This window comes from Salmo salar, chromosome 06 (genome assembly GCF_965601325.2).
Source record: "Salmo salar chromosome 06, fSalSal1, whole genome shotgun sequence".
In the NCBI taxonomy this organism is placed as follows: domain Eukaryota; kingdom Metazoa; phylum Chordata; class Actinopteri; order Salmoniformes; family Salmonidae; genus Salmo; species Salmo salar.
The window spans coordinates 44,855,048-44,927,136 of NC_138296.1; the positions used below are offsets into that span (position 1 = coordinate 44,855,048).

Sequence of the window (72,089 nt, forward strand, 5' to 3'; positions counted from 1 at the left end):
AACTAAACTCTGATCTAAATACCACATGTTGGAACAAGCAGGTGCGACTCTACTAAAGAAGAACAAATATTAATAATGTGTTCGAATCTGAGGGCTTATAGTCCATTAGATTTCCAAAAACAGGTAGTTGAGATGTTCCAGGAAGGTTTCTCGCACAAGCCAGAACTCCTGTAGTAGTAGTATGGTAAGGGTGCAATAGCATTTTCCTTTCGTCGAACCTTTAACTGGACGTGTGCTGCCAACATAAATCCGACAAAATTTCAAACCCAGTCACGCCTCCATGTGCGTCCGTGGCGCATGATTGGAGCGCTCTTTACAACTATGTCAATATTAATTTACTCAAATTTCAGGATTGGTGGTTGTCAGAATTTCATAAAGGAGGCGGTATATTGGTGTGACAGTAGGTTATGATAGAAAATACTGGGCTTCAAACAAAGCTCCCATAAACGTATTGGGAACAGGGAAAATCTCTGTGTAAATGAATGCCATGGTCATAGAACACTTGTATTGTGAACATTTCCATTGATGGGCTATCATAAAGTGTTTACTCACATGCCTAAGACGACATGGTTAAAATAAAGATACCTTTCGCATAACGATTACATTAGAAATTGTTATTTTAGAATAAATGGTCAGTGTAGCGGTTAAAAAAATAAATGAACAAAAAGTTTTGAAAATAATCTCCGCTACTTTTGTTTCCACCGTCACCACCATGTCTTGTTTCTAGGTGTTAGTCATCAATATAGGTAGCCAGACTATATGTACCCTTATGTATGCGTCATCGAGCACAAGTCAAACAATATCAGACTCTATCTCTCTGTGTGCGCACTGGACAGCTCATGAATCATCATGATGAATCACTTCCAAATAATAGACTGTACCTTATTACACCTTAGAGCACCCACCACAGGGTACATGTAGATGTCATACCAGTCTATTATGAAATGATTGGTTAGGGGGCCAGGTTTTCCACACTGATGTGATGACATCTTGCCTGAAGTGTAATAGATTATTCGAAAACTGTTTCAATCATTGCACGTTGACTAGTGCACTTGTCTTGGAATGAACACAGAGAATGAAACAGCCTCACCAGGTAGCCTACTGATAATACGGTCTGTTTATACTTAGGCTAAATATGAAAAACACTGATCTGACTGACCCAGAGGAGGGCTAAAAATTCTGGGAATCTAATCCGAGAAGAGCTTCAATTTTTATTAATAGTTTTCAAGTGATTTCCCCCAGAAAGACAACCCTTGTGGGACAGGTTGGCCCATTTTCCACTGTCTGTGTGAAAGTATCTACATGAGCATATCTAAAAGAGAGGTAGGAAATAGGAGGATAGTTAGAGAAAGGGAATAGAGTGAGAGCGAGGGAATGAGTGAGATAAAGAGACACCAGAGCATATTCTAGTATAGATCTTCTCTGTTCTCGTCCTCATCCTGGTTTCTGTCCTCTCCTTTCTTTAACCACCATGCTCCGCTCCAAGGTTACCTGTGCTTATAAAACAAACCCCTACGTGCTATCTTTGTTACAGCAGCTTCCATTTAGCAAATACACTAAGTGTTGCACAGCCCATCTCTCCTTGATTTTCTGTCCTATAAAACACAGCGAGCACAGTCACAGACCCTATCTCAAATCAAATCAAATCAAATGTATTTATATAGCCCTTCTTACATCAGCTGATATCTGCCATATAAAGGTGAGCTCCTAATCTATACAGATGTGCCTCTGATGCCTAAACAGCAGGCAGTGGCCATTCATCATGGGTCATGTGATACTGACAGGGTGATGGTTATAAGGGGGGCTACGGGTGGTGGCTGTGGTTACAAACAATTTCCTTAGTCTTTGAACCCATCACATTCATCTGTTGTTTTCCATTGATTGGTCATTTGTTCAACTGTGGGCTCACTGACAGGGACAAACTCTTCTACTTTCACATAGGTGAAAGGGGAAGAGTGATGGAGAGCCTGTGGTGTGTGTGTGTGTGTGTGTGTGTGTGTGTGTGTGTGTGTGTGTGTAAACACAGAGCTGGAAGCAGTCTGCCACAACATCAGAGAGAGCTACAATTCTGCATATGATTACAGTATTTCTATGTATGTATGCATTCCATTATTCCACCTAAGCCCTTCATCAAAGTTTGGGCTAAGCTGTCAGAAGCCATTCAATGGAGGAGAGGGGGAGAGAGAGAGAGGGGGAGAGAGAGAGCAAGAGAGGAGGAAAGGAAGCCAAGGAGAGTGACATTATTATTGTGTTACCCCAGCCTCAGTAATCATATTCAAATGAATTATTCCTAGTTTTCTCCAGCGCGTCAGCAGCAAGTGCCAGCTGCATGGCAGATTGTGCAGACGCAGAGAGCAATGGAACATGCTACCTAATATAACACCGGGGCTGCAGTTTGATCTCCTGCATGTGTGTTTAGGGGAGGCATGTGTGTGCGCATTGTTTGTCGACTGCCACATGCGTCATATTTAAGCATATGCCATATTAGTCTCTAAAGTGTGTGTATGTCATTATGCTGAATGGCACAAGTGTGACCAATTACCCGAGTGTGAGTCTCGACTACAAACTTAGCCATAGGACACAGCATTCTTATTAGTCAATTGCTTTGTGTGGGAAAAAAACAATACAACCTCAATGAACATTCATACGATTTTCAATCTGCCTGCTCTGCTGTGCACTCGCAGACTAATACCCCAGGTGTCTGTAAGCCAGCTAAAAATAAGGTCCCCACAATGACAAGATAGGAGGCAAAAACAAGCCGCTCCATGCCAGAGGGAAGGAGAAGGAGGAACACAATATCTCGAGCAGCAGGGGGACAACTGGAGCCAAAATGTCCCCCATGTGGCACTATGAGCCCAACAACATCACAAGCTAAGTCGCTGGTCGTCATGGCACTGTAGGACTGGTAGAAGTGTGGTTACTCCCAATGGGGCAGACAGAATGATCCTGTTCATTCATCTGTGATTTCATCACTGACATCAGATACCCACACATCATTAGTATGGAGACTTGGGTTACATACATGTTTGAATTAAGTTTTGCTACAAAGTGGATCAATTAAGTAAAAGAGCGTTTAACTACTCGTAACATAGTTCCAGCTTGCTTTACAACCCCGCACAGTCCTCAGGGTTGGGTTTCTCAGACTTTTTTTGGAAAGTAGCTTATTGCTGCCCTCTAGTGTTGCGCTAAGGTTAGGACAACATGCATTACATCCAGTAATAGGAAAACATGTAGGACTTTTACAATATAGTGGAGACTACCTGACCAGGAAAAACTCTGGTCTCTATATATAGGCTATAACTGGGGCCAAGAGTTTTTCCTAGTCAGGCCAGGAAAAATTTCAGAGCAAAATTAATTAACACTTCAACATACTGCAATTACAGAAATAACAGGCAAATCTTAATAATATATAGTTATATATTTATTCATACATACATATTTATAATCAGTTAATTGTAAAAAAAAAAAAAAGAAAAAAAAAATAGATTTACATTAATTTATATGAACTACAGTCATTGTGTAAAGTAAAAAAAAAAAAGTAAAGTAATCCCCAGGTGTCAAACTACCAAGGACACACTTTAGATCCACCATCTTGTTCACGCAGACAGCCAGCCGTCCTCCCCTACCCCCTCCAACACACAGTCTAGTCATGGGGACTGAGTGGACTGATCCAGAATTCAGTAATCTGTCTTCTTTCATGTAAACTGCTGGAAAAAAAGTGGAATGAAGCAGTATAATTGTTTTGCATGTGATTCGTCTTGACATTCTACAGGGTGGTTTGTGTAGTTTATGAGAACCCGGTATGGACATGTTCTCATGTGTTTGTATACTGAATAAATTCTAAAGGTACCGCTTGAGTCTGAATTTGCCTGTTGTCTGTGCTGTCAATAGTGTGTATGTGTAGGCATGCATGTCTACTCTGCATACCTTCACTCTCAACTGAGTTATGATTCAGAGAGGACCATGGCAGTGCAAATGGTCAGTGCGTACCGTGTGTCTCAGTGTGTCTGTGTATGACTAAGCGAGTAGAAGGGGTGCCTGTGACTCAGCAACTATGTGTGAAGAGGGCAAACAGGTGTTATGGATCCAGGCTTCACCATGACTTTCCCTCCAGTAACTCCAGACCGTACAGAGCAGTGGAAGCACAGTTGCACCCAACCAGAGGGTGAGTAGTATGAGACTACATTATGCATCTCTGCCATCTTGGCTGCTGGATGTTCTCTAATCCCCCATAAACCCACATTCAACAAAACAGATCAGACTAGATTAATCTCAGTTTGCATTATCTCCCTCCCACTTCCACCCTTGGCTGACAAATCACAAAATAATCATCAGTAAATGTTTTGCCTGTTGGTTGGTTTGAATCTTAGAAGGAAATATGCATTTTTAGACAACATTAAAACATTTATATTGGGCCTACCAACTCTGTTTTGTTTCTACAGTGGGCTGCGCTGCATCACGGTGTTAGGGGCTCCCCAAAGCAAGGCATAACAAGTAAAGGGAAAACACATCAGGAGAGGAATCTGTTTCTGCTACATCAGCACACAACCTAGGCCCTAACCCCCCACGTTCCCAGACAACGCCTTCATGGAAACACATTCAATACGTTGTATAACATCCATTATACATACCATGGATCCCGGTTCATCCTCACCGACTCATTATTAACTTATTTTACAAATTGCACTGTGTCCAACCCTTCCCCCTGTACAAAGGCTACACTCTGGACATTAGGTAACAAGAACTCGTAATAGAACACAAACCGCATAAGACCAAAACCAAGGACTGCAAGAGGGCTCAAACTTAACTTGGGAAAACACTGAACTCATGACTGAATGCAAAACAAAAAACAGCCCCAACCCAAAACACACCAAACAGAAAAGAGAGTGGGGAGGGGTGAGAACGAGATGTAGAAGTCACCAACTTGAACAGAAAAAGGCTAAAAAAAGACTAAACTACAAAAAGAAAAACAGAACAGAGAGAGGCGAGACAGAAAACAGAAAGGTTAAAGTGTGGGTGAGGAGGAAGGATCCAGATGAAAGGCTTTGATACTCATGAACAGGGGTCAAAGTGTTTTGGTAAGGTGGTAGTAGTGGCGTTTTGGGACACATAGCCCTGCACTCCAACATCTGTCAGCAGGCCAGTTTTGTGAGCTCAGCTCACTCCAGGTCAAGATTCTAAACGACTTCCTTGTTCCTATCCAATCCCAGCGGCCCCTCCTCCTCTCATGTCACTGGTTCCAGGCAGAAAGAGGTGGCGTTGCGCTGGTGGCAGGGTCAACTCCAATGGCACCCTCTCCCCTGCAAGGCCTCATGGGAGTTGAAGGGGCATCACTGTCACTGACCAGATCCCGGTGCCTGCTAGCAACACTGGTCATCTCTTTCTACCCATGTGTGGTTCACCAGCTCGCATTCATCAAGAATGTTCATCACCAAGGGGGAAAAAAAAGACTAAAAGCAACAAAATGAAAATACAGATACTTTGTTTTCGGTTGGCTTTTTCTTTCCGTCCTCCTGGTCTGTCTGGCATCACAAACTCGCAGTGACGTCAATCTTTTTCATTTTATGCGTTTGTGTCTCTATTCTATATTTTGTTGTTGTTAAGACTAGCTTGCAGGGGCCTGGTTAATTATGTCTCCAAAATGGTTCACTGTCCAAACTACTCCCCATAGCCCCGGAACATTCTCTCTCTCACAACACACACACACACACACACACACACACACACACACACACAACTGTGTGTGTACAGTATGTGTTTGGCTTAACATAGTTCATAGTGCGAGACACATTGACGTAAATCTCTCCTTCACACCATGGTCTGTGGTGTGGTTTAGCTGGCTGCAACGCTGGATTTCCACAGTACTTACATATATTACATTTAAAAAACTAGAATTGTTACATGCAACATTTGGCATCTTCTCAAGTCCCCACTTGTAAGTCTCAACTGGTGTCCTTTTTAGAAAAATATTCACCTTCCTCTTTTTTTTTGTACAATGAAGCTTCTGATTGTAACAGAGAAAGGGAGAGGGGGAAAGGGTATTGAGCTGTGTGTGTGTGCGCATTTTCAAGTGTGTGTAGTCATGTGGCAGTAAACTATTAGGTGAGTCATAGAGAAGTGTCATCATTTTCCTGGATAAACTCAGCATATCCCCTAGCAGGCCTGCACTAAGCTGTAGCTACTTTGAGTCTAGATAAGAACTACTACCCACTGTATCTACACTATGTTTGTGTGTGTGTGTGTGTGTGTGTGTGTGTGTGTGTGTGTGTGTGTGGGGTGGGGGGGGGGGGGGCTGTTGACACCAGGAAGTCACCCTTTTCCACTAGCACTTAAAATTGGGGCCAAATTAGAGCTGGTTCGAATGGAATTCTCAAATTCGAGCCAGCGCAGCCCAGTTTCACAACTGGTGCCAGCGCGATTAGAATTCGGGCTGGTGACGTAGCTAAAAGAAATATACAAATATTTTAAAAATTCAAATCACTGCTGGATGCTGCCAACGTTTAGCTAGCTCATCTGGGTGTGTGCGCTGATAGCTAGCACATGGACAAGTAGTACTGCAGTAGTCAGACATGACACGAATTACCACCACAGCTGGATCCATACATTTTTGCACTACACAAACCTTTATGACAACAGTCAGCCCTAAAATGCTAGGTACCATTATTAGCTAGCATTTCAGAGTTAAAACAAGCTACTGTAGCTAGCAGGAATTGTAGATGGCCAGGTCGTAGTTACATCCTATTAAACCGGTTGTGTGGTTTGCTTGGTTAGCTAGCTAGCCAATAGCGACGCTAACCGTTTAGCTAGTTAGCAAGCTAAATACATGGCTCTGAGTATGGCTAGCACTGACAGGAGTATGGGTTAAAGTTAGTTAAAGCATTGTGAGGGTGAATTTAAATTCGTCAACATCTTGCCAGTTAGCAACATTAGCGAAGCCGCATATTGGCTACCTAGCAACATGACATCATTTATTCTATTTGGAGGCAGCGGAAACGCAATTTCAGCTAGCCCACCAAGGCCAGCCCGACCTGGCTTGACTTCAAAGTGCCAATGGAAACTGGTCTTTAGTAATAAAAAATAAAAAACTGGCCTAGCTATAAGTTTGGAGTGGGCAGTCTGGAACCAGAGGCTAACAAAGAGCTCCTCACATTGAAGTGCATTTATGTCTAGAGGTAGCTTGTCAGTCGTTGAAAGATTCTGAGGGCATTTCTACCAAACCAATATCCTCATAGTAACTAGCCATGTTTCTGGTTATCCTCTCAACACCCAGACACACATTGGATGTTAGGTTTGGATAAGAAGCTATCTTCCTGATCCTTCAGTAAAAGGTCATACTAGTCCATAGGGAACCTTGTATCCAGTGAGCCCTAGCTTCATGTAGTCCATACAGTGTATCAGGAGCCTAATCTGTAAACAGCAGTGGTTCTATTATGTAATCCTCCCTGTAATGCTGGGTGGTCTTTAGAACATCGGCCTGGGGACAGCAGGGAATGTATTGACGCTCATCTGTGGTGATGTGTGTGTGTGTATGTGGGTTTGTGTGTTTGACAAAGGCTGTTGTGAGTGGGTTTGGGAACGTCGTTGGGAAGGTTCTTCCCAGACCCTGTGGTGGTTGGGCTCTCTCCCTCTCTCTGCGGCACCAATCAGGGGGACACACCAGCATGTATACCCGGAGGCCGGATCGGACCAGGCCGAGCCAGGTTGGGTGGAGGGGCAGATGTTGGGCTGAGGGGGGGTGGGGGCGCAGTCTTCGCATCATAGCAGGATACAGCAACGACAGAATCTCTGGCGACTCCCCCCGACCGAGGGGGGTGGGGTGACGGGGGCGAAATACGCGTGCACTTTGATATTAGGTAGATGGGTCTGGAGAGGAGGAAAGAAAGAGATAAAAAGACAAGTGTTGGTGTAAGGGTCTATATGTAACAGTGTAGGTTCCGTCCCTCTCTTCGCCCCAACCTGGGCTCGAACCAGGGACCCTTGCACACATCAACAACTGACACCCCACGAAGCATCGTTACCCATCGCGCCACAAAAGCCGCGGCCCTTGCAACGCAAGGGGAAACCCTACTTCAAGTCTCAGAGCGAGTGACGTCACTGATTGAAATGCTATTAGCGCGCACCATCGCTAACTAACTAGCCATTTCACATCGGTTACATATACAACCGCATTTAAGAAATGTTCATTAATCTACTGTAATCTATGCGAGTCTGGGTGTCTGTACACAACGCAGCAATGTACGCTGTAGCACCAGTGCCTACCCTTAGTCTCTTAATGCCTGCGCGGGTGATCTGCTGGCAGTCGTAGAGCTCGATGCGGTCCAGGCTGTGGCAGGTCTTCAGGTGCTCCAGCGAGGCGTCCGTGATCAGGGGGCAGTTGTCCAGCTCGATCACCTCTAGCCGGTCGTGGGCACAGGGCCCGCTGCCCAGATGTCTGATGCCATCGTCAGTAATCAGCTCACAGTGAGACAGGCTCTGAGAGAGAGAGAGAGACCACAAAAACAACAAGGGAACAGTTTAGAACAGCAATACTACTGCCACCCGACACACTGGGTGTCTTTTGTTATTAACACCATGAGACTGTGGATTATCTAAGAAACAAGTTCTTCTGAAATGTATTTCATAGAATTTCAAGACCTTCCTTAGATTGTTTGAGACAAGCTCCTAGGATAGAAGCCATTAGCTAGTGCTCACCAGAACTTGCAGACGAGGGCAGTGGATGGACAACTGGATAAGTGTGCCGTCCGTGATCTGGGGAGAGACATAAACAAACGTATCCTTCTGGTGGATGGTGCTACAGTGTATGTTAGTGTGTGTGTGGGAATGTGCGTGTTGAGCAGGCTAGCTCACCTGCACACACTCTTCCAGGTCCATCTTTTCCAGCTCATGACAATTCTGCCAGAAAAAATAAATAAATAAATTAAACAGTAAGACAACACATATACACTACCGTTCAAAAGTTTGCTGGCCTTCTAGGTAGAGTTACAAAGAAAAAGCCATATCTCAGACTGGCCAATAAAGAGAAAAGATTAAGATGGGCAAAAGAACACAGACACAAGGCCAGCATCCCGGAGTTGCCTCTTCACTGTTGACGATGAGACTGGTGATTTGCGGGTACTATTTAATTAAGCTGCCAGCTGAGGACTTCTGAAGCATCTTGTTTCTCAAACTAGACACTAATGTACTTGTCCTCTTGCTCAGTTGTGCACTGGGGCCTCCCACTCTTTCTATTCTGCTTAGAGCCAGTTTGCGCTGTTCTGTGTCGGGAGTAGTACACAGCGTTGTACGAGATCTTAAGTTTCTTGGCAATTTCTCACATGGAATAGCCTTAATATCTCAGAACAAGAATAGCCTGATGAGTTTCAGAAGTAAGTTATTTCTTTCTGGGCATTTTGAGCCTGTAAATCGAACCCATAACAGCTGATGCTCCAGATACTCAACTAGTCTAAAGAAGGCCAGTTTTATTGCTTCTTTAATCAGAACAACAGTTTTCAGCTGTACTAACATGATTGCAAAAGGGTTTTCTAATGATCAATTAGCCTTTTAAAATGATAAACTTGGATTAGCTAACACAACGTGCCATTGGAACACAGGAGTGATGGTTGCTGATAATGGGCCGCTGTACGCCTATGTAGATATTCCGCTGTACGCCTATGTAGATATTCCATCAGCAGTTTCCAGCTACAATAGTCATTTACAACATTAACAATGTCTATACTGTATTTCAGATCAATTTGATGTTATTTTAAAATGGACAAATAAAAAATGCTTTTCTTTTAAAAACAAGGACATTTCTAGGTGACCCCAAACTTTTGAACGGTAGTGTACGTCAGAGGTGTGTGTGACCTGCGTCAGTTTCCACACTCACCCTTGCTAGTGTAGTGAAGCCCACATCTGTGAGCTGAGAGCAGCGAGCCACCTCTAATATTCTGAAAGGAGACAGGACATACTGTTATGGTCGGGGGAACTGCTATGTATTGACGTGTCTGAGGAAATACAAGATGGGTTAACTTGGGCACTAACCAGAAAGGAGAGCGGGGTGTATTTGAGTCGTTAAAGTATAAAAGGTTGTACGGAGTTTCTGGTGGTATATGGAGTGAACAGGGGTTAGAAGCAGGGATGGGTGGGGGTAGCGTGGATGTGGGTTGGATGAGGTGGGCTTGGTGGGAGGAGGACACCGGAGACCAGTGTGGAGGGGTTGGAGCAAGGTTCGGGGTGAGGAGGTAGAATAGGAGCAGAGGGAGTACCAACCTGAGGCGCGGGCAGTTCAGTCCCAAGGCGTGGAGGATGGCGTCTGTGATGTTGGCACAACCTGAGACACACAGCGACTGCAGATGGTGACAGCCCCGGCATATAGTAATGAGACCTTCGTCTGTGATCTGCTGCTCAGAGGGAAACAGGCACGGGTCACTAGCAGAACTTCCACGGCATCAAACAGCTATAACGCCATTATCAAAATTAACAATATTACCATAACTGATGCCGTAGGCTACGAATATCCACCTCAGAACGGGGAATGAGAAGCATATCTTGTTTTGTGATATATTCTGATCTTACAAGATTGCAGAAAGTTGCGAGGGGGAGCCACACAGAGAAAGCACAGGTGTAAAAAGAGAGAGGACGAAAAAGAGGTGAGTCTGGCAAAAGATGAGGGAGCTGCTGAAAAGATGGGAGACATTGAGAAGGAGACAAGGAAGGAAAGAGGGAGGGAGGGAGAGAGGCATTTGGGGTGTAAACATAACAGGAAGGGAATTTGGAGTCACAGATAAAGAGGATGCCAGAGAAACAAATGTGTTGTCTGGGTGGATTTCACACACTATTGGTTATGTAGGTTACATGGCAGGGCAGGCCTCAGTCCACACCAGTCCCTCTACTGCAGGGCAGGATGCAGACTGATTGAGCAGCCTTGTACACAATAAAGTCCACAAAAGAAAACAGCAGAGAGGTAGGACATGACTCATTTACCTTCCATATGGATGGCCACAACAGCTATTAGAGATTCATCATTTCTCAATGAAAAACCTATTCAGGAGTTACAAGCCCCCAACCCACCACAACAAAGCATTCAGCCCCAAACATGATGGGTGCTGAAATATCAAGCAAGACACTCACTTTATTTTGGAGCTGTGACCAGCAGGTTTTGCTGTTATGTGACCTAAACACTGAAAGAGGTGCTTGCTTACCGAACACGTCTGTAAGTTGAGAGTGACCAGCTCTGGACAGTGTGCACCAATGTGCTTCAGTGCTTCATCCTCCAACTAGTTAATAGGTGGAGACGGAAAGAAGCAGATAGGAGAGAGAGAGAGAGAGAGAGAGAGAGGGTGTCATTTCAAATCCCATTAGCAGTGCCCCAAGGTAACCCCACCAATGAGGTAGCTAGCTAACCCCCTTCTGCAACTAAATGTCCTACCTGCTGTTTGGATCTACCATCCCCATCACACTGCATGCAATACAAACATTAGCCCTGGTCTCATATCTAGACTAGCTAAGCCCCTCAGTCAGCCCTTCAGTCTACCTATATCTTAATGCCTCATCCTCCTAGCTACAATGCTAACCTTATGCGATCCATTTGTTCATTTCACCTCCAAGGGTGTCTGAATATCTCTCACATATCCAGTCTGTTCTTCTGTTAATGCACCTTTCTTAGACCGAGGTGCTTTTTAATGGTCCCATCTCTAGCTGACCCTTTTGTTGCCTTGCCCTACCTGTGTGCAGCCCTTGAGGAAAAGGCCTTTAAGTCCGGGACAGCATCGTACCAAGGCCTGGATGCCATCCTTAGTCACCTGGTCACACCACGAGATATTAAGCTGCTCTAACAGAGGACAGCCCTCACTGCAGGGGAAGAAATGGGTCAGACCACGAGACAGATATTAGATACAAATCCAGCAAAACAACAACAAATGTGCCCCATATTTATGCACATCCCCTGAATAAGCCTTCCCTGTAGTTCAGTTGGTAGAGCATGGTGTTTGCAACACCAGGGTTGTGGGTTCGATTCCCACGGGGGGCCAGCACAGGAAAAAAAAAAAAAATGTATGAAATTGTATGAAATGTATGCATTCCCTACTGTAAGTCGCTCTGGATAATAGCGTCTGCTAAATGACTAAAATGTAAAATGTAAATGTAAATAACGGAATTACCTGTTCACCCTATGCTTGTACAACAGATGCAACCATCTGCTCTTGCTGAGGAGACTCCCCGGTGTGTGTGTGTGTGAGAGTGAGTATTGTCGGAGTCCTGGAAAAACCTTGTAGCTCAAAAAAGTCCCAGGATATTTTGAATGGCTTATATTAGTCCTAGAGTCAACAAACTGTCACGGAGCATGAAGAGGGATGACTACAATCAAATCACCAAAAAGGTGAGTGACAAGGTTTTCCCAGGAATGCTGACAGTATGAGTGTGCGTGCAAGAGAGAGGGAGAAAGAGAGACCCCTCACCTAAGTGCTTTGAGTGACAGGTTGGTGATTGAGGTACAGGAGGCGAGGTCCAAGTGCTTGAGCTTGGGACAGAACTTACTGAGGCTATTACATGTGCTGCATGGGAGAGGAGGAGACAAGAGACTTACATATATAATAATGTAACACTTTAGTACATTAGCAAAACATAATTATACTAGACAAACATAATAAGGCATAAATGTCTGCAAACACCTGTCAGTAATCTTGGTGCAGCCATTCAAACTAAGCAGCTCAATATTCCTGCAGTTCTGGGAGAAGGTTCTGTTGAAAAACAAACAGGAACAGACATATTTGCACTGGAGTGTGTGTACTTGCCCTCCAGCTCCCACAATCAATCTCCTCCCCTCACCCTCCTCAGTGCCAAGAGTTCCCAGTCAGTCCTCACCTCAGAGCGCTGTCCCCCACCCCCAGACAGCCCCTCAGACTCAACTTCCTCAGGAATCCCCCACATCGTTTCGAGATGTTCTCCACCACTCGCCCCTGCAACACACGGACAAACAAACAAACAAACAAACAAACAAACACCTCTCATAAAACATAGATTCATCCCCAGATCATCTTCACTTTCACATACATGCAAAAATACATGTAGCAGGAGCATAGGGTAGGAGTCTGCCTGTTCAGGCAAAACTCAACCATCTTTGTAAACACTGACTGCTTAACTTGAACCAATTTCACAGAGCCTGTTGAATGTCTGTCTTAATATTGCACTCAAGTCTGGCAGACATGATCATACTTGACCTGGCATTCAGGTTATTCATCGTTGATTATGGCAATGTACTAAACTTGTCACCTGTGTGAATACATCAGTCATACATTTCAAATGCCTTTAAATGGTCATCTGTGGTCATGCATACAGTACAATGCATTGATTGTGGTGAACGCACAACATCAATAGTAGTCAATTAAAACTTTCCTTTGGTAGACAACCAACTGCTAAGGTCCTGAATTCAATCTTCGATAATCACGGTATGTGGGTTTAAAGTCAATGTTGTTTGTGTTTATAAAGGTCAAAGCCATGAATGTCCACTTTGATTCGATAAAAGATGGCAAGACAGACAATTTTTCTTTTTTTATAAATCAATGGCAGGTGAGGATGAGATGGAGAGGATAGGAGAGAGAAGAGGTGAGGAAAAAGAAGGTTTATGCGAGACTTCCTGACCTCAATATCTCTCTGAAAGTCGAAAAGGTCAATCCTCTGCCAATTACTGCCGTCCAGGGCGAGCACATTCCACGACTGAGGGAGAGAGGGGCACAAGGTAAACTTCACTGGTTTCACTATTCTGTCCAACACACAATTTCAAAACACTCACACTGAACCAAATACACACTTCAGAAACACAAACTCACCCGTGAGACCTGGGCACAGCGACAGAGTGTCACCACATCCAGAAAGGAGAAGATTCTGGAACACAGACAGGGATGGTTCAGAACCCTTGGTACCCAGAATCAGAACCAGAGCCCTCTATGTATACAAGGCTCTACCCAGAATCCCAGTTCGACCCTATAATTACATATACAGTGGGGGAAAAAGTATTTGATCCCCTGCTGATTTTGTACGTTTGCCCACTTACAAAGAAATGATCAGTCTATAATTTTAATAATAGGTTTATTTGAACAGTGAGAGACAGAATAACAACAACAAAAATCCAGAAAAACGCAAGTCAAAAATGTTATAAAATGATTTGCATTTTAATGAGGGAAATAAATATTTGACCCCTCTGCAAAACATGACTTAGTACTTGGTGGCAAAACCCTTGTTGGCAATCACAGAGGTCAGACTTTTCTTGTAGTTGGCCACCAGGTTTGCACACATCTCAGGAGGATTTTTGTCCCACTCTTCTTTGCAGATCTTCTCCAAGTCATTAAGGTTTCGAGGCTGACGTTTGGCAACTTGAACCTTCAGCTCCCTCCACAGATTTTCTATGGGATTAAGGTCTGGAGACTGGCTAGGCCACTCCAGGACCTTAATGTGCTTCTTCTTGAGCCACCCATTTTCAATGCCCTGGCTGAGGGAAGGAGGTTCTCACCCAAATTTTGACGGTACATGGCCCCGTCCATCGTCCCTTTGATGCGGTGAAGTTGTCCTGTCCCCTCAGCAGAAAAACACCCCCAAAGCATAATGTTTCCACCTCCATGTTTGACGGTGGAGATGGTGTTCTTGGGGTCATAGGCTTGAGAGGGGGTCAAATACGTATTTCCCTCATTAAAATGCAAATCAATTTATAACATTTCTGACATGCGTTTTTCTGGATATTTTTGTTGTTATTCTGTCTCTCACTGTTCAAATAAACTTACCATTAAAATTATAGACTGATCCTTTCTTTGTCAGTGGGCAAATGTACAAAATCAGCAGGGGATCAAATACCTTTTCCCCCACTGTAGAAAGAACTCTGCTATGTATGCCACTTTATGTTTGATGAGCATGACACTTATGATTGTGTTATTGTGTGGGTGAATTTATGTTAACTCTAGTATGGTTATCGTGTTTGAAGGCTAGATAAATGTTTACTTTTGCAGAGAGATTGTGTGGTGGGGCATTACACACACACAAAACGTTAAAAACACCTCTTTCCATGACAGACTGACCGTGTGAATCCAGGTGAAAGCTATGATCCCTCATTTGTCACTCGTTAAATCCACTTCAAATCAGTGTAGATGAAGGGGAGGAGACAGGTTAAAGAAGGATTTGAGACAACTGAGAATGTGTGCCATTCAGAGGGTGTATGGGCAAGACAAAAAAGGTAGGTGCCTTTGAACAGAGTATGGCAGTAGGTGCCAGGAGCACCGGTTTGTGTCGAGAACTGTAATGCTGCTGTGTTTTTCACGCTCAACAGTTTCCTGTGTGTATCAACAATGGTCCACCACCCAACTTGACAACTGTGGGAAGCACTGGAGTCAACATGGGCCAGCATCGCTGTGGAACGCTTTCGACACCTTGTAGAGTCCATGCCCCGACGAATTGAGGCTGTTCTGAGGGCAAAAAGGGGGGTGCAACTAAATATTAAGAAGGTGTTCCTAATGTTTGGTATACTCAGTGTGTGGGTGTACAATACCAGTCAAAAGTTTGGACACACCTACTCATTCAAGGTTTCTTCTTTATTTTTTACTATTTTCTACATTGTAGAATAATAGAAGACATCAAAACTATGAAATAACACAAATGGAATCATGTAGTAACCAACACATTTTTATTTTAGATTCTTCAAAGTAGCCACCCTTTGCCTTGATGACAGTTTTGCACACTCTTGGCATTCTCTCAACCAGCTTCACCTGGAATGCTTATCCAACAGTCTTGAAGGAGTTCCACATATGCTGAGCACTTGTTGGCTGCTTTACCTTCATTCTGCGGTCCAACTCATCCCAAACCATCTCAATTGGGTTGAGATCGGGTGATTGTGGAGGACAGGTCACCTGATGCAGCACTACATCACTCTCCTTGGTCAAATAGCCCTTACACAACCTGGAGATGTAGTGGGTCATTGTCCTGTTGAAAAATAAATGATAGTCCTACTAAGCGCAAACTAGATGGGATGGCGTGTCGCTGTAGAATGCTGAATGCTGGTTAAGTGTGCCTTGAATTCTAAAGTGTCACCAGCAAAGCACCCACACAACTCCTCCTCCATGCTTCACGGTGGGAACCACACACGCAGAGATCAATCGTTCTCCTACTCTGTGTCTCACAAAGACACAGCGGTTGGAACCAAACATCTCAAATTTGGACTCATCAGACCAAAGGACAGATTTCCACCGGTCTAATGTCCTTTGCTTGTGTTTCTTGGCCCAAGCAAGACTCTTATTATTAGTGTCCTTTAGTAGTGATTTCTTTGCAGCAATTCAACCATGAAAGCCTGATTCATGCAGTCTCTTCTGAACAGTTGATGATGAGATGTGTCTTACTTGAACTCTGTAAAGCATTTATTTGGGCTGCAATTTCTGATGCTGGTAACTAATGAACTTATCCTCTGCAGCAGAGGTAACTCTGGGTCTTCTTTTCCTGTGGCGGTCCTAATGAGAGACAGTTTCGTCAAAGTGCTTGATGGTTTTTGCGACTGCACATGAAGAAACGTTCAACATTTTTGAAATGTTCCGCTTTGACTGACCTTCATGTCTTAAAGTAATGATGGACTGTCGTTTCTCTTTGCTTATTTGAACTGTTCTTGCCACAATACAGACTTGGTCTTTTACCAAATAGGGCTATCTTCTGTATACCACCCCTACCTTGTCACAACAACTGATTGGCTCAAACACATTATGAAGGAAAGAAATTCCACAAATTAACAAGGCACACCTGTTAATTGAAATGCATTCCAGGTGACCAACTCATGAAGCTGGTTGAGAGAATGCCAAGAGTGTGTAAAGGTGTCGTCAAGGCAAAGGGTGGCCACTTTAAAGAATCTCAAATATATGTTGATTTGTTTAACACTTTTTTGGTTACAACATGATTCCATGTGTTATTTCATAGTTTTGATGTCTTCACTATTATTCTAGAATGTAGAACATAGTAATAATAAAGAAAAACCTGGGAATGAGTAGGTGTGTCCAAACTTTTGACTGGTACTGCATGTTCAATACACCTTAGCCAAATACATTTAAACTAATTTTTTTCACAATTCCTGACATTTAATCCTAGTAACAATTCGCTGTTTTAGGTCAGTTAGGATCACCACTTTATTTTAAGGATGTGGAATGTCAGAATAATAGTAGAGAGTGATTTATTTCAGCTTTTATTTATTTCATCACATTACCAGTGGGTCAGAAGTTTACATACACTCAATTAGTATTTGGTAGCATTGCCTTTAAATTGTTTAACTTGGGTCAAACGTTTCGGGTAGCCTTCCACAAGCTTCCCACAATAAGTTGGGTGAATTTTGGCCCATTCCTCCTGACAGAGCTGGTATAGCTGAGTCAGGTTTGTAGGCCTCCTTGCTTGCACACACTTTTTCCAGTTCTGTCCACAAATGTTCTATAGGTTTGAGGTCTGGGCTTTGTGATGGCCACTCCAATACCTTGACTTTGTTGTTCTTAAGCCATTTTGCCACAACTTGGAAGTATGCTTGGGGTCATTGTCCATTTGGAAGACCCATTTGTGACCAAGCTTTAACTTCCTGACTGATGTCTTGAGATATTGCTTCAATATATTCACATAATTTTCCGTCCTCATGATGACATCTATTTTGTGAAGTGCACCAGTCCCTCCTGCAGCAAAGCACCCCCACGCTTCACGGTTGGGATGGTGTTCTTTGGCTTGCAAAAACCTCCCTCTTTTTCCTCTAAACATAACGATGGTCATTATGGCCAAACAGTTCTGTTTGTTTCATCAGACCAGAGGACATTTCTCCAAAAAGTACAATCTTTGTCCCCATGTGCAGTTGCAAACCGTAGTCTGGCTTTTTTATGGCGGTTTTGGAGCAGTGGCTTCTTCCTCGCTGAGCGGCCTTTCAGGTTTTCGATATAGGACTCGTTTTACTGTGGGTATAGATACTTTTGTACCCGTTTCCTCCAGCATCTTCACAAGGTCCTTTGCTGTTGTTCTGGGATTGATTTGCACTTTTCGCACCAAAGTACATTCATCTCTAGGAGACAGAACACGTTTCCTTCCTGAGCGGTATGAGGGCTGCGTGGTCCCACGGCGTTTATACTTGTGTACTATTGTTTGTACAGATGAACATGGTACCTTCAGGCAATTGGAAATTGCTCCCAAGAATGAACCAGTCTTGTGGAAGTCTACAATTTTTTTTCTGAGGTCTTGGCTGATTTCTTTGGATTTTCCCATGTCGTCAAGCAGAGGCAGTGAGTTTGAAGGTAGGCCTTGAAATACATCCACAGGTACACCTCCAATTGACTCAGATGATGTCATGGCTTTAGAAGCTTCTGATAGGCTAATTGACATCATTTTATGGAATTTTCCAAGCTGTTTAAAGGCATAGTCAACTTAGTATGTAAACTTCTGACCCACTGGAATTGTGATACAGTTCATTATAAGTGAAATAATCTGTCTGTAAACAATTGTTGGAAAAATTACATGTCCTAACCAACTTCCCAAAACTATAGTTAGTTAACAAGAAATTTGTGGAGTGGTTGAAAAACAAGTTTTAATGACTCCAACCTAAGTGTATGTAAACTTCAACTGTATGCATGTATGTATGGTATGTATGTATGTATGTAGTGTACCAGTGTCTTCAGAAAGTATTCATACCCCTTGACTTTTTCCACATTGTTGTGTTATAGACAGATTTCAACATTTATTAAACTCTCATTTACTAAAGTATTCACACCCCTGAGTCAATATTTGTTGAAGCACCTTTTACAGCAATTGCAGCTGTGAATCTTCAGGTCTTGCCGTAGATTTTCAAGTAGATTTAAGTCAAACTGTCTTTTTGGTAAGCAACTCCAGTGTAGATTTGGCCTCGTGTTTTAGGTTATTGTCCTGCAGAAAGGTGAATTCATCCAGGATTTTGCCTTTGCTTAGCTCCATTCCGTTAATTTTTTATCCTGAAAAACTCCCCAGACCTTAACAATTACAGCACACCCATAACATGATGCAGCCACCACTATGCTTGAAAATATGTAGAGTAGTACATATTGGCCCCAAAAATAACACAGTATTCCAAACAAAGTTAATTACATTTTTTGCATTATTACTTTAGTGCCTTGTTGCAAACAGGATGCATGTTTATTGTTTTCAAATATTTGAATTCTGTACAGGCTTCCTTCTTTTCACTATCAATTAGGTTAGTATTGTGGAGTAACTACAATGCTGTTGATTCATCCTCAGTTCTCCCATCACAGCCATTAAACTCTGTAACAGTTTTAAAGTCACCACCGGCCTCATGGTGAAATTCCTGAGCAGTTTCCTTCCTCTCTGGCAACTGAGTTAGGAAGGTCACCTGTATCTTTGTAGTGACTGGGTGAATTGATACAGCATCCAAAGTGTAATTAATAACTTCACCATGCTCAAAGGGATATTCAATGTCTGCTTTTTTAAATTCTTTACCCATCTACCAATAGGTAGCCTTCTTTGCGAGGCATTGGAAAACCTCTGGTCTTTGTGGTTGAATCTGTGTTTGAAATTCAGTGCTCGACTGAGGGACCTTACAGATAATTGTATGTGTGGGGTACAGAGATGAGGTAGTCATTCAAAAACTATTATTGCACACAGAGTGAGTCCATGCAACGTATGCCACTCGTTAAGACATTTTTTACTCCTGAACTTATTTAGGCTTGCCATAACAAAGGGGTTGAATACTTATTGAGTCAAGACATTTCAGCTTTTCATTTTTATTACATTTGTAAACATTTCAGAAAACAATTCCACTTTGACATTATTAGTGTGTAGGCCAGTGAACAAAAAAATGGAAATGTTACCCATTTTTAAATTCAGGTTGTAACACAAAATGTGGAAGAAGTCAGAAGTTGTCTATGCCCTTCGAGAATAGGTATGTATATGTGATGGATTCATATGTAACACATTACACTCTGCAGCCCAGTGTGATGTAGGGGGAGTATAATGTTGCAATTGGCCTCGGCAAGCCTGCCCCTAACCCAAAAGCCCTAGTAAATCAGAGCTCAGTCTATGGCCCCTGCACCTTCAGCACACCCCCCACCGTCAGCACCTCTATCCCAGACCGTTCTGCTGGTGAGACCCAGGCTTGAGTTATGGCCTCCATTTTCTGTTTGCTCAAGGGCTTTTACTTTTTTTGTTTTGCTTAATTGATTTGAATGTTTTATAGCCCAGACCATCTGTGTTTAATTAGTTTTAGCATTGGGGGAGGGGAAATTGGGGCAAGTGGGATGGAGCGCATGAGGGAGAGTGGCAGATGGCAGTTGGTCGGTGATGTTGACCAAACCACTAGAGCCCCAGTATAGTGACCCTTCGTTTCTAAGGTGGCTCATGGTTGAGTGTCACGATGTAACCTCCCAAATTGTCAGTGGCTGTGTTGTGTGGAGCAGGTGGATGAGTGTACATGGCTGTGTTTTGGGCAGGTTAAGATGTTTGATGGCGTTGAGCATGTGGCATGCCATATTCTGTGTGTGCATACGGCCCAGTCATTGGAAAGCCCTCGCTCACCGTAGCAACAGCTCCTTGGGCAGCTTCTTATTGATGACAGCCTCGTCGCTGTTTGAGAACATCTGTGAGGAAGAAAAGAAGAAGAAGAGCGTGTTAACTTCCTCTGGCTCTGTCGCTCACAGCAGGACTGGCCTAGACTTCCTCTATTCTCTCTGCCCCACCCCAAGGAAAGCTCCAGCATGTAACCAATGATAAACGATCACTGTCTCATCAGTAGATAGGTTCAATGTCAAAGCTTGATGGGAGAAAGGGGATGATACAGTGAGTGCGGTGGAGATAGAGATGAAGGGAGACATATGTCTCCTAATCAAACCCGGTGTGAAATGTCTCTTGCTTCCTTCCTTCCTGTCTGATCATCTCACTGTTTTCTTGCTTCCCATGTTTATGTTGTAATGTCTGAACAGTGACTACAGAAGAGGTGTTTTAACACACCCACAAACAGAGAATTAGGATCCATGAGATATTCAGTCCCTCGATACACTGAAAGATGATGTCATGGAAAATAGTATCCTACTCTAGTTTGCAGAGTTTCCATATTTAGGAGCAAGCCTACATTTGTCCAGGTATGAAGCACTTAATGGGTAAGTCAATTGCATTCATCTTTCCTGGGGCCACCCATACAACATTGGTTGTATGACTAAGGCTGCATTTACACAAGCAGCCCAATTCTGATATTCTTTTTCTCTTACTCATGTCTTTCGACCAATCAGATCAGCTCTGAAAAAGATATGTGAAAAGATCTGATGTGATTGGTCAAAAACACCAATTAGTGGAACAAATATGTTAGTTGACCTGTCTGTGTAAGTGCAGCCTAAGTTGCTTTGGATAACTTTGATCTGCTAAATGGCATATTATTTTTTTAATTATTCCTGGAGGAGTATTGTAGTCAGAATAGGACCTGTCAAATGCAGTAATGCTGAACCATACTGGTGGTCGATGTAATGACAAAGATATCAAGCATAAACAGGAATATACTTCATCCATTGTAAAGACTTGAGCAACTTTGTGACAAAGTCAACATGAGTCTACTGTTAGTCTGACCTCCAATATATGGATATTTTGAATGTGAATCTATGATTTATTTTCTGTTAACTTATAATAAAAATTCAGGGGACACACAGGGTCAATAGTACATTAAGCCTGTCCTATGATCCCTGTTTACTTTCACACTGAGAGAGCAGGAAAGGACAGGCATTTCGCTTTTGGGGCAAATTCACTCTGACAGCTTGCCTTTCAGAGAACTACTCAACAGGTAAAATAACCCACAGCCATTTCCAAAATAACCAGATGCGCATGGTCTGGGGAATATAGCCTACATTGTTTTTCCTTTGTGGTGTAACATTGTGATTGTTTGCAGGGCCACAGTAGTTATTGGTCATTTCCATGTAAAAAGGACCCAAGAGCACCAACATGTGAAGTCGATAGGAGCATATCAAATCTGGTGTCAAATGAAAGCTAAGACTATATTTGAGAGAAATGAAGGCATACACACATTTTTAAACAATTTTCCATCCTAAACATTTCAGAATAGGTAAAGGCTTTGATTTTGGGCCAAACAGATGGAAAAGGGGTCTTAGAAAACATCTACTAGAAAAAGTATTTTAAAAAAGGTATTAATAATACATAAAAACACAATAATGCTTAAGTAAATAAAGACCCCTGCCAACTAATAAACATGTTTCGTTTTGTATAACTTGTTTTTGCCTTGTGTAAGTTTAAGAAACATTGCCTTGTGCCTTGAAATTCCTTTACCAAAAACCCACACATCTTTAAGTAACAAGTAAAGGTAGACCTATCAATAAGTTACTGTTTTTACAGATATACATTTTGTTAATTCATTATTAAGTGATTAAACCCCCCCCCCCTAAAAAAATGTAATTGGTAAGTGATTTTCTGCAATTGAATTGGCTACAATGGTAAACTATACTCTACCGAACTTTACTGTTCTGTTCTTCACTGAGCTCTATAGTGCTGTACTGTACTTTGAACGTTCAAGCTTGTGAAACAGAGGTCTATGATTGGTTTTGATTTGGTCCGGTCCAACCAAATTTGGTCTTGTTTGGGGGGGGTGGAGGGGGGCAGAGCTCATTAAAATAATAGCCAGTGTGTACAATAATACCCAAACATGCACAGGAGGATATTACATATTTATACCTTTGTACCTATTTAGGATACATAACTATGAAGAGAATGGCATTCATATCCAGAACTATGCATTTCTGTGTAGTACAGATCAGGGACCCATGATGAAATTCTGTTACCGCAATTCCGTTAATTGCTGTCGTTTAATAATCAAAAGACATTTTTCAAAGTCAATGTGTCATGTCATAGCTGACATTGCATTCTGTCTGCAGACATTGTTGAATCTTAATTTGGAGCAGATGTTTAGAGTTTCTGGAAAACGTTGACACAGGGAGATTTTACGAAATTCTGTTACCAAACTTTGCATCTGCACAGTTCTTCCAGTAAATGTGTTATTGTAAAATGTTCAGTGTAAATTGCTTTCAAAAGTATTCCTTGTGCATAGGCTTGTTAAACTTTGAAATCAATGGTTTTTGTTGGGCATACATTTTAAGTGAAAAATCTGAGTCAACGCAATTCCGTTACCGTGGAACTGCGCTTATGGTTTGAGTATGTTATCTCACACATTATTACAAAGTACCTTTTCTTGAATGGTGAGAAATACTCTTCCATGTGATATATCCTATTGTACAGTGCATTCAAAAAGTATTCAAACCCCTTGACTTTCTCCACATTGTTACATTACAGCCTTATTCTAAAAATTTATTAAATTGTTCCCCCCCCTCAATATCCACACAATACCCCATGACAATGCAAAAAGTTTTCAGATCCATTACTCAGTACTTTGTTGAAGCACCTTTGGCAGAGATTACAGCCTTGAGTGTTCTTGGGTATGATGCGACAAGCTTGGCACACCTGTATTTGGGGAGTTTCTCCCATTCTTCTCTGCAGATCCTCTCAAGCTCTTTCAAGTTGGATGGGGAGCGTCGCTGCACAGCAATTTTCACATCTCTCCAGAGATGTTCGATCGGGTTAAAGTGTGGGCTCTGACTGGGCCACTCAAGGACATTCAGAGACTTGTCCCGAAGCCACTCCTGCATTGTGTTGGCTGTGTACTTAAGGTAGTTGTCCTGTTGGAAGGTGACCCTTCGCCCCAGTCTGGGGTCCTGGAGCAGGTTTTCATCAAGGATCTCTGTACTTTGCAACGTTCATCTTTCCCTCAATCCTGACTAGTCTCAGTCCTGCCTCTGAAAAACATACCCACAGTATGATGCTGCCACCACCTTGCTTCACCATAGGGATGGTACCAGGTTTCCTCCAGATGTGACGCTTGGCATTCAGTCCAAAGAGTTCAATCTTGGTTTCATCAGACCAGATAATCTTGTTCCTCATGGTCAGAGTCCTTTAGGTCCCTTTTGGCAAACTCCAAGTGGGCTGTCATGTGCCTTTTACTGAGGAGTGGCTTACATCTGGCCACTCTACCATAAAGGCCTGATTGGTGGAGTGCTGCAGAGATGGTTGTCCTTCTGGAAGGTTCTCCCATCTCCACAGACAAACTCTGGAGCTCTGTCAGAGTGACCATTGGGTTGTTGGTCACCTCCCTGACGAAGGCCCTTCTCCCCAGATTGCTCAGTTTGGCCGGGTGGCCAGTTCTAGAAAGAGTCTTGGTGGTTCTAAACTTCTTTCATTTAAGAATGGAGGCCACCGTGTTCTTGGAGACCTTCAATGCTCCCGAAAAGTTTTGGTACCCTTCCCCAGATCTGTGCCTCGACACAATCCTGTCTCGGCGCTCTACGAACAATTCCTATCTCATGGCTTGGTTTTTGCTCTGACATGCACTGTCAACTATGGGACCTTATATAGACAGGTGTGTGCCTTTCCAAATCATGTCCAATCAATTGAATTTACCACAGGTGGACTCCAATCAAGTTGTAGAAACATCAAGGATGATCAATGGAAACAGGATGCTCCTGAGCTAAATGTTGAGTCTCACAGCAAAGGGCCTGAATACTTGTGTAAATAAGGTTTCTGTTTTTGTTTATTTATAAATTTGCAAAAAATTCAGAACCTGTTTTCACTGTCATTATTGGGTATTGTGTGTTGGTTGATGAGGATATATATATTTTTCATCCATTTTAGAATAAGGCTGAAACGTAACAAAATGTGGAAAAAGTCAAGAGGTCTGAACACTTTCCGAATGCACTGTATATCAAATGGTTTGAAATAAGGCTAAATCATGTTTGAATCTCCAATCATACTATTTAGGACGTTTTTAAATAACTTGGATCCTTTCCCATCATGATAGGTTAAAAGTTAAATGTACAAATTGTTCACTTTTCTCTACCATTTGAATATGAAATCTAGATATGAATGACTTTCTATTAGTTAAATAACTGACAGTGTGGTCTAAAAACGTTGAAATAGAATGTTCAGAATACAAGACACAATTCAAAGCCAATGGGTTAAAATTCTCTTAAAACATTTTTGTCTCTGGTCTATGAAAAACAGTTTGAAATGCTCAAGACTTAAGGGATATGTGTTGCCTTGCCTTGGTTACAGTACATGAACTGAGCTCACTGACTGATTCACACTAAGAATTGCTGAAGACAACACACCTCATCCCATTAGAAACTAAATACGCACAACACAAAAATTGTTTCGCTCTCCAACTGTAGCGTTTCAATCAACAACACTAGGCCTCTTGACAATATTCAATATGTTGATCCATTAAAAAAACAAAACAGGGGCGTGACTAAGAATAGGCCTGACCATAAATGCAACACAATTTCAATTCTACTCTCCAAACCGTTAAAGTCCATTGTTATTGGCTAATAAACTACAGATCACGTATCTGCCGCAGATGTCAGCTTGTCAGGCCAGACTGTACGGCCTGAATCTTCTGAGTCGTCAGCTGTTGCACTTTAAAAATAAATAAAACCACAAATCCCACGCCGCCTAGATGAGGATTAAACAACAGAGTGCTCAGGGTAGACAAGCCAATGTCACGGTGTGAACACAGACGAACGGCATTTGTTAATGAGACTGTATTTATCCAAAGCCATATTTCACATTTGGTGCATTCTTTATCGCTGCGTATAAAGGGACGAAAACTTTGCCACAACGTTGAATAACGATCGCTTGCATAAAAAAAACAACATGGGGCTTCTGTTGACATCTAGGGAAATCGTAGCCTGTATGATTTGAAAAACAGACATATTGTTGTATTTGCTGTTGATATTCAGAGTGTGGTGGTGGACTAGCCGAGTCGTGGCCGAGCGAAGGGCCCATCTGTAGCAGAATCAACCCGCAGCGGCCATGAGTCTACACAACAGAACCATAGCTGATCAAAGACAACATTCCAATGCTCCAACTCTGTGAAATAACTCAGTCACTCAGTAGGATGAAGTAGGCCCGAATATCACATTTTATGTTTATAAAACGATGGGAAATGTAGGACTTAGTATCAGTGTGAATCCTAAAAGTCTGTATTTGTGCCATTGTCTTTGTTTTGACCGCACAAAGAGAAAGCTCTGATAGGCTCCACAATTGTTAAAATCAGCCTTGAAAGCTTTATAAAACAAATTGTGTAACTATAATCCAATTTAATAATTGTACATTCTGGCAGGCTATTGAAGAAATCAAAATGTTGTCGTTACTTGAAAACAACATGTTTGCCCTAATCCAAACATTGACTGCGGAAGCTGCATCCGTGCGCAACCATGGACGCAGTTTAACAAACACCATAACACCAATCAAAAATAATTGTAATCTATCAATCGCATATATTAGAAACTCACCTCAAACCGGCTCCGCGAAACACCATTAACCTCCTTCCCCATCTCGGACGGTGGTTTACCCGACTCGATCAGGGGGATAAGTAATTGGGTGTTAAAATTACAGTAACGTGTAGATATCGGCGCTCGTCTTGCAAACCCCAGTCCAAAGCTACCATGCTACCGTTGTTTCGGCAGCTGCGACGGCGGATTTCATAGTTCTTTTCGGTTTGTAACACAATTGCAATAGCCTACCTCTCGACAGCTGCCCCAGCCAACAACCCGAACTCTTATATCTCCGCTCACTAGTTCGCCCTCCCCTCCACCGTTCCCCCTTTATATGTGAACACTGCTTTTAGCATTAGCCTTCTTTATTACGGACACAAATAATGACATTTGATAATAACCCTGGACGAAGTATAGGCTTCATGCATTTTTCATTAGGGCAATATTATGCCATTATTTAGAATTCTATAGAATTAGGCCTTGCCTATTTCTCCCTTTAGCCTAGGCCCTGCCTACATCATTGAGCTATGGGATATCAAAACATTAACCTTAAATAACTGTGATATAAAGAAGAACACTATGAAATAGCAGTTTATTGGTAGTCCTACTGTATATGCTATTGTGCTGTCCAGTTGTCATTGGAGCCATGTGAGGCCTAGTTTTGGACAAGAGCGTAACCTGCCTGCGATTTGTTCTGTACAGTTTTTTTGTGTGTTGTCTTTCATGCAGGATAAAGGGCATAATGATGTTGCATAAATAAAGATTACATACATAATATCATCACCTTGTGCATAGACCTACTTTGTGTGTATACACATTATTGGTCATAATATTGTAGGCATATCTTTATTACAAAAATAATGCACTGTGGTGTCCATTATTTCCCATTAGAAAACGTATATAACTTCAATAGCCACTGACAAAACAATGGACAACATTCTGAAACTGCCAATCTGATGAACGAATTGATACATTGTAACTTTGTTGTTGCTGTTTGGGGAAAGAGCACTTCCGCTTTGGTCTGATTCCAGCTCGCAAGAAACCAATCAAGACACATATACGTGACTTGTCATCCGATGTCATTATAGCGGGAAAAGGTGCATGTAAACAGGGTGTAGAAATCCATGCTGAGCCATTGTACTTTAAATCATGTTGCAGTTCTTTCTGGATTCCTATTGTCGACTCACACAGTATAAAGAAAACAACATGATTACACATAATGTCTTTATAACGGAGGAAATATACTTTGGCTATAATTTCCAACGTCGCATGCACATACGTCCAGCTGGTAACGTCATATATCCGGGACATGTGCCGCGTTCAAACCAACTGGGAACTCGGAAATCTTCGACTTCCGACTAGTGCGTTCAAAACAACTGGGAACTCCGAAATAAAACTAGGTCTGACTGGAAAAAAACGATTTGATCATTCATCCAACTCGGGAACTCGGGCCTCTTTCTTGAGCTCTGACTTTCCAAGCTGAAGAAAACAAACGTCATGATTTGCCTTCATATTTTTCCGAGTTCCAAGTGGTTTTGAACACAGCAATGGACAAGCGTAGTTGGTCGAGAAATGGCAGGCTGGTCTCCTAGACTAGGCGTAACATAGTAAACTAAAATCCGTTTGTTACGGTTACAGAAGGTAAAAACGAAAGGAGGGTGGGTGGTTGGTCGGTCAGGGTGGATATGACAAGAACATCTAGCAACCCAAAGGTTGTGTGTTCAAATCTCATCACGGACAACTTTATAACTACTTACTACTTTTTAGCTACTTAGCATGTTAGCTAATGCAAAGGTCTAAAACCCAAAGATTGTGTGTTCGAATCTCATCACGCACAACTTTAGCATTTTACCTAATTGGCAACCTTGCAACTACATTTGGGGCGGCAGGTAGCCTAGTGGTTAGAGTGTTGGGCCAGTAACCGAAAGGTTGCTATATCAAATCCCTGAGCAGACAAGGTAAAAATCTGTTCTTCTGCCCCTGAACAAGGCAGTTAACCCACTGTTCCTAGGCTGTCATTAAAGATAAGAATTTGTTCTTAACTGACTTGTCTAGTTAAATAATGGAGAAATTAACTACTCTGAAACTACTTAGCATGTTACCTAAATCCTGACCTTAATGCTAACGTAGCCACCTAGCTAACATTAGCCACAACAAATTGGAATTAGTAACATATCATACGTATTGCAAATTTGTAACATATCATAGAAATGGATAATTGACATCCGCAAATGAATACATATCATTTACATTTAGCAGACGCTCTTATCCAGAGCGACTTACATATCATTTGAGTGTCCCGGACTTTGTTGACAATGTTACGTCTACCCTTGAGTCCAGGTTGGAAATGGAGGTATCGGTTAGATAATGTACTTTTGGTTTCAACATACAATTATGGATACTTTTTCATAACACAAGTCTCTGATGGTGGAGACCGGTCTACGATAACATTAGTGTTGAAAAAAATAAGTTAGTTTTTATTTAACATTGGCGTTACTACTAGAAAATGTCTAATGTTGAGCACTGCACTGATTTATTATGGAGCAAAAATTCATTATTATTGAATGTGCTGATACCTCATGGAAGCAACAGTTGGTCTCTGGTTACCATTTGTGTGGTTGTTGGGGTGACACCACTGAGTGCTGTGTTTTTTTAGGTGACACCACTGAGTGATAAAAAAAATACATACGTTTTAAGTCGGTTAGTGTCCGTTTGCTATGTTTTGCGACAGCAGGGTCTCAGTATCTGTACTTACACATCATAGCTAGCTGTTTCTCGTTGGACGGCTGCACAGGGCTATGACCACTTTGTTTAATTTCTCAATAAAATAAAAACACAATACTCTACCCGTATCGTTTTTGTGTTCCGTATTTTGTTGTCAACTTATGAAGTTGTTTAAATTATTTACAAGACAGCTAATGTAGTTGGAAAACAATAATGTTGACTTTCATGGAAAGAAAGTTATATTTAATAGGCCCTCTACAGGTGAATCATTGCGTCTCGCCAAGGGCGGTGCAGCTCCCTGGATAGCGCTTTGGGATAGGCTGTTGCTGAGCTACCATGAAGAATGACAGCCGTCGAGACTTCCGGTTCTAGTCATAGGGCGATAACGATAAGAGCGCAGTTGCAGAATTTATAACAGGAGCCACAATGGCGGTTGTCGTCTCTTGACAGGGCTGTGGATGTTATTAAATCCACTATCATCGCCCTAAAGATAGGCCTGGTTGATTCCCAGAGCCATTAAAAATAAACTGGAACATCTACTGCACATGAAAATACTATAATTTCTGATCAATATCAAATTAACAAGAGATAAAATTATATTAAAAGGGACCATGTAAACAGTACCAACCGGGTCAAGTTTTCATTTTGTTCGAGAAACAACGTCGGCTGTTAATGACGGCTAACTGTTTGTTTATTGAACTCCAAAACCGTAAATCTAAGGAACAATAACACCTAAACTAAGCTTGGCACCGGACAAGGGAATCTAAAAGAAAAGGGACTTATTTTTTTCTTTCGTTTTTTACCAAACAGTATGCTAGCTACACAGAGCTAGCTAACCAAATAGAAACGGAGAAGAGCGCACAATGCTCCGATTTATTGTTTGGGCCTTTTCAGCCAGTTTCTCTAACTAGCTAAATGCACAGGCCTTCATTTTAGTGGCGTTTTTTGGCACTAGCAACCTTTATTTTTCTGCTTTGACAAACCATGCTTCCGAACGACTTGGATAATGCGTGAGGACTAAACCTGGGCAGACTATTTTCTATTTGTCGGCTTGCTTAGAACACTGGATCTCATTTTACCGGATTTCTGAGTACTACTCTCCCGTTAATGTATTATCTCGGCTACAGAGGCCCACGCTCGGGAGAGGTTCCGCCGCTGACGTGAGGAATGCCTGGGTCGGATAGACACCATGGGACCAAGAGGAAGCCGGAATCCAACAGTAGCATTGCCCTGCCGCCCCAAACAACGAGCGGCAACAGCGGGCTACACCAGACCCTGGTCCTGCCTCATACCTCTGCGGGCAACATGACGAGCAAGGACGGTAACCTCCAGTCAAAGTCGTCAGTGCCATCTTCTTCCAAGCGCAAACGGCATAAATCAGCCAAACATGGACGTGAGTCCGAGGTGGCTCAGGGCCCTGGTTTTTCTGCGCTCGCCTCCACAGCGCCTCCTTCCGTTGGCGCCGTGAAGCCGCTGGTAGAATATGACGACATAAGTTCCGATTCGGATACTTTTTCGGACCCGCCTGCTGAGAGAGGGTCTGGGGATCGGTTAGAACCTGTCCCAGATTATAGTAAAGGGGATGGGGGCGGGGCTGTTGGTAGAGATGGTCGGGAACACAAGCACCGACACTCTCGCAAAAAGTCAAAGGATCCCAACAAAGTTAGAGACTCTGGGGAAGGGGGTCAGAGTACCAAGAAAAAAAGCAGCAAAGACCGTGAGAGAGGGAGCTCTGGGAAAGTCAAGGAGAAGGTGGCCTCCCTGTCCTCTGTAGCATCCCTGTCCTCCGGGTCACGACGTCAGGGTCAGCTGGAGGCTGACTTGGGGCCAAAGCGTGGAGAGTTGCCCCCTTCCTCCCAGGCCCAAACTGCGGCCAGTGTGGGAAGCACCACATCCTCCTCCTCGTCATCTCGCAGCAAGGAGGGTGGCCACTCCGGGAAGTCTCGCAAGGATAAGCCACAGAAGAGAGAGGGACGGGAGGGGCGTGAGGGTCGGGGGGATGCAACCGCCAGCCAGAGCACCTCTGCCTCTCAGAAGGTCCGGACGGAGAGGAGCCAACGCAAGTCCTCAAAGAGCCACAAGTCCAGCCCTAAGGGCAAGGGGCAGACTTCCTCGAGCAGGGGGAGCCCTCGCCGGAAGGTAACAGCCCCTACACAGTCCCCCAGCCCCCCAAGGAGAGGGGGTAATGGAAGCCCCATGGTCGGTGGTTACAGCCAGGAGGTGGACAGCTACCACCACCAGAGACGCAGGCCGGCCCCACAGAGCCCCAGCCCCTACAGGGAGATGTCCAGGCGGAGCAGGCAGAGGTCGGACAGCCCCTACGCCAGCAGGCAGAGGTCTTCCAGCTATGAGCGAGACGACAGCCCCTACTCCAGGAGACGCTCCATCAGTCCCTATGGTAACCGCAGGTCCTCCAGCGCTAGCCCTGTGTCCCGGTGAGTATTCTAGCCTGGCCCAGGCACCTTCCATTCAGTTTGCCTCATCTACACATTCACATTTATGCTAGTTGTGTAATACGTACCAAATCGCACTCTGTTCCCTTTATACAGCACTACTTTTGACCAGGCCCCACGAGACTCTGGTCAAAAGTAGTGGACTACAAATGGAATATGGTGTCATTTGAGACAGCCTAATACTAACATGGGCTATGGGCTACTACTAGCCACCCAATCTGTCGGTTATTCACTCACTGTATGCATGGCATGCACCTCCACACACAGAGGCATATTCACCAGTGCTGTCTAACACACATTGATTCTCACAAATGCCCAAAGAGCCTTTTTACTAAGGCCCAGTAAGGCCCCAAACGTGATAATGAACTGGTGTTGTTACTATTGATGTTCTCATTGGTCATACTGGAACAGGGCCAGGCCACTGGAGGAGACACCAGGTCCACTCTGACTGTTTCTACTGTTTGTTTTCTACCCCCTTTTGTCTGTGTGCTGAGGAGGTGTTTGTACTGTGTGTTTGATAAAGCTGCAATATGTATTTTTTGGGGACGACCTGACCAAATTCACATAGAATTGTGAGTTATAGATCTGCAATTCTCATCGAAAGTAAGTTTAAGAAACAGTAGATATGTTCTATGTGCGCTATTTCTATGCTTCCTGTTAAGTTTAGTTTTTGCGTCTTTTACTTTCGGTTTTGTACACCAGCTTCAAACAGCTGAAAATACAATATTTTGGGTTATAGACAATATTTCACAGCGACTTTAATTGGTACAATGATGCATTGCTTGTTTTGTCACAAACTGAAATTAGGCGAACTATTAGAATTTTAGCAAACAGGAAATGGCGGAGAGATTTCTGCATATTGCACCTTTTAAATCGTAAGTGGTCGAGACAGAGCTTTAGACAGCTGAGGATTGAGCCATGGGTAACAGACAGTACCTGCAGCTTCCTCTCCTGTGCTCCTAGCCTCAGGGTGGCTAGGCCAGGTTGCAATGTCCTGCATGGGCTACTTAAAACTATGGTCAGGGAAGAGACATTGATTCTATGTTCAGATGTGTTTGTGTGACATGCAGGGCTGTTTCTGCCAGGGAGTTGTTGCCTCTAGCCATGTGATGTAGAGGGGGAAGGGAAACCTATGGAAGTTAGGAGAGGCATCACATTGGGCTCAGACAGACAAACAGGCAAGGCCTGTGTGCTCCAGTCTACGGAAACCCTATGAGGAGCTGTGGTGGTCTTTGGAGCAGGAGAGGGCATTGGTTGGGGGATAGACTACACTAGCCAGACAGCAAGGTGGTGGTAGCTCTCCAGGGACAGGGTTGGAGAGCCTTGGGTTAGGCTGTTGACATTCAGCCATTTTGATTTTGTGTTGCATCAGAGAGTGGACCTTGAGCTTCTGTTGGTGGGAGGGGGCATAGCTGTACGATAAAACTAGGCCCTCCATAGTGATCGTTAAAAGGTTCTCTGCTGTCAGTAGACTGTTGAAAGATACTGCTGGTGAATCATGTTGGTGTAGTCTTTATTTTATTGAACCTTTATTTAACTTGGCATGTCAGTTAAGAACAAATTCTTATTTACAATGATGGCCTATCCCGGGCTCTAACCCGGACGACGCTGGGCCAATTGTGCACCGCCCTACGGGACTCCCAATCACGGTTGGTTGTGATACAGCCTGGAATCGAACCAGGGTCTGTAGTGACGCCTCTAGCACTGAGATGCAGTACCTTAGACCGCTGCGTCACTCGGGTGCCAGTCGAGCCTGTAGCTAACTGTAGGCTATTTGTTTAGTCTCGCTAATTAACTTCAATGTCCCAGTTATTAACTTATAATAATCATATTTTAGATTTAGTTTGTAGACTTTTATAAGGTTTCATGTTCAGGGACATGTTCACTTGCTACTAGTTCATTTGTTTTCCAAACCTTCAAACAAATGATTGAATCTGAATGTTGTCTCCGCAGTTAAAGGGATACTTAACTATTTTCGTCAGTGCCATATTCTTCCAAGCGCCCTTGATGAGGCCGTCATTGTAAATAAGAAATTGTTCTTAACTGATTTTCCTAGTAAAATAAAAATCTACTTTTCAAGAGTCAGATTAACTTGTGGATACCATTTTTATGTCTGCATGCAGTATGAAGGAAGTTGCCAACTAGCGCTAGCAGAATTGCTAACTAGTTAGCATTGTCTCGCAAAACTACCTGGAACTTCCTTCATACTGGACACAAAGATAAAAATGCTATTGATGAGCTTATCTCACTCTGCCAAAATCCCGAAGTAGCCCTTTTAAGTATGTTCAGAATCGTCATACTTTTCATCTTACGTCTCCCACATTTGAATAAGGGTTACTTTGATGGGTATCAAAAGTATGTATGGTGATGAGGTGTTTGAATTTATGTCCCTAAGCTATTTGGCCTAATGCCAGAGGAATGTTGAGGTTAACTCACAAGACCAGTAGACTTCTGGAGGACGTTTGTACACACATTGCTTTAGTCTGAACTTAAAGTAGCCTAAGGTTGTCCCCCTGACTGACCTAATTGTATGTCTGTATGCTGACTAAGGGAATGGGAAGTGTAGCTTATATGGAAGGAGACACAGCACACTGACCGCATTTACACATAAAATGAGTTATCTTAGCAAATAGCACTACCTCCCTGAACTTGCCTCTAACTGAGCTTGAATCAGGGTCCTGCCTCACCAACACACGTGACTGCCAGTTGACCACTTACAAACCAGTTGTTACAGAAAAGGATCCAATTCGATCGCACAATAGGTGAAATGCCAAGCTAGCTGTGGAGTGAGCTTGCCGCATGGTCTTATCTCATTATATAAACATAACACACGTTTGGTAGTTATCGTTTGCAATGACGTGCCATTTGTTGTTTTTATTAACACCTTAATACACAAGTGCACAATGCCCCAGTAATGTCGAATGGCCTTCCTTCTAGTTCCTCTTTCTTGGTGCTCACTCCCAATTTAGAGAGAGAGAGAGAGAACTTGCAGCCAACAAGGAGTTATTGTTTTCCTAACATCTTCCCTCTCTCTCTAGGCGCTCAGTTCGCTCCCGGAGTCGTTCGCCGCCTTTCTCCTCTTCCCGTCGCTCCTCGTCTCGCTCTCGCAACAAGAAGCATTCGTCCTCTGCCGGGGGGGCTGGGTCTCACAGCAGCCGGCCCACCAGCCGCTCCCCACCCTCCTCCCGCCTGCCACTCAACTCCAGCCTGGGGGCGGAGCTTAGCCGGAGGAAGAAGGAGCGCCAGGCTGCGGTGGCTGCAGCTCGCCCCCCCTCCCCTCCCCCTTCCTCACGCAAGACCAAGGGGTCCACTTCACGCCCCTCTAAAGCTGAGCCCGAGAGGGTACCTGAGAGAGACTCTGTCCAAGCCATGGACCTCCAGCCTCCACTCAGTGCACCCCAGCCCCAGGACACTCTTGTTGGGGAAGAACACGGCTCTGCATCTCCACCCTCCCCCTTCTCATCTCCTGCACCCCCTCTGCCCCCCGGTCAGACGACCCCACTACCTCCACCCCCTCTGCCCTCCACCCCTGTCACCCAACTTCAGCCACCTACACCCCAGGGCCAGACTGAGGCCAGCCTCGCACCCTCCACAGCCCTCTCCTCCTCCTCATTGTCGTCCCCCCAGTCCAAATCTCCTGCCCCCATGCCCACACGCAGCCCTGCCCGCCTGACACCCATCCACAAGACCTCCACTCTGCCCCCCCTGCCTTTACCACCCATGCTAGTGGGAGACTGCCAGGACAGGTAAGCCATGAAACTTGCATACACACACACGCACAACTCTCCTCTCCCCAGTCCTGTTGCTTGGCAAACGTGTTGTCATCAACAGAACAGTCATTAGGCCTATACCTTAGGCTCAGGTTTCACCCAACAGTCAGTCTCTCTGAAACACACACCTGCCTGCAGTACAGTACTGGAATTCTGAACAGATTACCTGAATGCTCTGTAGGGATACATTTGTGCTACAGACATAAGGAAAAGAAAATCCAAACTCACTAGAAAAATGATGATGCGGAGGAGTAATGAAATGTTATTTTTCTCTCCTTCCTTCTCTACCTTCAATCTCTCGCTCTCTCTCTCTCCCTCCATCAGTCCGAAGAAGTCCACTCCTCCTCAGAGGTCTTCCAGGAAGGAGAAAGAGGTGCGGAATCGGCCGTCTCTGATCGACCTCCCGCTGCCCCCCACGCTGGCCGGAGGTGACCCCTCTCCCCCTCAGTCCCCCGTCTACAGAGCTCCACCTCCACCCCTGTCCGCTCTCAAGAAGAGACCAAAGTGAGTTCCTATCTGCTCAACCTAACCTACCCTTCTCCTCCTTATCAATCGCCCCGAACCTCCTCTCTACACTCCTCTTTTCCACAGCCCTCCTCTCCCACCGCAGCCTATTTCCTTTCAACAGAAACAAACAATAAGCATAAGATAGTACAAAGTTATCATCAAGGGCTTATTCCGTGAGGTAAAACGTTTCCTAATAGCAAGTCTCCTCGGCTCTCCTGTCTAGGTTTTGCTGTCCACGCTATGGCGAACGCAAACAGACACAGAGCGACTGGGGCAAACGCTGCGTGGACAAGTTTGACATCATCGGCATTATCGGGGAGGGCACCTACGGCCAGGTCTACAAGGCCAAGGACAAAGACACCGGTGAGAGCCCCGTGTGCTGCCCCTTCCACTGACATACCTGTGTGTCGTTGTTCTTGAGAGAGGCTCAAAGGATCACCACGCCTGCATTGTGTGTGTATGCCACGGGGTGTGACTGATCTCGCCTCCCCGTGTCCCCTTTGCTGCAGCCTCTCTATGTGTGTCTTTCAGAGGGATTTGAAATTAAGCAGGAGACGCATTTCCGCTGGGCGTCCGTGTACATTGGACAAATGTGTTTTTTTATTTAGCACATTTATTCATCTGTTGATCAGGACAATCGACGGAGTTGGTACCATAAAACGGACGTTTTCATCCGCCCCCTACATTGAACAGTGACGTACTCTGTAATGTTCATGTTGTTCTCCTGCCCTCCAGGTGAGCTGGTGGCTCTGAAGAAGGTGCGTCTGGACAATGAGAAGGAGGGCTTCCCCATCACGGCCATCCGAGAGATCAAGATCCTCCGCCAGCTCAACCACCGCAGCGTGGTCAACATGAAGGAGATCGTCACAGACAAACAGGACGCACTGGACTTCAAGAAGGACAAAGGTGTGTGTGTGTGTGTGTGGGGGGGTTTGCTTGGTGTATGTCTGTGCCTGTATGCGTGTGTATGCGCATCCCCCTTACCGCTGCCTGTCCCGTCAGGTGCCTTCTACCTGGTGTTTGAGTACATGGATCATGACCTGATGGGTCTGCTGGAGTCGGGGCTGTGTCAGTTCTCCCAGGAACACGTGAGGAGCTTCATGAGACAGCTGATGGAGGGACTGGACTACTGCCACAAGAAGAACTTCCTGCACAGAGACATCAAGTGCTCCAACATACTGCTCAACAACAGGTACTAGTGTAGCATGGTAATATCACGGTACCAAAACGTCATGATTACTTATGATACCAACATTCTAACATACCGTAGTACCGTTTCCTATGATACTACTGAGTCTTTCAGCCCTACCGATCTAAAGAACCTGCTGCCTATTATAAAGTCAGTTTGGTTTATAAAGTCAGTTGAATTTAAGCATCAGCCACTAGTCACTTGTATGCACAGGTCCAATAATGTCCACTTCACGTTCATGCACATATCACGTATGGCAGCTATAATCAGCCAGCCGCATCCCCTACCAGCCCTCACTCACCTGCTTCTCTCAGCATCCCCTACCAGCCCTCACTCACCTGTTTCTCTCAGCATCCCCTACCAGCCCTCACTCACCTGTTTCTCTCAGCATCCCCTACCAGCCCTCACCCACCTGCTTCTCTCAGCATCCCCTACCAGCCCTCACTCACCTGCTTCTCTCAGCATCCCCTACCAGCCCTCACTCACCTGCTTCTCTCAGCATCCCCTACCAGCCCTCACCCACCTGCTTCTCTCAGCATCCCCTACCAGCCCTCACTCACCTGCTTCTCTCAGCATCCCCTACCAGCCCTCACCCACCTGCTTCTCTCAGCATCCCCTACCAGCCCCCACTCACCTGCTTCTCTCAGCATCCCCTACCAGCCCTCACTCACCTGCTTCTCTCAGCATCCCCTACCAGCCCTCTCACCTGCTTCTCTCAGCATCCCCTACCAGCCCTCACTCACCTGCTTCTCTCAGCATCCCCTACCAGCCCTCACTCACCTGCTTCTCTCAGCATCCCTTACCAGCCCTCACTCACCTGCTTCTCTCAGCATCCCCTACCAGCCCTCACTCACCTGCTTCTCTCAGCATCCCCTCTTCATGCTCATCTACTCCTCCATTATTTTTTCAAATATAATTTAGCCGTGATGGCGAGCGAGGATGCAGACCCTGATGTCTTCTGTTAGATTTGTACGTGTGTTACATTGGAGCAGCGCGCAGTTCAAGCAATGTTGCTACATTGTATAATTTCATCGCCTGTTATAGCCAAGAACACCGGCCAGTCAGAGTAGACTTTGCAAGTTCACTGTCATACAGCCTCTGAGTGTCAGAGAGGGGAAATGGAGCATCACTTCACGACAGGCATGCTTGCAGCTTGACTGCAAAGAAAACGGCTTGTCTCTAGCCTAAACTGCAACAACAGCAAAACATCTGAGCAATATTACCAGAGATACCTTTTTGTCTTTCTAGCGGGATTCTTGCGCATTTTATATAATTTCACAAACCGTGTCGCGGGTCGTTTTTTTTTTTAACTAATCCGGGGTCGCTAACTTTGTTCAGTCATGTCACCTAGCTAGCTAACAATCTGGTAACTTGACAGCAGCTTTAGGCTAATTTGATTGGCACAGGAAGAAAGGAAAAGGGTCTGCTACTCATGAGATGTGCTTCAAGGCTAGATTCATATAGACCTAATGCAAGACTAAACTATATCAAATGTCTATTTCTTTCTGGGGCTCCTTAAATTCTGTTTGGTGCCTAACGTTTTAAAAGTTGGGAGCAGTGTGTGTGTGTGTGTTTGTGAGAGAGAGAGTGGTGTGTGTTTATGAGAGAGGGAGACAGTGTGTGTGAGGGACTGTGTCTGTGTTAACTGAGGAGTAAATGTGTCGTGCAGCGTTTTCCCCTTACTGCTACAATGACATGCAGATCATTATGCATGTCTATTCCTTCCTCCCATTCCTCCAGCCAAGTCACAGGTAGACCTTTGCAAATATCAGCAAATCAGCCGTTCTATGCAGTTAAATGCAATGTGTTGTATTGAGTAGACATGTGAATTTCAGTGACAGGTTTTTGCGTAGCACATGCGCAGAACATTTAGGAAGTGGGAACAAGTGTCCAGGAGACGGTGTGAACAGGATGCTAGGCCACTGATTGTATCGTATCATTAGTAAAATGATGGTATCGTAACAACACTAATAGGTTCACGAGGAGGAAGGAACAGTGTTTCTCCACCCCAGGCCCATGGCCCGGTCCGTGAGATGTTGCTGGCCGGTCGCTGAGATGGTTCACTGTCCATTTTAAATGATCCAGTTCCGCGGTGCTAGTTTTAAAGGTAGACTCAACGAGATGACGAGCAGCACCGCAGATAATGAGGTGAGCGTGACGCAAGACTTTCCTGTCACACGGAGTATCTCTGCGCCTCACGCTGCCACAACGTGGTATCTACGGGACCAAAACAGGGGGCCGACTTCAGCCTCGCGCTTCAACGCTCTTAGTTGTCGTGGAAATTGACCCACTGCTGTTGTTTACTTGGTGCAGCTACGTCATCGCGCTGTTTTGATTGAATTATTCACTTAGTTAGGGTTGTGTAAGTTAACAGCTGTAGAAATGTAATGCGTTGTCTTGTTATTGAGTTTGATTCTCTGTCTCTAACTTCTTTCATCTCTCTCCTTGTGCAGTGGTCAGATCAAACTGGCTGACTTTGGTTTGGCCCGCCTCTACAACTCGGAGGAAAGGTGAGACTTGGATTTCTCAAGTTGCTTCGGAGCAACGATGACATCATCATAAAGTCAGAGGTCCTTCCTGCCTCTGGTTCAAACGTTTTTAAACTGTGACCCTCGCACTGGCCTTTTCTCATTTGGGGAAAAAGCCCGTCCTCCACCCTCTCTCCTCTGTCCGACGACCTCTGTGACACGGAAACCGATAAGTGGTGGAGGAATTTTCAATTCCTTAGTAGGTGACCGGAACAGTGTCCTTCCCTCCTTGATAGCCACCTTTCATGAGGATGTGTATCCTACCAGAGTCCTTCACGGAAGAGTTTTGATATCTGCCGCACCCCCTTTGAGTCCGCTTTTGTTTTGTTGGAGGAGAAAAGCATGCACACAAACAATATGCTGCTTATCGTTTTATCTATTAAACAAACTTCCTTTCGTTTTTATCACTTTACACATTTATTTTGGGATCCACCCATGTAAACCTAATTTGCCTCATGATCTGTGAGTGGAGGAGTCTCATTTCATACAAGCACATTTTCATCCATGTTCCCTCTCCTCGATTACCTTTGACCTTCTTCAAAAGAAAGCGAGAAAAGACGGAGGAGAGAGGACGCTGGAGTTGAGCAAATCCAATTGAGAAAAGGCCTCTGTTGCCATGGCAGTCTGAATGAAAACACCTATCTATTCCAATGATTCCCCACTAGGTGGTGCTGTGTCCTGTATAAAGAGGTTCTCCCTCCGTCAGCCCATTGTTGAGCGATGAATTGTGGGTGTTTGGGAACTGGAGGGCAGAGTAGAGGTACTGGTACTGTATCTGCGTGTTATATCTGAATGTTCCCTTCCCTGCTCTCTCCAGTCGACCCTACACTAATAAAGTAATCACGCTATGGTACCGGCCCCCTGAGCTCCTCTTGGGAGAGGAGAGGTACTCTCCAGCCATCGACGTCTGGAGCTGCGGGTTAGTACACACACACACACACACACACCGCCATGCACCTGGACACATTTCATTCACACTCATTCTCCAATCAAACATGCTCTATGTAGGAAAACAGATTGCACTTACCTTATTTTTCCACATGGTGTCACTATAAAACTGCTATATCATTTTGACTGAAGTAGTTGGAGCTCTAAATCTAAGGACTGGCAAAGAATTATCACTCTTAACAAATCTTAACTCAAGATTTGTAAATCCTTTTTTTTTATTTTTTATGTGAGTTGCCAACATTGTCCATTGACTGTTTGTGCACAGGTGTATTCTGGGAGAACTGTTCACCAAGAAGCCCATCTTCCAGGCCAATCAGGAGCTGCTGCAGTTAGAGTTGATCAGGTATGCTGCTGTTGCCCCCTGCTGCCTGGAAGACTGCATCGCCACATTAAAATCCTGTCTGACATGGCAGCCTTACTTAACAGGCGGACTGCAGTCCAGACCCAGAATGGGGTCAATACGGACCGCGGGTCCTGACTTTCTTTTGTTTTTGGAACTCTTTTGGGCTTTCAACCTACTGCTGTTGAGTGCGATTTGTAAATTTGGAAGGGCATGGGCAGGTTTCCTCTTATGCTATTCACTGACAGATCTTAAAGAGCTGTTTTTAACGTGTCATAAATGTCCAGTTGATGTCAACTAGAGAGGTAAGTTGACCAACTACCTAAATCTTGTAGTTTTCATGGCCAAATGATGTGCCCAGGGGCCTCGAGCCACATTGGTCCCCCTTTTTAGATTTTTTTGAGTCACGCGGGTATCATATGAACACACATAAGAAATTGCAAAATGTGTAGAATTGCAGGAAATTTGCTTATTTAAAGTATGTTCTCTTCGCCAACAAGAGGGGTGTGAACCATTTCGGGTCGTATTGGTTTTGAGGTGGGGGTTTGTTACTACACTGATAAATGACTGCCCATCTGGACCTTTGCTGCCTAGGAAATTTGTGGGACTGGACCTTCTCAAATAGTAGTTGAATACCCCTGCTATATAGTGGACTACTTTTGACCAGAGCTCTAAGGGCCTTGGTCAACAGCATTGCACTATATAGGGAATAGGCTGCCATCTGGGATACAGTCCATGTTTACCACAGCTCTAACTCTCTCCCTGTCTGTCTCAGTCGTCTGTGTGGGAGCCCCTGTCCCGCTGCCTGGCCTGACGTCATCAAGCTGCCCTACTTCAACACCATGAAGCCCAAGAAACAGTACCGCCGACGGCTACGCGAGGAGTTTGCCTTGTATGTAACATAACATGGACACCACTGGATTTTCTTGTCCTTTCAGCAATCTGATAATTGTGGCAGTACATCAGTTGTTGATGCTATTTGTTTGACTCGCACGCTCTAATCTCTCTCTCTCTCTGTCAGTCTGCCTGCTCAGGCCCTGGACCTGCTGGACCGCATGCTGACCCTTGACCCTGCGCGGCGCTGCACGGCCGAACAGGCCCTCAATAGTGACTTCCTGTGTAACGTGGAGCCCAGCAAGATGTCCCCACCCAAGTGAGGACCTCGTCTTTGCCCTGTCCTTTCCTGGGCCCATTACATCTAGAGAACAACCTCAAACTATCCACCACCATACTTCCAAACCCTTATTGCTTTCTTTCTGTCACACCCAACACCCCGTTCGCTTTCTTTCCCATACATTTACCTTTTTCCTTTCTGTTTCTCTCCCTCATGCTTTCATCACCCTGTTTTTGCCTCTTTATCATTCTCTCTCTCTCTCTCCAGTCTCCCTCACTGGCAGGACTGCCACGAGCTGTGGAGTAAGAAACGGCGGCGCCAGCGTCAGAGCGGGCTGCCCGAGGATGTGCCTGTGCCCAAAGTGCCCCGTAAGGACCCCTCGGGGGCTTCCAGTGGAGAGAACAGCCGGCCCCAAGCCAGCCCAGCTGGAGCCCCGCCCCCTCCGCCGGGAAGACCAACCTCCTCAGCCATCTCAGCCAATGAGCTAGCAGGTCAGGCAGACACAGTAGTCACAGTTCGCTACTATAGAAGAACATACCCTTATCCAAATGTCTCCTTGGTTAGATAGTGGCTGCACAGGTAGACAAGGGTTGTTGTAAGTCTATAATGTGAACACATGTTGTCTCCATACGCTCTCAGCAGGCTGCTGTCTACAGTATGTGTGACCATTGTCTCTCTCCCATCAGGCCTGGGTGCTGCAGCGGAGCAGCTGAACCAGACAGAGCTGGCTGTACTGTTGAACCTGCTGCAGAGACAGACAGACCTCAGCCTGCCTCAGATGGCCCAGCTCCTCAACGTCTCCTCCAACCCAGAGAGCCAGCAGCAGCTGGAGACCCTTAGCCAGTCCCTGTCTGCCCTGACCGAGGCCTCCCACCACCGGGGAGCCTCAGAGGACCAAGGTCCGGCTAGGTCCCAGCCCCCCGAACCTCCCCCAGAGCCTCAGGAGCCCTCCCCGCACCACAGCGAGCCGCCCCTCAGCCAGGACGACCAGACCAACCTCCTGGCCCTCCTATTGGGCCAGCTCATCAAGCCGCAGGCCGAGGGGGTTGAGCAAGGCGACGAGAGCAATGGCGTCCAATCAGAGGAGGCGGTGACTCGCGGTTCGTCAGCCTCCACTGCTGACCGCAAGGGCAAGTCTGGGTTCAGTCTCTAGGGGGCGGGGCAAAGAGCACTGGGTCAGGGGGATCTCACAGGAGACTGGTGGACGATCTTGTCATGGTGCGGATCTTGTCATCAGTTATTTTTCTGCTTACCATAAAGCAGTTGTAAATTACTTTATAAACGAGCTGATGAGATGAAAGATCTTAACTAAATGTAAAATCGAAAGAAAGATTCCACGGTTACTTTACATTTTTTGTTGTTGAGGAAGATGAGTTTTATGTTGTCTAGACCCACCACCTCTCCCCCCTCCTCTCACCAACAGTTTCACCCCCCTCCACCCACCTTTTGTCTGTCTCACCCGTCACCCACTTCAAAGGCTACTTTCACCCACTCAGTCACACATAGGTGGAAACATACCATACATGAAGTTGGCAAGTCCTCAAGATGTCTGACCAGAGTGGCTTCGGACGGCCCAGGTCACATGGACTGGGCTTTGGGCACAAGGACTTTTCTCATTGGTGTGAATGTAAACTAAGAGAAGGTTTGTAGTTTTACAGCGTTAGAAAGAAAATGGTTCACACTGCACTCTTCCCTTCATCCTTTCACTCCTGCCTCTATCACCCTATTTTCTTTTCCCATTTCCTCTTTCTCTCTCATTTCTCCATTTGTTAAAGCAGGTTTCTTGGATTGTTCTTCCTTCCATAAAAATATATTGATTCAAAACCAGTCTGTAATGTCCACATTTTTATGAAGAAAGTCTAATAAATTATCAAGCAAAAATAAATGTTTTGAACCTTAGACTTCACCTGCATGTCTTTCATTTAACTTTTATTTAAATCACACATTTAAATTTCATTTTTGTATGTTGTCTTTTACATTAGACCTCAGAATCATCCAACGCTAGTAAAGCGCTCTCCTCTGTAGTCAACCTACTGTTGGCACTTAAAGCAACAACCCTGTTGCCTAGGAAACAATTATAGCAGCAGTGTTTCCTGGTAGCCATGACAGCAGACTGAGTAGACATCTTTCTGTCTCAGCTTTATGGCCTGCATGGAGCTTTACGCACCTCTCTCCCTGTAGTGTCATCCCAAACCCAAACTTCAGGTTTTACCCCTCCCTGTCCATAATAACCCATGCTCATATTGTTGTTGAAATATTACTGAGTGTCTGTCAGGTTGGAACAAACCCTGAGGTGAGTATCCCCCCTCTACTATGTAAAGTGCTTTGGGTGTCTTTGGGTGTCTTGAAAAGTCCAATCAATTATTATTGTTATAAAGACCCCCCCCCCCCCCCCCCCCCATGTCCTGCGTCTTTCTTTTGTTGTTCACATACGTGTGTGAATAAATGTTATGTCGATTATTTTAGGTCACCATGAGATCTTTTGATATTCCATCATCTCTCAACATTCCAACTTGTCTGTCAACATTCCAAAATGTTGGTACACATTAAACACCTACGTAAGGATTTTATAACATACCATGAACCAAGGGGGGAGGAATAACGTAGGTGGCACACTTCCAGACTCATTTAGAGAATGGACATTTATCATCGCAATTGTGGTATTTAGTAGCATTATCAACCCATGACAGCTACACATTTTACTCATCCAATTCTACAGTAGCCTATTGAAAACATTTATCCAACTGAAACGACATTGTTGACTGGATGGTGAGGATTCAGCGGTAGGAATGGTACATGATCTCCCTCTGCTGGCCACGGTGGGAGATACAGCTGTACGTTGTCTAGACCGCACTCACAAACACTTACCTGGGACATTTCACTAAAGGGAACTGAATACAAATGTGTCTGTAGTGTAGATGATGGCACAAATGTCCAGGTGAAATCTCACTGTAACTGCGTGTGCTTTTGTGTTTCTTGTAAATACCTGATTGACTGTCTTGTTTTCTCTGACCCCCCCCCCCCCCCCCTCAGACTGTGCAGTCACCAAGCGGAAGCAGCGGATCGGAACAAATCAGGTCCCTCCATCCTCCGAGCGATGTCCCCCCTCTCCGCCTGGCCCTCCACCCTCAGCCCTCCTCTCTCCTGGCCAGCAGCAGCCCAGCTCTGAACCCCAGCCTGGGTCCGGTCAGGACATCAGCCCAGCGGTGGCAGCCGCCCTGCTGCAGCTCATCTCCCAGCAGGACCCAGAGGCTGGGACCCAGTGCAGCAGGGACCACTCCCCCGCCGTGGGCACCCCTGTCCGGGGACAGCCACCTCCTGCCTGGACAACTGACTCCCCTAAACCATCCCCTGCCAGAGAGCCTCCTACTGGCATGGAACCCACTGCCTCTGCTATCCCAGCACAGTTCCCCAAGGACCAGGACCTCCGCTTTGCCCACAGGACCGCTCGCTGATCCTGGCTAGGCCTGTTTAGAGACCTGGGGTACAGTGGGCCGACCTACAGGGACAGGAGCCAGGGACACCCACTGTACTGATAATGATGATACTATAGAGCAGTTTCTCTAGGTGGGAACAGAAGAGCAGGTCACCTGAGCAGGTGTATATTGGAAGATGTGAGGTAGATGGCTGTGAGATTGTTAGTCTGGAGAAAAGAGCAGGTCTTTGGGTCTGGATATTTTGAGGATGTTATTGTGAAGATGGACAGTGTTGGTTTGGCTAAAGGACAAACTAAGCCCCACTACAGACAGACAGATTGGGGTTGGGCCTTGGTGAGGGTTCTAGACCTGGGGGTGGGACAAAGTTCCACACCCTTCAATCACTAACACTGCCCCCTCTGGACCTCCTGACTTGCTGAAGAAGTTGGTTCCTAACGAGGTCCACACATGGAATGTGATCAGCTGTGATTTTTTTTTTTTGGTTTAATTTACAACTCAAATGATTGTTACGTCTACTGCAGTGCCCTCTAACGATGAGGCTATCAGTGGGTTTTGGAGTCTGGTGTCCTCACTCCTTTTCATCTGCGTTTCAATGGGTGGGGGTTGGCGTCTGCTACGCATGACACCGGTGGAACAAAGAACAAGTCTGAAGTGTAGAGGTGGTTAACTGGGGGTACAGATGTAAAACACTGGGACTGAGAGTGAGTTAACTACTCAGTCAGTCTCATCATGCTAGCTGGCTCCTGACTTTCGACCTTGTGCCTCCTTTGTGACCTTAGCAACCCCTGAATGATCTTTGCCCACACGGAAGAGTTGGGTTGTTTCTTCTGTTCTGGAAGGCACATTTAACAAGAGAAGGCATGGCTCCAAATGAATAAGCATACCTTGTGTGTCCTTGGCCAAAGGTACTGTAAAATAAGGTATTTGGGTCTCAGTCCTATCTCCCCTTGTTGTCTCTCTCGCTCAATCTATGTACGTCAGCCTCAGTTAGCTTTCCCATGTAGAAATGAAAATGTTGATTCTTGATCGCGCTCTCTCTCTCTCTCTCTCTCTAGGATCCGGTACATGTGCCTCTCTAACCCTCATACTCCCTCTGCTACACCCTGTCAGAAAACACAAACTCTGACACCGTCTCTTTAACTGCTCTACTATACTCACTAGTCTTTCATTGACCTTCTGGTCACAGCTAGCAAGCCGGTCACCCAACCCCATAGTGACTGGACACCTATAGACCTACACACACACACACACACCTCTCCAAAGCTTTCCCTGATGATCTCTGATAGCCTTGAGTTATCTCTTGCCTCCCTGCCTAATGCTGTGCAGCAAATATGTTTTTTGTGTGATTATTTTCTACTTTAAAGACAAAGTTACATGTTAAAAAGATGGTCCATGGTTTTGTTTCCTTTGTTATGTTTTGGGAAGGGAGAAATTGGGAAGAGATCTGGCTTGGGGTTTCATGTGACCATGTGACTGTAAAAGATGATATTTTGTAATATGTGTTTTCTCGGTTCAATTTATTAAAGGAAATCATGCGACCAGAAAGTTTTAAAAAGTGATGCGCTTTATTCTCTTATCATGTACACAGAGTATACCAAACACTAGAAACACTTTCCTAATATTGAATACTAGCCCTTTTGCCCTCAGAACCGCCATAATTAGTCATGGCATGGACTCTACAAGGTGTCGAAAGCATTCGACAGGGATGCTGGCCCATGTTGACTCCAATGCTTCCCACAGTTGTCAAATTGGGTGGATGTCCTTTGGGTGGTAGACCATTCTTGATACATATGGGAAACTGTTGAGTGTGAAACCCAGCAGCATTGCAGTTCTTGTCACAAACCAGTGTGCCTGGCACTTACTACCATACCCTGTTAAAGGCCTTTTGTCTTGCCCATTCACCCTCTGGCACACACACAAAATCCATGTCTGAATTGTCTCAAAGCTTAAAAATCCTTTAACCAGTCTCCCCTTCATCTACACTGATTTATGTGGATTTAACAACTGACGTCAATAAGGGATCATAGTTTTTACTTGGATTCACCTGGTCAGTCTATAAAATGGAAAGAGCAGGTGTTCATAATGTTTTGTATACTCAGTGTATTTTGCTTGTTAGAATTCAGAATGGCCACTAGGTGGCACATTGATTCATCTTTCTCTCAAACGCTTTCTCACTCTCTCACACGCACACCCTCACTCACTCAGAGGGTCACTGGAAAACGTGTGGCAAGGCTGAATTTGGACTTTTCAATCAGGTGTGGCACTGCTATTTATTTAGTTTAGTAAAATCTTTTGACGCACAATTTTTAAAAGGGGGCTAATAACTTGTTTTGTTTTTGTTACCGATTTGACAACTCATGCACAATTTCAGTACTTAACATTGAGTGCTGCTGCAGTCTCTGTGCGTATCTTGACCAATCAGTCACGGAAATTGCAGTTCGCGAGAGCCGGGCACATATCTCTCCACTTTCCTCCGGTATTTATTTAGAAAGGCGATGAGCAAAAATTCATACATACATGTAGCAGCATCAGTGACCTGACATGCTTTATTGGATGGAAACGAAACCGTTTTTTTCAATCTGATCATCTTTAGTTTACTAACATGAGCTGTCCCTCTGGCCAGGGTAAACGAAGCGGTAACGTTGTGCATTTATAGCCCATTTTTTTGTGAGAATGTGAATGGGATCAAATTTGGTTTATACTGAACAAAAATATAAACGCAATTATTTCAAAGTTTTTTCTGAGTTACAGTTCATATAAGGAATGCGTCAATCAAGATAAATTCACATGACTGGGCAGGTGTGCAGCCATGGGTGAGTCTTAGAAGGCATAAGCCCAACCACTTGGCAGCCAGGCCCAGCCAATCAGAATTAGTTTTTCACCAAAAAATGATGTTGGAAGCAGTTTACTGTAGAGAAATTAACATTAAATTCCTTGTCAATAGCTCAGGTGGACATTCCTGCAGTCAGTATGCCAATTGCACGCTCCCTCAACTTGAGACATCTGTGGCACTTTGTTGTGAGAAAACTGCACATTCTAAAGTGGCATTTTATTGTCTCCGGCACAAGGTGCACCTGTGTAATGATCATGCTGTTTAATCAGCTTCTTGATACGCCACATATGTCAGGTGGATGGATTATCTTGGCAAAGGTGTAATGCTCACTAACAGGGATGTAAACAAATTTGTGCACAACATTTTTGAGAAATAAGCTTTTTGCGTTTATGAAAAATGTCTGGGATTTTTTATTGCAGCTCATGAAACATGGGACCAACACATTACATGATGCGTTTATATTTTTGTTCAGTGTATTTTCCAACTTGGGCAGACTAGGCTATACTTTTTAAATCCCAAATTATATACTGGAATTAATCAAGAAATGCAATTGCTGACAAGACTGTGAGCAATTGTTTTATTAGACCTACAGTTGCATAGGGCAGGACTAAACGATGCAAACCTGCATGATGCAAGCTCAGCCCTGTGAGTTTTATTGTCCAACCAGGTTGCTTTCTCTGTGTATCACAGGAGGTTGGTGGCACCGTAATTGGGGAGAATGGGTTCGTGGTAATGGCTGGAGCAGAATGTTATCATGGGTTCCATGTGTTTGATGATTCCGTTCGCTCGGTTTCAGACATTATCATGAGCCGTCCTCCCCTCAGCAGCCTCCAGTGGCTGTGTTTAGGAACCCCCCTAATCCTTCTTTAAAATAAACAGTACCAGTCAAAAGTTTGGACACACCTACTCATTCAAGGGTTTTTCTTATTTTTTTACTATTTTCTACATTGTATTATAACAATAAAGACATCAAAACTATGAAATAACACATGGAATCATGTAGTAACCAAAAACGTGTTAAACAAATCAAAATATATTTTATATTTGAGAATCTTCAAAGTAGCCACCCTTGCCTTGATGACAGCTTTGCACACTCTTGGCAGTCTCTCAACCAGCTTCATCTGGAATGCTTTTCCAACTGTCTTGAAGGAGTTCTCTCATATGCTGAGCTCTTGTTGGCTGCTTTTCCTTCACTCTGCGGTCCATCTGGTTTGCTCTTAGTGGGACTATCATTTGTTTTCAACAGGACAATGACCCAACACACCTCCAGGCTGTGTAAGGCCTATTTGACCAAGGAGAGTGATGAAGTGCTGCATCAGATGACCTGGCCTCCACAATCACCCAACCTCAACCCAATTGAGATGGTTTGGGATGAGTTGGACCACAGAGTGAAGGAAAAGCAACCAACAAGAGCTCAGCATATGTGGGAACTCCTTCAAGACTGTTGGAAAAGCATTCCAGGTGAAGCTGATTAAGAGAATGCCAAGAGTGTGCAAAGCTGTCATCAAGGCAAAGGGTGGCTGCTTGAAGAATCTCAAATATAACATTTATTTTGTATGTTTAACACTTTTTTGGTTACTACATGATTCCATATGGGTTATTTCACAGTTTTGATGTCTTCATTATTATTCTACAATGTAGAGAATAGTAAAATAAATGTAAAAACGGAATGAGTCGGTGTGTCAAAACTTTTGACTGGTATTGTAATTCATATGAATGGCTTTTTATCTTCCTCAAGGCCAGGGTTTTTTCCAGGATTTTTTTTTAAACCATGTAACCTGATTAGAAAAACGGCTCCCGTCAGCTTATATTAAACCATTTTTTTTTTTTACAACAGATGAATCATGTCATACCATATTAGGTCCAGAGTTTTTTCGCTCACCAGATCAGGAAAAACTACAGTCCCCACACACACACACAATCCATTGCATTAATACACAAAATCGGATTTTATTGAATACTTAATATGATTAATCATGTAGTGTACAGTAAAGTATTGCTAACAAGCAAACATTTAAATTGCTTTAAATGGAGATATCTCCACTATTTCTGTCCTGATTACTGGGAGTTCGCTCAAGGTGTTGTTCTGTTGTCCACTGACAGAATAAGGTGTTGGATATGCCAGGCTCGCTGCAGCTCAGTGTTGGCCTGGAGCTGGGTCGTTACTCAAAGTAGGTTAATGTCCATTCGTGTCCACTGACTGTGGCTGTGGAGCCTCAGGAGCGGCAGGTGAGCTGGACTGTCTCTGTCCTTGCCTTGAATGTGCTGTAGGTCTACCCTGTGGAAGAGATAGCAAGGGGTTAGACAAATCCACGACACATTCAACAAAATGATCGCTATCTGAATATTAGGCTCATATAGTTCAAATATTGAAGCAGCCAAATTAAATATGTTAGCCACCTGAGAAAAGAGAAGATACATGCTACAGTTTTGCTTACATATGAGAGCGGAGAAGGACTCACCCTGGTCCTGTTCCGTCTCCTTCGCTTATACCGGAGTGTCTCCTCAGTAGGCCTAGTCTCGTTCACCAACACCAGTCCAGCGGAGGGTGCTGCGCGTCTTAGTCCTTGGGAATGAGAGACTGACCCTGCGCGCTCTCTGAATTTAGGTTGACAAACCAGTTGGGACCTCCGTAGTCTAGGGAGGGAAAGGTTTGGACCCCGAGGGACAGGGATGGGGTTTTAGTCTTCTGGGTTGCACTGGCACATTAGGTTGCAAGGACTGTGTTGAAAATGCCGGCTCCACATATTCCTCCTGTGGGGTCACTGAGGGAATCCACATGAAAAGAGTCGTCGGACAATTCTGAAACACCAAACCCATTTAGGTAGCAAAAAAAAACGGTGCGCAAAAACCTTAAACGTAGTCCAGCCTAGACCTACCTGTATTTTATCCAGACGGTAACACGGTTTATTCGGTTGTAACCACAGGCTATTTGTCTACTAAAAATATCGTTGTCCAGCATTTTAAGGGCAGCACGGCCATTTGCACCTTTTGATGACGCGGGAAGCGTGAGAAACCTCATTGTTTAGCGTGACAAAGACAACACTTGAATCGTCAAGAGCACATTACATAAGCAATTGACTGGTGCGTCATTTGGGTAGGCCAAAACGGTATCCTATAGACTCCCAAAGTAAATGCGGATGGGACATCATGTGCGCAATTAACACTTACAGCATACTATGGATTCTCAGTCATGAGAGGAGGACCTACGGCCGAAACTGTAATGGATTGTCTGTAATTTTCTTGACTCCATGGTTTAAACATTTGGTTTGCAATTCAAAAGTAGCTGGACATCAAGTGAAATTCAGGATGATACCTGGTTAAAGATTTTGTCTAACTCAGGGAGGAACATAAGGGAAGCCAGGGAGAAGGTCACGCAATACAAGATACTAAAAAGGTTCTATTGGACTCCAACAAGGCTTCATAAAATGGGTTTTATGGACAATAATCTGTGCTGGAAATATCAATTTGACACAGGGACATTCTTACAAGCTATATAGGAATGCATAGCTACCTTTCTGGAAGGGTATTCTGAAACATTTGAGAGAATGGTCAGAATCAACAATCCCAGTTTCAATAAGAATATGCCCTTTAGGTGACAACATAATTACCTAATATATGAAATTAGGCATTTTCACTGATCACTGTTGGTATCATTACAGCTTCTAGATTGATCCTTCTACTTTGGAAAGGCCATGCCACTCCTACTCTGAAACAGTGGGTAGAATCAATGCTGGACGTGGCGTCTTATGAACAAACGCTTGCTAGAATCACTGGTAGATATGCAAACGTTAAGAGAATCCGGACACACTATCTTTGTCATGTCGTTTCTGGGACTGGGAGGTGATAGCCCAGGTTGTATGTTAGTACTGTGCTTGTGAACCCATGTTGTATTGTATCTTATGCGATGCTGAAGTAATATTAGATTGTGAATGCGTGTTATCCTGGAGGGTATATCTGGATGTCAGGCTCAATGTTTTTATGCTTTACAATGTTTGTTTGATAAAAAAAAAAAGAAGGACTAAACTAATAACTTAAATACCCCCAATTTGTTTTTACTGGACATCATTCTAGCCCATGTAGCCTAATGAACAGTAGAAAGTAAAGCATGGGGCAAATGTAGAGGTGGGGCTGAACAGTCTAATGACAGGCTGTGTGTGTTGGTGTTGAGTTCTCCTGGCGCCCTATTTTGCCCACAGACTAGTTCTACATTTGGCACACGTACAGACACGCTTACCCCCTGCCCCACCAGCCAGACACAGGCCCAGCTGAGCCCTCTGGGTGAGTGATCCTTTATGAGTGGTGATGGTGGGGGGCTCACCTGCCCCAAACGCAGAGTGTGTGACTGAGAGGGTTGTGTGTGTGTGTGTGTGTGTGTGTGTGTGTGTGTGTGTGTGTGTGTGTGTGTGTGTGTGTGTGTGTGTGTGTGTGTGTGTGTGTGTGTGTGTGTGTGTGTGTGTGTGTGTGCATATATATGTCTGTGCGTTCACATGCTTGTGTGTGTGTGTGTGATGTGTGTCTGTCCTATAGCGGCTTTATATAATAGTGAATGTGCCCGCGGGGAGCTGCCACAGGAGAAGTAGTAGGCATGCCAGTGCCAAGTCTTACAGACAAGAGGAATTCATTGAGGAGCGGGGGTAGACAAGGTTTTATCATCAATCAGGGAATGCCCATAAAAGTGCCACCCTGCCATTTTGATTCTCATACTCACTATGGCCCATCCATACAACCCATGGACTATACATACTGTCTGTGCTAAGACCCTCCATTTTGACTGTCGTCATCGGTTTCATCCCACAGCTTGTTCTACACGCTTCTTTTTGATATGGTTCTGGAGGAATAAGAATTATTATAAACTGGGTGGTTCCAGCCCTGAATGCTGATTGGCTGACAGCTGTGCTATATCAGACCGTTTATCATGGGTATGACAAAACATTTATTTTTACTGCTCTAATTATGTTGGTAACCAGTTTAAAATAGCAATAAGGAACCTCTGAAGTTCCTGGTATATGGCCAATATACCACGGCTAAGGGCTGTATCCAGGCACTCCGCGTTGCATCGCGCAGAAGAACAGCCCTTAGACGTGGTATATTGACCATATACCACACCCCCTTGGCCTTATTGCTTAAATATACACTAGTCATTTTTTTGTACCCATAGAGCAGTAGACCAAGATACTTTTATATGTTCGTCTGGAATATGGTGTTTGTTTGTGTGTGCGGGTGTGTGTGCAGCTGTGCATGTATGTGTGTGTGTTGCTTATGCTTGTTGTACTTCCTGAGTGTTTGCCTGTGTCTGGGCCACTGTTGCCTCCCTGCGCCCTGCTAGAGTTTGATGTTCAGTTTGATGACTGAGGCTCTTTGATCCAAGGCTGTGTAAATTCAGGGAGCGGAGACAGAGACTCCGGTGGCCCCAGAGCTAAGACATAGTTATATATACGCACGCACGCACTGACACACACACACACACCACTGGAACACAGAGAAGGGAACAGGCATCGCTGCTGAGCACGTGTCACATTCAAAGCCCATATAGAGTTGCATGAACGGCAAAATTGCAAAATGATGTTTAACGGCTGAACACTTAGAACGAACCTCTCCTCTCATGGCTTAACCTAACGTTGCGGAGTCCTTACTTCCTTTGTTCGGGGGAAACGGAAGTTAGGTTGAAAATACTGTATCCCTGAAGACCAGAAACATCTGCTTTCTGCCAACGCCGCTAAGGGCGCTCATGGCTAAGACACAATTATAAACGTTGAAAAGATATTTACATTTTGAATTCAACTCAGGCCGTGTGGTGAAAGTTAAGCACAACGTTTAATTAGCTGTCTCTTCTCACCAGCTTTGCAACAAAATTGTGTGTCAGTCATTCCAGTTATGGTGACATGTTTATTTACGGGCTATTTGAAAAACACTTTGACTTTATTCCTCCAGTGATATATGTTTTACTGCTGCAGCAGAGTACTTTATTGCTCTTTTAACACCAAATACTAATCTTCCTCAGTTTATAGTTCAGAGCCAAAATGGTGCCACAGTTTCTTGTTCACTGTTTTATCACTAATGAGTAACAGCCACAGAAAGACAGTAACAGAATCTCTAGTTGAACCACTAGACAGAGATTAGAGAAACAGATCAGTGTCCATAGTGTTTGAGGGGGGTGGGTTAAGACTGGGGTTAGTCAATGGAAAGCTCCATTGACCAAATAAAGTCACTGCATAATCCCACATTTCTGGTGGATAAGTGACCATTGCCAGACATCGCTCTGCCTCTTTCTATTTCTCACTCAGGTCTGCCTCTTTAAGGGAGCAGGGGCTGCTGGGGTGGCAGACTGTTGGGGAGGGGTTGGGGGGGGGGGGGGGGGGTGGCCCTGCAGGACCATTTGTGCTGAAGCTCATTTGCACAGCGACACTTAATTGGCTACAACAATTAATTAATGTGTTGGAAAGTTGGCACAAAAAGTTCATTTAAGAGGGTTTTAATAAGCAATTAGAGGAAAACCAGGAGAGAAAGGGAATTACCAGACTGGAAAAGAGGAGAGATGGACAGGAGAGATGGAGGGAGGAGGAGAAATAGAGATGGGGGGGGAAACCTGATCACAAAAGGCAGGTGTATGTTTTGATAAAATATATTGGTCAAGTTCAACTCTCTCTCATGACTGAATGTGAAAAACATAGTTTTGAATACATAACAAATGATCTGAGATCATTATTCTCCTCTCTGAGACTGTCATTACTGTTATTAAATAAGCCTTAAGACTTAAGCCTCATGCTATATGTAGTGTGTGCTGCAACCTGACCCCTGACCCCCGACCCAACTTGTCCCGGCGCCAGCCAGGCCCAGTGTAAAATATCACATGACTAATGAGAGGAGGTGGTTGGAATCCTGGGAAAGATGTCCTTGGAAGACGAATGCATTTTCAGCAGAATAATTAACTTAATTAACAAATTCACATGCATATTCATCAGCCTATTAATGTCTGCTCCGCGCTGCTTGATGAGCAATGCGGTAATAACCATTTCATTTGCATACTGCGATCACACTACTCTCTCTCTTACCAAAAAAAAGAGAGAGAGGGAAGGAAATGTAAAAAAACGGGCAAAATAGGATGCACTCATGGACACTCATACTGTCGCCCAAACTTACGTACACTTTCATATACTATACACACAGGTACATATAGTCAGTACCTACAGTACTCACAACCCCACATTCTAACGTACAGTTTAACTAGAGCTTCTGCTAGTTGTGTATGCAGTGAATAATGTAGTTCCTGCTGTCTATTAAGTTTCAACAGCTGTGAGTATTGGTATTAGGCTCAATAGAAAAGTGAGATGGGGGTCTACCCTCCCCAGCTGTCTCTGTCTTCACTCTCACTCCCTCTCCCTCTCCCTCCCCCCCACTCCCTCTCCCCCCCACTCCCTCTCTCTCCCCCCCCACTCCCCCCCCCCCCCCCACTCCCTCTCCCCCCACTCCCACTCCCCCCCACTCCCTCTCTCCCCCCCCACTCCCTCCCCCCCACTCCCTCTCCCCCCACTCCCTCTCCCCCCCACTCCCTCTCCCCCCCACTCCCTCTCTCCCCCCCCACTCCCTCCCCCCACTCCCTCTCCCCCCCACTCCCCCCCACTCCCTCTCCCCCCCCACTCCCTCCCCCCCACTCCCTCCCTCCCACTCCCTCTCTCCCCCCACTCCCTCCCCCCCACTCCCTCTCCCCCCCACTCCCTCTCCCCCCCCACTCCCCCCCACTCCCTCCCCCCCACTCCCTCCCTCCCACTCCCTCTCTCCCCCCACTCCCTCCCCCCCACTCCCTCCCCCCCACTCCCTCCCTCCCACTCCCTCTCCCCCCCACTCCCTCTCCCCCCCCACTCCCCCCCACTCCCTCCCCCCCACTCCCTCCCTCCCACTCCCTCTCTCCCCCCACTCCCTCCCCCCCACTCCCTCCCCCCCACTCCCTCTCCCCCCCACTCCCTCTCCCCCCCCACTCCCCCCCACTCCCTCCCCCCCACTCCCTCCCTCCCACTCCCTCTCTCCCCCCACTCCCTCCCCCCCACTCCCTCCCTCCCACTCCCTCTCCCCCCCACTCCCTCCCTCCCACTCCCTCCCCCCCCACTCCCTCCCCCCCACTCCCTCTCTCCCCCCACTCCCTCTCCCCCCCACTCCCTCTCTCTCTCTTGCTCTTGTTTCCTGTTTGCATCTCTCTCTCCTTGTTAATAATTCATCTCTAACATACTTGTCTTTTATTTATTTATTTGTTGCTTTATGAAGTTTCTCTCGTCTGCCTGTCAGTCTGCGTTTGTGGGAGAGTGTTTGTGTGGCTGACTGTGTGAGTACTTGTGACAGTTCTTTTTTTGTGCTTCTGAACGTGTGGAACCTTCTCCTTTTACAGGATGTGTGTGTGTGTGTGTGTGTGTGTGTGTGTGTGTGTGTGTGTGTGTGTGTGTGTGTGTGTGTGTGTGTGTGCGTGTGTGAGTGTTTACGCTCTATCTCTCTCCATTGGTATTCTGAGTGGCACTGATTCTCTATGTGCTGTTGTCACTGATGAACTGTTTGTATGTATTACCTCAGAGTCTGTACACGCATCATGGGCTTGCATAGATGTCTGTGTATTTCTGTTAATGTCTTTGATGGAACTTGTATTTGATGGTGTTTGTATTGGGAGAGTGCATGTCAAAATACAGCTTGTTCTTTATCTGTGATGTGAGCTTGAAAGAATGAGTGTGTGTGGTTTAAAATTGAAAGTGTGTGTTGTGTGTGTGTGTGTGTGTGTGTGTGTAGATCTGTACGTGTATGGGTGGGATCTTAAGGAAGTGTCTGTGTTTTAGTGTGTGCCAGGGAGTGTGTGTGTGTGTGTGTGTCTGTGTGTGTCTGTGTGTGTGTACATGTGTGTACATGTGTGTGTGGTGTGCCAGCTTGTGCTCAGACAGCAGCAGTTTGCGGAGCGAGAATAAAAAGTGAGGAGTGATGCCAAGTGAGTCCCAGGAGACACATTCAGGGGATAGAGAGAGAAGAAAGAGGAAATAAAATAGGATTTCACACACACACACACACACACACACACACACACACACACACACACACACACACACACACACACACACACACACACACACACACACACACACACACACACACACACACACACACACAAAGAGACCCAGAGATGTGCTGTGTCGAACATACAAACAATCTAACACACACATACAATGCACACAGTCACACCAACACATATAATTGTACTAATTTACAAACAGACATGTTTGAATACTTTCATCAATTCATACACCAACACATCAGCACTGAGAAGGCCAAGTACACACAAACACACTTGCAGTCCATCCTTTCTTTTACCATCCCTCTCTCCCACTCTTTGTCAGAGGGTGGTGACACATTGTGTGCAGTGTGACACGGTGAAGTCTGGTTTGACTTCCAACTACTCCCAGCCTTCACACCTCTGCCCCCTACTGGGCTAGCCGCGTCACAGCACCTGACCTTCCTCCCTCCCCCACTGCCTGCCAACTGTGTCCAATAGAAATGAACGGTAAATAATGTATTGTTTCATTTTGGAGTCTCTTTCATTCTAAATAAGAATATAATATGTTTCTTTACATTTCTATATGAATGTGGATGCTACCATTATTACTGCTAATCCAAAATGCTAACCTCTCCTGTTATTTTAATGGTGAGAGGTTAGCATGTCTTGAGGCTATGATATTTATGCGTCTGTAACTTTCTCACTTATCATTATTCACAATTCATTGAGGATTATCCGTAATCACAGTAGCATCACATTCATGTAGAAGTGTTTAGAAACATATTCTATTCTTATTTACAACAAAAGTGACTCCAAAATGACGTACCATTCACAAAATCATCTGAAACTCAACCAAAACAAAGAGCAAATGCATACAACACATTTGTAGAGTCACAAGTTTAATGTAGGCATTGCGTGCTATGAATATGGGACTAAATACTTCACTTTTTATTACTTTAATACACATAAGTGAATTTGTCCCAATACTTTTGGTCCCCTAAAATGGGGGTACCATATACAAAAAGTGTTGTAATATCTAAACGCTTCACCCGATATGGATGAAAATACCCTCAAATGAATGCTGCACTTTAACCTCATAGTCATTGTTTGATTTCCAAACCAAACTTTTGGATAAAACATGCTTCACTGTCCCAATACTTACGCAGGGCACTCTATGTCAGACATTGCCGTAACTGTTACTGCACACTGCTGTGTAAGCTCACCTCGGTCTCCAGAGCAAATACACTTTGTCTTGAATACAAGCCATGTCTGCTTATTGCATCCTTTGTTTTAGCAGTAAGACTGAAGCTAGGTGATCCAAATACACTCTTAGAAAGAAAGGTGCTATCTAGAACCTAAACGGGTTCTTCGGCTGTCCCCATAGGAGAACCCTTTGAATAACTATTTTTGGTTCCAGGTATAACCCTTTTCGGTTCCATGTAGAACCCTTTCCACAGAGGGTTGTACATGGAACCCAAAGGGTTCTACCTGAAACAAAAAATGATTCTACCTGGAACCAAAAATAAAGGTTATCCTATGGGGACAGCTGAAGAACCCTTTTGGAACCCTTTTTTCTAAGAGTGTACATTTCATGAATATCACAATGAATTGATCCAGAAGTTGAAGTCAACACTTTATTGGTTTCTGATGCAGCTGGAATCACTTAGTCACTTGTCAGTACACTTGTAAAAAATATTATATAAAACACAATTAAATACATATGTACATTATCTAGCAATATCTATACCACAATGCAGTGTTGAGCATAATAGCCATTCATAATTATACTACAACATCAGTCCAATTGAATATGGATGTTGTGTTGGTTGAATGTTCCAGGCAGGTTCCAGAATGTTCTTCAGCTGGTGAACCTCTTCTTGTGTTGGGTAATGGCAGCTGGTTTAGCAGGCTTTGGCACTGTGGCGATGTTGGCAGGGATGTTGAGTTTGGGGAGCTGTGATTCAGGATCCTCGTAGACAACCGTCTGGTCCTTTCTGCACTCCACAGCCAGGTGGACAAGCCTCTGGTACACTTTCTTCCCCACCTACTGCTTGGACCTCTTGCAGAAGATTTGTTTGTACTGCAAGTCTCTTGGAAAGACATGAAGACTGAACATGAGGATGTGTAAAACATGAAGACTGATCACGAGGATGCGTAGCCATACAATCAACCATGTTCTTTAAACAAAAAAGGTACAGTAGACTGGTATTTGTTTTGCTACACAATGGAGCATTGAAATGGGCTGTTAGCAAAGATGTGAAAAGTTTGAGGGGGGCTTGAGTTGTAAACACTATAGTCGTGTATTGTTGTGTAAGAGCACCTACAGTTGTGCTGTTGAGTAGACGAGCACTGCCAACTATAGAGTGAAAGGCTAGAATAGTATACTAACAGCCCCTCTCCCCTATGCCAAAAAACTGACTGCAACGGTGGGAAAAGTTTTGAGGAGCTCTTGTCTTGTTGACAGTTTAGTGTGTTGGTGATTTTGTTTTCTCAAGAGGGTATTGCGCTTTCATAAATACTGTTGTCTGTGCAGGTAGCCTTGTGGTTAGAGCATTTGGATAGTAACTGAAAGGTTGCTGGATCTAATCCCTGAGCTGACAAGGTAAAAATCTGCCGTTCTGCCCCTGAGCAAGGCAGTTAACCCACTGTTCCCCGGGCGCCGAAGACGTGGATGTCGATTATGGCTGCCCCACGCACCTCTCTGATTCAGAGGGGCTGGGTTAAATGCAGAAGACACATTTCAGTTGAATGCATTCCGTTGTACAACTGACTAGGTATCCTCCTTTCCCTGTCCTGGCTTGTTTAAAAGTCAGATGATGTTGTGCTTGAGCTTATTCCCGGGCTGAAAGCTTTCATCCAATGTGTCTACAGGCTCTGTACTACTAACGCTGGAGTCAAGGTCATCATCGTCAACAGCAGCAGAAGGATTAGTAGTCAGTGATTAGCCAACATGCTACTACTTTGTCCCCATCAATACACACTCAAACAAGGTACTATATCCACCCACACCCCTCACCTTCACACGCAATACCCATCCCCAACAGACACCAGTCAGTCACCAACCCGATCCCCTCCTTACTAACACCTCCCTTTCTCCAATTTAGACTTCAAGCCTTGCAAGAACAGAGAAGACTACAGTAGAAGTTGTAGCCTACTTGTAAACACACCAACCATGAAAGCAAGACACGGACCATGTTTATTCCTAGCTCCAGTATATTGATTTGCTCATCATGGAAATATTTAGTCGATTTTAGTAAGATTTTAGAAAGTGTCTTACGCTAGTCACTGGTGCTGAGCTTGATGTTGATGGGATAGGACACCAAATAGAAACACATAGTCACGTTGACCTCTGTGGTAGGTAGTTAGCTAGTTTGCTAACGGTTAGCTAACGTAACTTAACAAAGCTAATGTTAGCTTGCAAAGTTACAATTCACATTGCCAGATACAGCTGACTAATTACATTGATGTGATTTTGAATGTCTAGCCAGCATATTATGAAAGCTAGCTAGCTAGATTTGGGTTCAGCTAAACAAATGTAGTTTGCTAGCTCGCTAGCTAGTTATCTATGTAAAGTTAGCATCCTCAGCTTGACTTATTTTCTGCTGCTCTGATGCCGTCCTCTTTGAAGTGAAGGGGAAAATCTATGAAATAGCATCACTTTTCAACATTTGACGACATGGCAACCCCGTCAGTTGAGACAGCCCCATCTGTTTTGAAATCCTCTGGCTGACAGTGCTGGCTACAAACACAGACATTTTGATATTTCTCACATCAACTGGATACACATCCATGGGGCGGTACTATGTCCTGAAATCGCTATGAATTCTGGATATTGTGGTATGCTTATAACTAGGAAATGTAGCTGTCCCGTTTCTACTGGTGAAATGCAAGAACGCTCGTATTTGCATGTTGTGAGGAAATTCTACATTTTTGTGACACCTATGATATGTTAATAACATATTAATGGGCATATATAGTGAAATAGAGCAGCGGTGAAATTTCCCTTTAAGCCAATCACTGTCTCACCAATTGCAGTCTGACCGTGGATCACCAGTGGGGTCATCTGTACATATGCTAGCCTGCCCTGTTGCCTTATGGGTAGATGAATGTGCTCAACTCCAGGAGGTGTGGCTCAGCCAACACGCCAAGTCATCACTCTAACATGGCTGATCTCTATGGAGGTGTGTGTGTGCACGTGTGCGCGTGCAGGCATGTGTGTGTTCTTTGTGTCTATCAAAATCTGTATCAGTCTGTCGATATCTGAGGATGATGCCTTTCCTTCACATGATGTGTAGGATTTTGTCATTTGGGTTTTGTGCGGTGTGCTGATACTATAAACATGTAAGTGTGTGTGTCCTGGCAGGGCAGTGGCTAGCAGGGCCGGAGTGATTGAGATATAGAGCATTAGCTGGTGTCAGGAGTAAATGAGAGGCCAGATCTGTTTTATAATCAGAGCACAAGCAGCGTGTTAGAGGAATTAGGGCGACAGCTGCTGGGAGCTTTTTATTCCTCTCTTTCTCTCTCTCTCTCTCTCTCTCTCTTGCTCTTGCTCTCTTCTCTCTCTCTCTCTCTCTCTCTCTCTCTCTCTCTCTCTCTCTCTCTCTCTCTCTCTCAGCCAGAGACAGGCAGAGCCCAGCTCAGGGACCACCTCTTTACTGGAGCCACCTGTCAACACAACCGAGTGTGTGTGTGTGTGTGTGTGTGTGTGTCTGTGTTCCACTCCCATTTGCATGCACACACTCTACTCATACACGTATGGGTGCACACACACACACACACACACACACACACACACACACACACACACACACACACATTAGCAGTTAGAAGCTAGCGCATGTGCATGGACGTACACACACCATGCCGATATGCACAAATGTGCGAAAACATCCACATACACCGTCTGCTGGTACACTGACCTCCCTCCAGCTCTTACATTAATGACAGTGCAGGTTTGGTGTGTGTGAACCCATTGGTTAGTTTATGTTTTATGTACAGTATGTGTGAAAGGCCCTGGTTCAATTTAAACATGGTAGTGTAGTGCGTGACCTTGCACATGTCGGTTTACTATGCATATCAGGCCATAATGCAATGTGAAATTAGCTATGGTTTTGTACCGCTCTATGGGGCGGTCTCAGGGCTTTAGATGCTCATTTGATATTGGCATCATCCCTCCTCGTGCCTTGCTGCCCACTCACTCTTGTGGAAGCCCTTACTGTCCGTGTCCAATCAGGGGAAGCGTGCAAGAATGCCTGCTCTGATTCCCTCCAATGACAGAACGTAGAGAAGCAGTGATTGAGAGAGGCGCCTCAAAGTGACCAGGTGGAAGTGTAAGGAGGTAAAGTCCTGGCCCCATGCACACACACAACCTAACATACCCTAATCTCTCTCTCTCTCTTCTTTCTTTCTTTCTTTCTTTCTTTCTTTCTTTCTTTCTTTCTTTCTTTCTTTCTTTCTTTCTCTCTCTGCCTCTCTCCCTCCCCACCCCGTGTCTCTCTTTTGCACATCCCACACACATACCCGGCCACACACTCATACATACACACATCTACAATCAGAGGCCTGGAGAGGAGCCAGGTCTGCAGCAGCTCAGGAGTTCAATTATTAACATCAACTGGGAGAGAGACAAAGAGAGGAGAGAAGCAGGGAGGAGATGAGAGCAGAGGAGGAGAGGCAGGGAGGAAGAAAAACAGAGGAGGAGAGGCAGGGAGGAAGAAAAACAGAGGAGGAGAGGCAGGGAGGAAGAAAAACAGAGGAGGAGAAGAGGGGACATATAGGCAGAAGATGAGTGAGAAAAAAAAGAAAAGAGGATTGATTCATAAAAGGGGGTGATTAAAAGAAGAACGAGAAGAGAAGAGAGAGCGGTTTAAAGATGAAGAGAATGTGGGGATGTTGGTTCTGATCCAGAGAGTTAATGTTGCGATCACTGATGGATAGAGTGCCAGCCGCGAGGCTCCTTACCCACACAAGATGGATGGAAGACCAGCCTCCCTCTCTCTCTCTCTCTCTCTCTCTCTCTCTCTCGCTCTCTCTTTTCTCTCTTTCTCTCTCTCTCCATCTCGGCCCTACCGAATCCAAATAACAGAAAGATCCAGATCAAAATCAAAATCCCCATCACAAATCACACTCAAATCCTTCTCGTGGACAACCCAAGTGCAGCATGTGTGTGCATGCTTCATGCAGCTTTGCAAAATGGAGTCATGTATGCTGTCTGTTTCACTGTTTTAGTGTGTGTGTGTGTGTGTGTGTGTGTGTGTGTGTGTGTTGTGTGTGTGTGTGTGTGTGTGTGTGCGTGCGTGCGTGAGAGACTGTGTGTAAGAAAGAGAGAGTGAAAGCTTGAGAATTTTGTACGTGTGTGCCCCCCCAGCACCCCTCATTTCTGGCGGGGGCATCAGGGGTGAAGTGATCTGTGCGAAAGCCTCCTGTTCTGCTGCAGCGTGGGGCTAAGGCAGAGGAGGATTGTGGGTAGCTGTCTGCGGGGGATGGGGGGGAGGTTGCAGCAGATGGCATGCCACACTGTGAGGGCCGTCGGCTGGCATCCAGAGGAGGGGGAGGGGGGCACACGGATTGGAGGGGCACTGCTTCCAAAGTGCCAGCAGGCATCAGGAGAGAGAGAGAGGCAGAGAGAGAGAGAGAGAGAGGCAGAGAGAGAGAGAGAGAGGCAGAGAGAGAGAGGGGGAGAGGCAGAGAGAGAGAGAGAGAGGCAGAGAGAGAGGGAGAGAGGCGAGAGGATTGGTGGGAGATAGAGTGACAAAGAGACAGACAGACAGACAGACAGAGATTGAGCGGGAAGCGGGTGACAGCAGCAGGAAGCTGAACCCTGAAATGAGGGATTTACTAGAGCTTCAGTGGAGGATTTCAGGGCTAATTGCCTCCACTGAAGGAGAACAGAACGACAGATCTGATCTGCCTGGAATCCAAGCTCACTAGTGACTTTTGACCTTCTCAGCTCTGTACAGATAGTCAGGTGTCTTAAACCCCCACAGAACAAGTGATTTACATACGCACATACCAGATTGGGAGAGAGGAGGGGTGGTGGTGGGTGCTCTGGCATAGGATTGATATAAGACTGCCATTAAGGGGGCACGAGGTTGGCGTGTGTGTGGCATAGGGTTGGCATGTGGAGGGTATGGATTTGACACTGGGTCTGTTTGGCAGAGGTCTGGTGTTGAGGTGGCATAAGATTTGCCCAGAGTTGGCACTGGGTTAGGTGTGTGTGTGTGTGTGTGTGTGTGTGTGTGTGTGTGTGTGTGTGTGTGTGTGTGTGTGTGTGTGTGTGTGTGTGTGTGTGTGTGTGTGTGTGTGTGTGTGTGTGTGTGTGTGTGTGTGTGTGTGTGTGTGAACATGGCAGGAACTCTCCCTGTCACTGTCACTCAGGAGACAGCACACACAGCAGCTGAATATTTCATGTGTAAAACTTTGCCTGTAATTTCACATACAGATGTGAACTCACGTACACACACATCTGTCGTTGCGTCTCTCACCCACTCTAGCTCACACACACACACACACACAAATAGACTTACACACTACCGCACTTTTGTGTTGAACAGTTGATTTAGGCTCAGAAATGAAATAATCAGTCAATACATAGAAAATAACTGCAGTTTCCGGTCTGATGTCTGTCAATGGGGTTGTGGACTCTGTTACAGAGGTCATCTCAGTGTCGTGGTGGTGAATGGTGCTGTTTGTATTCTCTTGGTGTGTCTGAGAGCACTACAGATTACCTGGTGTTATTGTTGAAAAGGAGTCTCTGTCTACCTCTCATTAAAGGTCCGGTAGCAGAACGCAGAACACACAAACTCACATACACACACACACACACACACACACACACACACACACACACACACACACACACACACACACACACACACACACACACACACACACACACACACACACACACACACACACACACACACACACACACACACACTAAAATGACCAGCTCCTACTACCGAGCTCAGCAGAACAGATGTTGAGGAATTTAAGATGCAAATGGCAACTGGGACTCTCCCTCCCTCTCCACCGTCTCTCCCTACCCCCACGTCTCACACATACATGCATGCACAACATTATCATACATACATAACACAGAAAGCACACAAACGCACACTGTCCGTCTCTCATAAACACAAGCACACACACACACACACCCCTCACCCACCTCCAGACTGGCCCTGCTCATGGGGGCACCATGTGGCACTCCATTCCCCCCTGGCACCATGCTCCCACTCTTCCAGCTTTGCATTGTCCTCTGCCGACTGGAGAGCAGGCACCCAAATCAGGCCTTCTCTATTCCACTGTTATTTTCCTCCCTCTCTCTCTCTCTTTCGTCTTCTTTCTCTTTTTCTCTCTCGTTTCCCTTTCCCCTTCTGAGATGGATGGTTGTGGCTTGCTTTTGGTCTCTGAAGTGCAAAAAGTTCAGATATATATGTGTGCGTTACTATGTGCTATTGGGGAATCTTGTTCCCATGACGATGAGGCCAGTAGCTCATTGTTTTCTTTTGTTTTCTACTTTCCCAAACGGCCAAAATGAATCTCTGTACTTCCTCACATATTTGATATGTATGTCTCCATTAGGACAATTCAATACTATACCAACATTACACCAATATTTACTTTATTGTGAGCTGACATGCTCAACTGATTCATTAAAAATCAGAAAAAAAGAGGGCACTTTCCAAAGTTATTTTATACTGGTTTATTCATTGAGGTAACAAGAGCAAAAATAGAAACGTTTTGGTTGTTTGGTCATCATCAGTGTGTATGACTACTCAACTGACATAGGGCCAAATCACATTGAATCATAACTTGAAATGCACTCACTCACATAACCTGAATTTATGTGCCAAATATCCCACCGACATCAGTGTTCTGTAGGACAATACAATTATTCAGCCCATGGGGCTGGCTTGGGTCAAAGAAACCAGGACCAGTCTGAAAGAGCAAGAGAACGCAATGGAGAGAAACTGACAACAAGACACCAAAGATCCCATGATAGTAATGCATTGAGGATGAAGGCTGTTGGTTCCCTGCTACTCTGGAGAGTAAAGGGGACATGCTCTATCCCATCACAGATGTCGCTGTGCAGACAGGGTCCATGGGGCTCGGGGTAGTTTAGCTAGTTTAGCTCTCTGTGTCTGGGTGAGAATTAGCCAGCTTTACCGCTTCGCCTTGCTCTCTAATCTCTTAATCTGGCCTTCTGAAGAAGAGAACGGCTGCAGGGAGATGGGGTGTCAATCCTCGTCTCCACATCATTCTCTCAACCCATTTCTCTTCCCTGTCCTGGCTGGCAGTAGAGACACAATGGAGGGAGAAAAGTTAACAGAGAGAGCGGGGAGTGAAGTTCCAGGTTGTGAGTTGTGCCCTGTTTTTATTTACAGAGAGAAAGTGGGAGGTGTGTGAGTGTGTGGGTGGGTTGAGAAGAGAGCAAGAGGGAGCAAGAATTCATTGGTGCCTTGCTTGTGTGAATGATGGATGCTAATGTCTTCTTTAATATTACCCCAACACACATTAGGTGTATTAACATGTTACGATGGTCCTTGGATTCTTGAAGTTTGCCACTGTGAACCCTTTTAATCTATTCCATTTAATCCTTTAATCTAGAAATGTGATCAGGTAAGGACTATATAGGCCTATTATATTTAGGGCTGTGACGATACTAGTATCGCAATATTTTTGCCTACCAGACAAGCTAAATGCCTTCTATAATCGCTTCGAGGCAAGCAACACTGAACCATGCATGAGAACACCAGCTGTTCCAGATGACTGTATGATCTCGCTCTTCATAGCCGATGTGAGTAAGACCTTTAAACAGGATAACGTTCACAAGGCCACAGGGCCAGATGGATTACCCGGATGTGTACTCAGGGCATGCGCTGGCCAGCTGGTAAGTGTCTTCACTGGCATTTTCAACCTCTCCATGAACCATTCTGTAATACCTATATGTTTCCAGCAAACCACCGCAGTCCCTGTGCCCAACAATGTCAAGGTAACCTGTCTAAATGACTATCGCCCCGTAGCACTCACATCTGTAGCCATGAAATGCTTTGAAAGACTGGTCGTCAACACCATCATCCCAGACACCCTGTACCCACTCCAATTCGCATACCGCCCAACAGATTCAAAGATGATACAATCTCTATTGCACTCCACAATGCCCTCTCCCACCTGGAAAAGATTAACACTTACACTGCATTTGGAAAGTATTCAGACCCCTTCCCCTTTTCCACATTTTGCTACGTTACAGCCTTATTCCAAAATGTATTAAATAAATAAAATATCCTCATCATTCTACACACAATACCCCATAATGACAAAGGAAAAACAGGTTCCAGAAATCTTTGCAAATGTATTAAAAATATAAATTAAATATATATATATAAATATAAAACCTTATTCAGACCTTTTACTATGAGACTTGAAATTGAGCTGCATCCTGTTTCCATTCATCATCCTTGAGATGTTTCTACAACTTGATTGGAGTCCACCTGTAGTAAATTTAATTGACTGGACATGATTTGGAAAAGGACACACCTGTCTATATAAGGTCCCACAGTTGACAGTGCATGTCAGAGCAAAATCCAAGCCATGAGGTTGAAGGAATGGTTCGTAGAGCTCCAAGACAGGATTGTGTCGAGTCACAGATCTGGGGAAGGGTACCCAAACATTTCTGCAGCATTGAAGGTCCCAAAGAATACAGTGGCCTCCATCATTCTTAAATGGAAAAAGTTTGGAACCACCAAGACACTTCCTAGAGCTGGCCGCCCGGTCAAACTGAACAATGTGGGGGAGAAGAGCCTTGGTCAGGGGGGTGACCAAGAACCCGATGGTCACTCTGACAGAGCTCAAGAGTTCCTCTGTGGAGATGGGAGAACCTTCCAGAAGGACAACCATCTCTGCAGCACTCCACCAATCAGGCCTTTTATGGTAGAGTGGCCAGATGGAAGCCACTCCTCAGTAAAAGGCACATGACAGCCCATTTAGAAGTTTTCAAAAGGCACCTAAAGGACTCTCAGACCATGAGAAACACGATTCTCTGGGCTGATGAGACCAAGATTTAACTGAATGCCAAGCGTCACGTCTGGAGGAAACCTGCCACCATTCCTACAGTGAAGTATGGTGTTTGGCGGCATCATGCTGTGGGGACGTTTTTCAGTGGCAGGGACAGGGAGACTAGTCAGGATCGAGGGAAAGATGAACGGGCAAAGTGCAGAGAGATCCTTGATGAAAACTGGCTCCAGAGCGCTCAGGACCTCAGACTGGGGTGAAGGTTCACCTTCCAACAGGACAACGTCCCTAAGCACACAACCAAGACAACACAGGAGTGGTTTCGGGACAAGTATCTGAAGTCCTTGAGTGGCACAGCCAGAGCCCGGACTTGAACCCGATCTAACATCACTGAAGAGACCTGAAAATAGCTGTGCAGAAACGTTCCCCATCATACCTCACAGAGCTTGTGAGGATCTGCAGAGAATAATGGGAGAAACTACCCAAATACAGGTGTGCCAAGCTTGTAGCGTCATACCCAAGAAGACTCGAGGCTGTAATCACAGCCAAAGGAGCATCAACAAAGTACTGAGTATAGGGTCTGAGTAATTATCTAGTATTTTTGTATTTTTTATAAATTTGCTAAAATATCTAAAAACCTGTTTTTGCTTTGTCATTATGGGCTATTCTGTGTAGATTGATACGGAAGAAAAACAATTTAATCAATTTTAGAATAAGACTGTAATGTAACAAAATGTAGAAAATGTCAAAGTGTCTGAATACTTTCCGAATGCACTGTATGTGAGAACGCTGTTCAGCTCAGTATTCAACACCATAATTCCCTCCAAGCTCATCACTAAGCTCTGGGGTTGAACACCTCGGCCTGCAACTGGATCCTGGACTTCTTGACGGGCCGCCCCCTGGTGGGGAGGGTAGGCAACAACACATCCGCCATGCTGACCGTCAACACAGGGGCCCCTCAGGGGTACGTGCTTAGTACCCTCCTGTACTCCCTGTTCACCCACTTGTGGCCACACACGACTCCAACACCATTGCTAAGTTTGCTGACAACACCACATGGTTGGCCTGATCACCGGCGACGATGAGACAGCCTTATAGGGAGGAGGTCAGTGGCCTGGGACAACAACATCTCCCTCAATGTCAGCAAGACAAATAAGCTGATCATGGACTACAGGAAACCGAGGGCCGAACATGCCCCCATCCACATCGGCGGGGTTGTAGTGAAACGGGTTGAGAGCTTCAAGTTCCTCGAAGTCAACATCACTAAGGAATTTTCATGGTCCACACACACCAACATAGTCGTGAAGAAGGCACGACAACGCCTCTTCCCCCTCAGGAGGAAGAAAAGATTTGTCATGGGCCCTCTGATCCTCAAAATGTTCTACAGCTGCTCCATTGACAGTATCTTGACTGGTTACATCACCGCTTCATATGGCAACTATTTGGCATTCGACCGCAAGGCTCTACAGAGCTCCCTGCCATCCAGGACCTCTATACCAGGTGGTGTCAGAGGAGGACCTTAAAATTGGTCAAATACTTTAGCCACCCAAGTCATAGACTGTTCTCTCTACTATCGCATGGCAAGCGGTACAGATGGACCAAGTCTGGAACCAACAGGACCCTGGACAGCTTCTGTCTCCAAGCCATAAGACTGCTAAATAGTTGGTTAAATAGTTACCTGGACTATTGGCATCGATCCTTTTTGCACTAACCCTTTTGACTCATCACATATGCTGCTGCTACAGTTTACTACCATGTGATGTGACTCTGGATGATAACATAATGAAGTTTGTTTCCAACATTATGGCTGTTTTCCTAAAGAAGTTAAATCTGCTTCCTGTTTTGTTTCCTTGCCACAATACTAACGAGTATCGCGATACTGGTATCGTCCCGGCCCTAATTATTGTCCTTTAAGGGTACTTACTACCTGTATCATAATCCCTCTTCTTCTTCTTCTTCTTCTTCATCCTCCTCTCTGTCATGTTGTCTCTCTTTCTCTCTCTCTCTCTCTCGGTCCCTACTTCTCTAAGACACATGCGACATATTGAGTGCCTGCAGCGAGATTCTTCCCCTTGAGCGGCATTCCAGAGCAGGCCATCCCATGGGAGGAGGAGAGTGGGACTGGACGGGGGGGCCATAGGCTCCTTAGAGTAGATGGGGCCTGAGTGGAGGGAGAGAACCCCATTGATGTACCCCATCATTCACACACACACACACACACACACACACACACACACACACACACACACACACACACACACACACACACACACACACACACACACACACACACACACGTGAGTACGTGCACGTACACATACATAGGCACGCACGCACACACGCACACACACACACCGTCAGTGTGTGTGTTCTGGACCAAGCTAGGGAGAGATGTCCCAACTCCCACAGTGTTTGACTGGTGTGGTTGGTGCTTGCATCAGCCTCAGTCATGCCGAGCAGGCCTCTCTCCAGTGCCCCAGTCTGCAGAGGGGACAGCTGGAAGAAGCAGGTAGGAGAGGCCCAGTTCATTGCAGTGTCTCTCCGTTGAGCATCAGTCACATGTAAATGAGTGTGTATGTGAATGATCATATGAAAGCAAATCAAGAACACAGACTGTATTTTAGTATTTTCCGTCCTTTGTTCTGTTTCAGTTCACGCTGACCTGTTATCACCACAAACCGTAGTGAATGTCCTGACTCATCACATCATACTGCTCATATGGGAGTGTGTTAGGGTGACTTCTGGATTCGTCAGACTCTGTTCCTTGCTTAATTCAGTTAGAACAGGGACTTTGAGTGCGATTGGCAATGCTTATCCGTTTGTGTATGTGCATTTTTGTCACATATTATCTTATCATTTCTCTCGTTCTTTCCCTTCGTCCTCGCCTCTTTCTTCATTCTTTCTGTCTGCCTCTAAATATTTAATTTGCTGTGCAGTAGAGGCAGGCTGCTACATTAACCAGAGGTGCCAATTGAGCTCTCTGCTTGTGGCTCGCTGTATAAAAATAAACACACTCTACTTGTAATGAACAGATGTCACAGAATTTAAACGTGCACTCACCCCATCCTCTCCCCCTTCCTCCCCACTTCCTGCACATGCACATGTACACACAGCATACATACAGATACACTGGGGCAATCACACACACACACACACACTCACTCCTACGCACATAGCGCAACTCGGTAGCCATATTCACATGAACACTCTCTGAAACACACACACATGTACGCACACACATACATTGACATGCATATGTAGAGAACACACACACCTATTCCCATGTGCACTTTGCTTGGCACAAGACTTGGTATGATTCTGCCAGCTATGTCTCCCCTCTTCTCTCTCTCTCTCTTTCTCTCTCTTTTTCTTTTTCTCTCTCTCTCTCTCAGAAGGTAACACAGCATGTGGGCCTGTTGTTAAGTTATTGCATCTGCACTGTTTTCCTGTGGTTCTCCCATCTCTTTCCCAGAGCCAGCCCAGCCATCCCAGAATCCCTAGCGACAGCTGCGGCTCCCATGTCTGTGCTGAGGCGAAGGGTTGCGTGTGTGTTTCCGACCCCCTGTTGTTCCCACCCTTTTCCCAGGGAGTGTGTGCCAACTCTCCATGTTTCCTGGCTGATAAGAGTGAAGGAGAGACGATGGAGAGACTTGCTATGTACCTGGAGACTCCCGGCTGCCAAGGCTGGGCCTGGCTCTAGCTGGGGATGAGCCTTCAGACTGCGCATAGCAAACCTCACAACCTGTCTGTATTCAGAGATCTGAGACGTAGGTATTAGTCCAGTAATACATGGAACGTTAATTACATGTTGTTTAAATTATTGTTAGTGACCTACATGTAACTGAACACTAAGGAGTGGAGAGGTGGTAGAGGAC

The 72,089-nt window shown here is 45.0% G+C and overlaps 2 protein-coding genes across 2 annotated transcripts; one reads left to right on the top strand and one right to left on the bottom strand.

Moving 5' to 3' along the window:
* Positions 1 to 3,408: 3,408 nt before the first annotated feature.
* On the bottom strand, positions 3,409 to 26,713 carry LOC106607272 (F-box/LRR-repeat protein 20). The gene is made up of 15 exons (XM_014204072.3): positions 26,346 to 26,713; positions 20,527 to 20,588; positions 13,806 to 13,860; positions 13,618 to 13,692; positions 12,841 to 12,935; positions 12,648 to 12,716; positions 12,435 to 12,530; positions 11,703 to 11,829; positions 11,181 to 11,255; positions 10,249 to 10,379; positions 9,866 to 9,926; positions 8,848 to 8,892; positions 8,692 to 8,748; positions 8,260 to 8,472; positions 3,409 to 7,863 (listed from the first exon to the last, which is right to left on the bottom strand). Exons 1-15 carry the CDS (start codon positions 26,385 to 26,387, stop codon positions 7,756 to 7,758), a joined length of 1,311 nt encoding a protein of 436 aa, XP_014059547.1. The 5' UTR covers positions 26,388 to 26,713; the 3' UTR covers positions 3,409 to 7,755.
* A 2,721-nt stretch (positions 26,714 to 29,434) lies between these two features.
* On the top strand, positions 29,435 to 46,882 carry cdk12 (cyclin-dependent kinase 12). The gene is made up of 14 exons (XM_014204071.3): positions 29,435 to 31,486; positions 34,543 to 35,250; positions 35,599 to 35,778; positions 36,005 to 36,144; positions 36,517 to 36,687; positions 36,784 to 36,973; positions 39,424 to 39,480; positions 40,316 to 40,417; positions 40,712 to 40,789; positions 41,562 to 41,678; positions 41,808 to 41,939; positions 42,168 to 42,391; positions 42,587 to 43,030; positions 44,934 to 46,882. The coding sequence occupies exons 1-14, from the start codon at positions 30,219 to 30,221 to the stop codon at positions 45,353 to 45,355; spliced, it is 4,233 nt and encodes a 1,410-aa protein (XP_014059546.3). The 5' UTR covers positions 29,435 to 30,218; the 3' UTR covers positions 45,356 to 46,882.
* The last annotated feature ends 25,207 nt before the right edge of the window (positions 46,883 to 72,089 follow it).

Bases quoted from the DNA above. Each gene is read 5' to 3' on its own strand.
- LOC106607272 (XM_014204072.3), bottom strand. From the start codon at position 26,387: ATGGGGAAGGAGGTTAATGGTGTTTCGCGGAGCCGGTTTGAG. The intron at 12,936-13,617 runs GTCAGGAAGTCT...CGTGTGTTGCAG, and splicing joins ACTTTCAGAGAGATATTGAG to GGGCGAGTGGTGGAGAACAT. The intron at 12,531-12,647 runs GTGTTTGCAGAC...TCTCCCATGCAG, and splicing joins TGCACCAAGATTACTGACAG to CACATGTAATAGCCTCAGTA.
- cdk12 (XM_014204071.3), top strand. From the start codon at position 30,219: ATGCCTGGGTCGGATAGACACCATGGGACCAAGAGGAAGCCGGAATCC. The intron at 41,679-41,807 runs GTATGTAACATA...TCTCTCTGTCAG, and splicing joins CTACGCGAGGAGTTTGCCTT to TCTGCCTGCTCAGGCCCTGG. The intron at 41,940-42,167 runs GTGAGGACCTCG...CTCTCTCTCCAG, and splicing joins AGCAAGATGTCCCCACCCAA to TCTCCCTCACTGGCAGGACT.